Genomic DNA, 72,089 nt, shown 5'->3' on the forward strand with positions numbered 1-72,089 from the left:
AAGCCATGACCGCCCAGTCTAAATATTTCTGTACCTTGAGGACGTGTCCGTCAGTGGCCGAGATCCGCCTCCTGATTCTCAATGGAGGGCAGAGACAAAGAAAACGGAACCGCCCACGAAGGGGAAAGCGGGAAAGAGACCAGGAAGTGACCCACGTGGAGGATGCCATGGCCAGTCGCTCAGACCCAGAATGCTTGGTTGAAGCAGAGGGCTCCCCCAGCTACCCGGACGAGCACAGCAGCCAGATCTTCACGGTTGGGACCGGTCTCCTGCAGGTTGAGATGGAGGATCTGATGGAGCAGCTCCTCCAGTTGCGGCTGGAGACCAAGGCCTTTGCCGCCACCGGAGCCAGCTGCGATGGAGGAAGCCGTACCGGTCGGTGAGTCCGCCGACCCCGTCCCGCTGCCAGAGGACCTGTTGATAGACCTCGTCGCAGCACCCCCTCTCCCTGGGACCCATACTGTAACGGGGTCTACTGTGCTGGAGTACCACTTTCAGCACCCCCCGTGTTTCAGGAGGTCCACTCTGCTTTTGCTAGATTCTGAATGAAGGACGCTGGCAGGAATTTCTTGATTACATGAGAGCATATAAAAGCTGACTGCTTCTCCACGTATTTCCAATCTGAGAACACCCTTTATTTACAGCACACAGAATATATAACACAGATACACAGGGCAGGCCAATAGGAAAACAGCAGGCCAGACATACATCACAATAGCCGCAGGGGGCCGGAGCCTGCCGATATCCATTGTGGGAATTACAAAGGTGGGGGGAGGTCAGAAAAAGAATATCTTGTCCAGGGGCGCAGCCTGTGGACTGATGCATTTCACATGGAAACTATTATACATACATATACTTCATAACATTCTTGGTGCTGGGGGGTTCTGTAACACGGCTCCCCTTTTCAGCGACGCGATCGGCATACACAGTCTGATCCTTAACGGATCGGTTTGGGGATGACTGAAGTTTATGGGGTTGGTACGAGTTCCGTTTGTCGACTTAGTCCATCGGCGTTACCGTTTTGTTTGCCGGGTCTGTAGTGGATGGTGAAGTCCAGAGGTTGAAGGGCTAAACTCCACCGCAGTAATCTGGCGTTGTCTCCGGAGACCCGATTAAGCCAGACTAGGGGATTATGGTCCGTTAGGAGGGAAAACTGTCGTCCATACAAATATGGTTGTAACTTTTTGAGTGCCCATACTATTGCCAGGCACTCCTTCTCGATGGCCGCATAGCTCACTTCATGGGGCAGTAGTTTCCGACTCAGGTAAGCTACCGGGTGTTCTTGGCCGTCCGGCCCGACTTGGCTTAGTACTGCCCCCAATCCAAACATAGAAGCTTCTGTGTGGACAAGGAAACGTTTAGTTGGATCGGGTGCGGCCAATACAGGGGTATTGGTGAGGGCGTCCTTTAGCTGGCGGAAGGCTTCCTCACACTCTGGGGTCCAGGTTACCTGGCAGGGTTGGTTCTTACGGGTCAGATAAGTGAGGGGCTTGGCTACGCTGCTGTAATTGGGAACGAATTTCCTGTAATACCCCGCTGTCCCTAGAAACGCCATGACCTGGGTTTTAGTGCGTGGGGTGGGCCATTTGGCTATGGCCTCAATCTTGGCTGGTTCTGGTCTCTGTTTCCCACTTCCCACCCAATGCCCTAAATACTGAACCTCTGCTTTGCCCACGTGACACTTGTTTGGGTTCAGGGTGATTCCGGCCTTGTGGATCCTGTCTAATACTGTCTCTAGGTGATTTAGATGCTCTTCCCATGTCGCGCTGTAGATGGCGATGTCATCCAGGTAGGCACACACATAGTCCTGGAGACCATCCAGAAGCCGGTCAGCCAGCCTCTGGAAGGTCGCCGGGGCAGTCTTCATCCCGAATGGCATAACTCGAAACTGAAATAAGCCAAACGGGGTGACAAATGCCGACTTGGGAATAGCATCAGGACTAAGGGGAATCTGCCAGTAGCCTTTGCATAGATCGATGGTGGTCAAATACTTTGCCCCTGCCAGCCGGTCTAACAAGTCATCCACACGCGGAATGGGATACGCATCCGTCACTGTTTTCTCATTGAGCTTACGATAGTCTACACAAAACCGTGTAGTCCCATCCTTCTTGGGCACTAACACTACGGGGGATGCCCAGGGACTATCTGACTCTTCAATGACCCCTAAACACAACATCTCTTGTATCTCTTGTCGCATCCCTTCTCGTACAGACTCAGGGACGTGGAAGGGGGGTTGTCACAGGGGGGTCTGATCCTGGGTCTCAACCTTGTGTTGTGCCAGGTGAGTGTACCCAGGTTTCCCCGAAAACATCCTCTGTCGCTGCCTCAACAACTCCTCCGCCTGCTGTCTCTCCCGAGGACCTAAGTCTTCACCCCAGTGTACCTGGTCCCATGTTTTAGACTGAGTCCTCTCCCCTAAGACATCAGGCAAGGGAAGTCCGGCTAAATCCTCTGCTTCAGGTGCACAGATGGCCACTACCTCTTCAGGGCGCTCCCGATAGGGCTTCAGCATATTCACGTGGAACATGCGGATAACCCTGGGGTCGTCACAATCGGCGACATTATAGGTGGTGTCAGCTATTTTCCCCACTACCTGGTAGGGCCCCTGCCATGCAGCTTGGAACTTGTTCTGCCTAGTGGGCTCTAACACCAGGACCTTCTGCCCTATTTCCAGGTGCACAGATGGCCACTACCTCTTCAGGGCGCTCCCGATAGGGCTTCAGCATATTCACATGGAACATGCGGATAACCCTGGGATCGGCGACATTATAGATGGTGTCGGCTATTTTCCCCACTACCTGGTAGGGCCCCTGCCATGCAGCTTGGAACTTGTTCTGCCTAGTGGGCTCTAACACCAGGACCTTCTGCCCTATTTCCAAGGTGCGCTCTCTGGCCCTCCGATCGTACCATACGCGCTGGTGCCGCTGGGCCACCTGCATGTTCCCACGTACAGCCTGGGTCAGCTCCTGTAGGCGGTCCCGGAATTCCAGCACATAGGGTACAATAGGTGCCCCTTCTATGGTGCCCTCCCCTTCCCAGTGTTCTAGCACTAAGTCTAGGGGTCCCCTTACCCGTCTCCCATATACCAGTTCGAATAGGGAGAACCCCGTGGATTCTTGGGGCACCTCCCGATAGGCACACAGGAGGTGTGGCAAGAATTTCTCCCAGTCCCTGTAGGTCCTGGTAAAAGTCCCAATGAGTTGTTTTAACGCCCCGTTAAAGCGTTCACACAACCCATTGGTTTGCGGGTGGTACGGGGCGCTTCTAATGGACTTTACGCCGCACAGCTTCCACAGTTGGTTGGTCACCTGTGCTGTAAACTGGGTACCCTGGTCTGAGATAATCTCCCAGGGAAATCCAACTCGTGAGAAAACCTGGAGCAGGGCAGCCGCCACCGTCTCTGCCAGTATGTTAGGTAATGCAACCGCCTCTGGATACCGTGTGGCATAATCTACCACTGTCAATATATACCTTTTCCCTGACGGACTGGGTTTGGCTAACGGCCCTATCAGATCGACCGCTACTCGGCTAAATGGTTCCTCCACAATGGGGAGGGGGCGTAATTTGGCATTGCATCGATCTCCCCTCTTGCCAATGCACTGGCAACTGTCACAGGTCTGGCAGTATTGACGAACATCATAGGTTACCCCCGGCCAAAAGAAGTTTTGTGTCAGACGATGCCTGGTGCGACTGACGCCGAAGTGCCTGGCCAAGTGTATGTCATGAGAGATTCGCAGTAACTCCTGCCTATACTTCTTGGGAACTACCAGCTGTCGTTTTATAGTGGGGCTCGTCCCTGTGTGGTGCTGCTCTGTGATCCGGTAGAGGAGTCCCTGCTTCCATATAAACTGTTCCCCTTCCAGTACCCCTCTCCCCTCCTGTGCCTTCCCACGATATCCCTCCAATGAAGGAACCTCAAGTAACTCCCTCTTAAATTCATCTGGGGTGGCCCAAGAAATGTGTCTGGCTATGGGAATACGTGTAGGGCTGGGATGTCTTACCTGGGCCTCCTCTGAGTGTGATTCCGCCTCCGCAGCTCGAGCTTGTCTCCGGGTGGTCACAGGATATGTCTCAGCCAGAGGGGCAACCGAGAAGGCAGACAACATGGGCCCCAAGTCATTTCCCAGCAAAACGTCTGCAGGCAAATCCTCCATCAAGCCGACCTCAACAAGGCCATCCCCAACTCCCCAGTTCAGGTGAATCCTGGCAGTAGGCAGTCGATGTATGGCTCCCCCTGCTACACGGACTGACACTGTCCGGTCCGTCTTCTCTTGGTCCCGGACGAGATGAGGCTTCACAAGGGTCAAAGTTGCTCCAGAATCTCTTAGTACCTGCATGCGTTTCCCATTAACCCACACGACCTGTCGATGCTGTTGCCGATTATCTGCCCGGGCTGCCTGCATGGGGTCTACTTCATGCAGCACTTCCTCCATGTCTTCCACCCCTTGGTTAGTTGTAGCCCCAATGCCGGGTCAGCTTCGCCTTGGTAGCAGTGTACAGCGGCCCGGCGGAAGGTAGCTGTTTCTGCCTTTGGCCACTGGGTATGCTGCGTCCGGTTGGGACATTGTCTTTGCAGGTGGCCCAGCTGACGGCAGGTGTGGCATCGCGCCCCAGGGGAACTGTGGTAGGCCGGGTTTATAGCTGGTCCCCCTAAAATCTTCGGTGATTTGGGGCCCTCCAGGTCCATGGGCGGACCCCTAGTGACCATCTTTGATCCGGACAACTGAGGCCTCCTGGCATCATGATGTTCATCGGCCAGACGAGCGGCTTCCTCAAGAGTCATTGGCCGCCTGTCCCGAAGCCATTCCTGTGTCTCGGGGTTTAGTCCATTAAAGAATCGTTCTAACAAGAAGAGCTGGAGGACATCCTCCTTAGTGGTTGCTTGGCTCCCTTGTACCCACTGTAGCAGTGACGGTTGTAATTTACAGGCCCATTCAGCATGGGTATCGGTTACTCGTTTTATAAGTTCGCGGAACTTTTGGCGGACTAAACCTGAATCTCATTCACGCTCCAAAACGCAGCCAAACACTACAACTCAGCAAACTCCATATGCTGATGTCTACATGCAACCTAAAATGATGGCAAGTCACTATACCTTTGGCAACTGCATGGCTCCAGCCTCGCATACGACAGACTGTATACACGAAACCGGTTGCTAGGTTAAACGCTTATGCCTCTCCATACCTTCCCATATTCCTGAACCAAGAAACTACAACCAAAGTTAACAGCACTACTCAGCCAGCAAGTGTGCTCCCAAAGTCAGAAAGAACAGACATGTCCAACTTTGCGAGGTACATGATTCGCCGAGAACTCGCCAAGACCAGTCTCACAAGGTTCGACGACCAACTCGAAAACTACAGAGGGTGGAAGTGTGCCTTTAAAACTGCAACTTGTGACCTCAGCATCACTGCTGCTGAAGAGTTGGACCTGCTGATCAGGTGGCTGGGACCACGATCCACAGAGCAAATCAAGAGACTCAGATCCGTTTACATCAGCGATCCAGCGGCTGGTCTCACGACCACATGGGACAGACTAGAGAAAGGTTTTGGCAGTCCTGAAGCTATAGAAGACGCTCTGCTCAAACAATTACAGGATTTTCCTAAAATACCCTGCAAGACAGACACACATCTACCTGGCCTCAGCTACCTGGACACCGCACGTGGGGTGAAACCAATAGTCGCCAAGCTGCCATATAAAGTGCAAGAAAGGTGGACTATGCTAGGGATAAAATACAAAAAGGAGCACCAGGTGTCCTTTCCTCCATTCTTCTACTTCTGTGAGTTCATCAAAGACCATGCAAAGCGTAAGGTCGACCCAAGCTTCACCTGTGGAGAACACACCAGCACAGCTTCAGCCGCTCCCAAATATGAGAGCTGTCATCAAATTGACAAAACATGTAGAGGCCCAGTATTGGTAAAAAAGACTGACGTCCTTCCCACACCAGCATCAGTTCCTGACCAGGACGACAAGGGTGAAAGAGTTGAGAATCCAAACCATCAGTGTCCCATCCATAGGAAGCCACATCCGCTGAATATCTGTATTGGCTTCAGAAAGAAACCCCTCCAAGAAATGCAAGGAGCTTCTAAAGAAGTTTTGAGTATGCTTCAGATGTTGTGCTTCTACCGAACACCTTGCTAAGGACTGCAAGGTTACAATCAAGTGTATGGGGTGTGACAACGAGGACCACGTACAAGCGCTCCATCCATCGCAGCTTAACCCTACACCTACGCCTTCTCCCACCACAAGCCATGGCAGGGAAAGTACAGGCCAAGCAGCAAGTCATCTCACAGTATCTTCTTCATGCACAGAAGTCTGCGGAGAAGGTCTTTAGGACAAGTCTTGTGCAAAGATTCGCCTCGTAAAGGTATATCCCAAGGGTCACCCAGAGAAGGCCGTGATGGTGTATAGCATGCTGGACAATCAGAGCAATCGATCACTAGCAAGGTCAGAACTCTTTGATCTGTTCGATGTAAAGGCAAGCGCCTATCCCTACACTGTAGGCACCTGTAGAGACATCTCATCAGTCTTCAGAAGAAGAGTCAGTGGTCTCATGGTAACGGTCTCTTGAAAATGCCGTAGAAATACCTCTACCCACACTCATTGAGTGGAAACAGATACCGTCTAACAAAGAAGATATCCCAACGCCGGAAGCCGCTCTCCATTACCCTCACCTGAAGACTATAGTCAACAAGATTCCAGCTCTCAATTACAATGCAGAAATCCTGATTCTAATTGGGAGAGACATCCTCCATTTACACAAGATACGTCAGCAAATCAAAGGTCCTCACGACGCACCATTTGCTCAACGCTTTGACCTAGGCTGGATGATCATAGGGAATGTCTGCGAGGACAAAACGAAAAGACCTAGCTGTTAAATATTAATAATTGAATTATTATTATACTCAATTTTGCACTGAGCCGTATGGAAGGTTTCGCTGACATTACATGTGCTATTCCTGTATATTTAGCATAGAGTAAAAGTTAACACCATATAGAGAGAACACGTGCTCTATGGGATATATATAACCATGGCTCATAGGAGGGTGGGGGCGCTCATTTGGGCCTTCTCCTTCACTATCTACAGACTTCAGACTCCACCCAGATGGAATGAAGAGCTGGTACGTGAGTTAACAATGATGACTTCTACCATACTCTATGACAGAGACAGATGCCATTTACCATTCAGAATCTCAGGAAAGATGGGGAACAAACTTTGATATGGACAAATGGACAATCTCGTTGTAATTATTTCACCCATTTTAGGTTTCGCTGCATTGATGTTTTTTGGTGGACAATCCAATAAACCACTATATTTTCTATGAGGCATCTGGTATAGAGTCCTGATTAACTAAATATATGAAATAAGCATATTTAACACTAGCGCTATCTTCTCCTACAACACGTACATCTTGACAAATGGTCGCAGCACTCATTTCCAGCCATGCCCACATCATAACTTGGTAAAAGAGAAACTGAGCAACACCAAGTGGAGGCAACCACCACTTGACAGTGTGAACACGGACTGTCCCTGGAACGATGAATTCAGGTCAGTTCCACAAGTGAAGACAATAAGTTGGCACCCACAAGAGAAGATAAAGAATTTATAAGGGTTACAGACAAAGAATTTGCTAAAGATGACTCCAACAGCTGGGTGGCTCCGTTACCTGTTATGACCTGGTGGTTAGGAGCACCCGGAATGACCTGATAGTTAAAACTCACACAGGACAAGCTCTGGGATGTGGGAGCTCTGCTGACCGCAATCCCTAATCCTATCACACACACTAGAAATAGACGTGGAGCGCTCCTGACTCTACCTAGGCGCCTCGTCACAGCCTAAGAGCTAGCTAGCCCTAGAGATAGAAAATAAAGCCTATCTTGCCTCAGAGAAATTCCCCAAAGGTAAAGGAAGCCCCCCACATATATTGACTGTGAGTAAAGATGAAAGTCACAAACGCAGAGATGAAACAGGTTTCAGCAAAGGGAGGCCAGACTTACTAAATAGACAGAGGATAGGAAAGGCAGCTTTGCGATCAGCACAAAAAACTACAAAAGACCACGCAGAGTGTGCAAAAAGACCTCCGCACCGACTAACGGTGCGGAGATGCCACTCTGCATCCCAGAGCTTCCAGCTAGCAAGACAAAATCATGATATCCAGCTGGACAAGAAAACAATGAACAAATTAGATACTATCAGGAACTTAGCTTCTGCTGGAGTAGACAGGTCACCAGAAAGATCCAAGAGCGAACTGAACCAATGCAGAAACATTGACAGCTGGCATGGAGTAACGATCTGAGTGAAGTTAAATAGAGCAGCCAGCCAACGAATAAACTCTGTCACCTGTGGAAGGAACCTCAGAAGCAGCAGCTCCACTCACAGCCACCAGAGGGAGTCCATGGACAGAACTCGCCGAAGTACCATTCATGACCACAGGAGGGAGTTCGATAACAGAATTCACAACAGTACCCCCTCTTGAGGAGGGGTCACCGAACCCTCACCAGAGCCCCCAGGCCGATCAGGATGAGCCAAATGAAAGGCACGAACTAGATCGGCAGCATGAACATCAGAGGCAAAAACCCAGGAATTATCTTCCTGACCATAACCCTTCCACTTGACCAGGTACTGGAGTTTCAGTCTTGAAACACGAGAATCCAAAATCTTCTCCACCACATACTCCAACTCCCCCTCGACCAACACCGGGGCAGGAGGATCAACGGAGGGAACCATAGGCGCCACGTATCTCCGCAACAACGACCTATGGAACACATTATGGTTGGCAAAAGAAGCTGGAAGATCCAAACGAAATGACACAGGATTAAGAACTTCAGAAATCTTATATGGCCCAATGAAACGAGGCTTAAACTTAGGAGAGGAAACCTTCATAGGAACATGACGAGATGACAACCAAACCAAATCCCCAACCCGAAGTCGGGGACCAACACAGCGCCGGCGGTTAGCGAAACGTTGAGCCTTATCCTGGGACAATGTCAAATTGTCCACCACATGAGTCCAAATCTGCTGCAACCTGTCCACCACAGTATCCACACCAGGACAGTCCGAAGACTCAACCTGCCCTGAAGAGAAACGAGGATGGAAACCAGAATTGCAGAAAAAAGGAGAAACCAAAGTAGCCGAGCTGGCCCGATTATTAAGGGCGAACTCAGCCAAAGGCAAGAAGGACACCCAATCATCCTGATCAGCAGAAACAAAGCATCTCAGATATGTTTCCATTCATCGCCCTGTTTAATTCGCACAAGATTATACGCCCCTCGAAGATCTATCTTGGTGAACCAACTAGCCCCCTTAATCCGAGCAAACAAATCAGACAGCAGCGGCAAAGGGTACTGAAATTTGACTGTGATCTTATTAAGAAGGCGGTAATCAATACAAGGTCTTAAAGAGCCATCCTTCTTGGCCACAAAAAAGAACCCTGCTCCCAATGGTGACGACGACGGGCGAATATGACCCTTCTCCAAGGATTCCTTTATATAACTCCGCATAGCAGCGTCCTATGGCACAGATAAATTAAACAGTCGGCCCTTAGGAAAATTACTACCGGGAATCAAATTAATAGCACAATCGCAATCCCTATGAGGAGGTAGGGCACCAGATTTGGGCTCCTCAAATACATCCCGGTAATCTGATAAAAACTCAGGGACTTCAGAAGGAGTGGAAGACGAAATTGACAACAATGGAACATCACCATGTACCCCTTGACAACCCCAGCCGGACACAGACATAGATTTCCAATCCAATACTGGATTATGGACCTGTAGCCATGGCAACCCCAAAACGACCACATCATGCAGATTATGCAACACCAAAAAGCGAATATCCTCCTGATGTGCAGGAGCCATGCACATGGTCAATTGCGTCCAGTACTGAGGTTTATTCTTGGCCAAAGGCGTACCATCAATTCCTCTCAATGGAATAGGACACTGCAAGGGCTCCAAGGAAAAACCACAGCGCCTGGCAAACTCCAAGTCCATCAAATTCAGGGCAGCGCCTGAATCCACAAATGCCATAACAGAATAGGACGACAGAGAGCAAATCAGAGTAACGGACAAAAGAAATTTAGACTGTACCGTACCAATGGTGGCAGACCTAGCGAACCGCTTAGTGCGCTTAGGACAATCGGAGATAGCATGAGTGGATTCACCACAGTAAAAACACAGTCCATTCCGACGTCTGTGTTCTTGCCGTTCAGCTCTGGTCAAAGTCCTATCACACTGCATAGGCTCAGGCCTATTCTCAGAGAACACCGCCAAATGGTGCACAGCTTTGTGCTCACGCAAGCGCCGATCGATCTGAATGGCCAAGGACATAGACTCATTCAGACCAGCAGGCATGGGAAATCCCACCATGACATCCTTAAGGGCTTCAGAAAGACCCTTTCTGAAAATTGCCGCCAGGGCACATTCATTCCACTGAGTAAGCACAGACCACTTTCTAAACTTCTGACAGTACACCTCCGCTTCATCCTGACCCTGACACAAAGCCAGCAAGATTTTCTCTGCCTGATCCACTGAATTTGGTTCATCATAAAGCAATCCAAGCGCCAGAAAAAACGCATCAACATCACGCAATGCAGGATCTCCTGGCGCAAGAGAAAATGCCCAGTCTTGAGGGTCACCACGCAACAAAGAAATAATAATTTTTACTTGTTGAGCGGGGTCACCAGAGGAGCGGGGTTTCAAAGCTAGAAACAGTTTACAATTATTTTTGAAATTCAGAAACTTAGATCTATTCCCAGAAAATAAATCAGGAATAGGAATTCTAGGCTCTAACATCGGATTCTGAACCACAAAATCTTGAATGCTTTGTACCCTTGCAGTGAGATGATCCACACAAGAGGACAGACCTTGAATGTCCATATCTACACCTGTGTCCTGAACCACTCAAAGTTTTAGGGGAAAAGAAAGACAAAACACAGTGCAAAGAAAAAAAAATGGTCTCAGAACTTCTCTTATCCCTCTATTGAGATGCATTAATACTTTGGGCCAGCTGTACTGTTATGACCTGGTGATTAGGAGCACCCGGAATGACCTGATAGTTAAAACTCACACAGGACAAGCTCTGGGATGTGGGAGCTCTGCTGACCGCATTCCCTAATCCTATCACACACACTAGAAATAGCTGTGGAGCGCTCCTGACTCTACCTAGGCGCCTCGTCACAGCCTAAGATCTAGCTAGCCCTAAAGATAGAAAATAAAGCCTATCTTGCCTCAGAGAAATTCCCCAAAGGTAAAGGAAACCCCCCACATATATTGACTGTGAGTAAAGATGAAAGTCACAAACGCAGAGATGAAACAGGTTTTAGCAAAGGGAGGCCAGACTTACTAAATAGACAGAGGATAGGAAAGGCAGCTTTGCGATCAGCACAAAAAACTACAAAAGACCACGCAGAGTGTGCAAAAAAGTCCTCCGCACCGACTAACGGTGCGGAGATGCCACTCTGCATCCCAGAGCTTCCAGCTAGCAAGACAAAATCATGATATCCAGCTGGACAAGAAAACAATGAACAAATTAGATACTATCAGGAACTTAGCTTCTGCTGGAGTAGACAGGTCACCAGAAAGATCCAAGAGCGAACTGAACCAATGCAGAAACATTGACAGCTGGCATGGAGTAACGATCTGAGTGGAGTTAAATAGAGCAGCCAGCCAACGAATAAACTCCGTCACCTGTGGAAGGAACCTCAGAAGCAGCAGCTCCACTCACAGCCACCAGAGGGAGTCCATGGACAGAACTCGCCGAAGTACCATTCATGACCACAGGAGGGAGTTCGATAACAGAATTCACAACAGTTACCCTTTCGTTCTCCAAGACCAAGGTTGCCAAACAATCTGCATCAAGCAACAGCAAGGTTCTATTCTCTAAAGCGCACTTTAAAAAGAAAGCCAGAGATGGAAAGACATTTCATCAATTTCATGCAAAACATCTTTGACAGAGATCATGCAGAACCGCACCACCACTAAAGGAAGGGGAAGGTATGCTGGCACCTTCCGTCCTATGGGGTCTACCACCCTCGGAAACGTAACCAGATCAGGGTGGTATTTGACTCCAGTGCTCAGCATGAAGGTGTCTCCCTCAACAACTTGCTTCTTACTGGACCCAACATGAACAACAGCCTCATAGGAGTGTTGATTCACTTCAGACAGGAACCCGTGGCGATAACGGACGACATACAGCAGATATTTCATTGCTTCATCATGAGGGAAGACAGTAGAAACTATCTCAGGTTCCTATAGCACAAGGGCAACGACAACCACAATGAGGTCGTGGACTACCAGATGAAGTTACACATCTTCGGCAAGAGCCCTTCACCTGTGGTAGCGATCTAGTTCATGTTAAAGAATGTTCTGATGAAGGTCCTGTGACGGACCGAAAACGTTCAGAACCATTTTTGTCTGGATGCACAAATAAAAGGAAGCTCTTTTTTGTTCAAATACTGAGTGCCAAGTTTATTATTATATTTATGTTTATATTTAAAAGTCGGTAGGTTGTCTTTGGAGGGGACTTCAATACTGTCATGAGGCCCCGAGATAGAGATTTCAGAGACAAGCTGACTTATGATAGTGTTGCCTTTAATAGTATGGCTAGTGAGGCTCATCTGGTGCATGTCCACATTCGGCACACCCCAGGCCACGAGTGGTTCACCTATCATAGAGGTAACTGTAGGTCCAGAATAGATAGGTTTTATTTAAAGGAGGAAGCTGTCTCTTCAGCAGTGTCTGTTGTTGAGGTGGAGTTCTCCAACCACTGTTTAATTTTGTTTTCTCTGAATGTAACAGAGACCCTCCTGATGGGAAGAGGCTATGGAAGCTCAATTCGTCTCTCTTGGAAGAAGCGAAGATAAGATAGTCCTTTGAGGATTTTCTTCAGAGCCAAGTACCCTTACTGGATCTTGGCAGTATTAACTCAGAGTGGTGGGAGATGTTCAAGAAAAGGGTGGCAAGATTCAGGGTCTGAGGAGGAAACTCGAGCATCTTGTCTCAAATGGAGGTAGCCGCTAGGAGATTTCCAGAGTGAAATCTTTGCTTATGAAGTGTCAGTATGATAGACACGCATCTTTGGTTTTTGAGAGGGATTACAGGAAGTACCGATCGCCCGACCCTTACAGAAACTGCAAGATGTCAGTGGATAGTAAAGTAGTTACTTGACTGGTCAACACTACGGGGTCCCTGAGGCGATCCAGATCAGGCATCCTGGAGGTTGTCAGATCCTTCTACTCGCACCTCATGGGGAAGAAGGATCTTGATTGGGATGAGATGTCAGCTTTCCTGGCCAAAGCCGTCCCCGAACCAGGGGTAGACCTCTCTCTTGACGTTTTGACAGAGATGGTCAGGGAAGAGGAAGTTAAGTTGGCGATTAAAGGGCTTGCCCCCCAAAAAAAAATGCCTGGTCCAGATGGCTTAACATCTGAATTCTATAAGACCTTTAAGGACCTTTGGTTCCCCTCCTGACTGAGGTATTTGCAGCACCCCAGGGTCCTGGTCGTTGCAGTAATGTCATTCTTCCACCAGGGGGAGTGATATTACATCTGAAGGCAAAAAAGGAGATCACCTTACCAGGTATCACAAACCACACAACACACTTCACACTCCAGTCTGCCAGGGGGAGCCATGTTTCTATTTATTAGGGCACTCCTCACAATTAGGTAAAACTGGTGGTCTGGATTGGAAGTTAGGCAGAAGCGAGCTGGGTTTCACCCAGGCAGCACCAGTCTGGCGGACGCTAGCTGGGCTACACTCAGTAAGCTGCTATCTGAGCTCCACTCAGGTAGTGGGTCCCTGACAGGGGTGGGATCCTGTCAGAGGCCTAGACAGAGGGCCAGGGAGCTGCGCCTGCTTACCAATGCGGCAGCATCCAAAGAAAAAGACATTGAAGGGAATTGCGCTGCTGAGATTGAGAAACTAAGTCATAGCAAAAGGAGAGGAAACCAGAAGGAGTTCCGCCCTGTAAAAGGCTGCCTCCTATGAGGTGCAGAAGCCGGTAGCCGGAACACCGTGGGAGTCATCGTCTCCAAGCCTGGCTCCAGAGACCGGCAGGACAGCTAGTTCCATACTAGTTGCCCGACCTTATACCCAGGAGGCACGGTGGCAACTTGTGGGGGCCGGGGCGTGATAGTGTCCCTGTTAAAAGCCTCAGGCCATCAGTCATATGGGTTTGTCCTATCCTTACCATCAGGGGGACAGAGAGAAAGACATAACATGTAGAACACCAACATCAGTTGTGAGGACCTTACAGAGATGCACAGCAGGGAGGTACTACTACACTCAGGCGCTAGAGGAAGGCTACTGATTTCCACTTGGATAAGGGGACTCTGGATTTGCCTTCGGACCGGCCGGACTCTGCCTGCTCTGTGATCTTGTGCTCTGGACTGTGGATGCTGAAGCCTTCAGTAAAAAGGTAAAGAGACTGCAACCTTGTGTCCTCATTCTTCACTGCGCCTCACACCATCCATCATCTATACTTCGGGAAGCCCTGGGGATATACTTCACCTGTGGGAAGGTATACCATCTAGCTGCCATAATATCACCCCAGTGGACCCCTAAGCAGCGTCGGTCACCCTGACCGAAAACCATAGGTGGCGTCACGAACATTATCCCTTTAAAGACATAACCCCCCCATTTACAACAGACCTCCCGAGGGCCACAGACCGGGTCAGCCACCGTGACATCCCCCTTTGAGAACTGAAGGGCCCGGTACCGAGTACCCCCTAGCCCTTGGGGGCGCTCCATATTCAATGAGTGTCGTTCTTCGGGCGCTCTGCCGAAGTCAATGAGGAGGTCTGTCCTGATCATCTTGTCAAAGGGTAATGACTAGTGTTGAGCGATACCTTCCGATATCGGAAAGTATCGGTATCGGATAGGATCGGCCGATATTAAAAAAATATCGGATATCGCCGATATCGATACCCGATCCCAATGCAAGTCAATGGGACCAAAATATCGGAATTAAAATAAACCCTTTCTTGCCTTGTAGGTTCATTCTACATGAAGGAAAACAACTAAGAATAATGCCGGATGTATTTGGGGAGGTGGCGGAGACATTAAAGTCATAGAGGTTTATCCCAATCAAATAGAATAGCATGTTTTTTGTTTTTTTTTAAGACGTTCGGAGTGACAAAGATATTGACTATGTAAATTTTTTTTTTTTTTTTTGTCAGATATTGATGTTTCACTATTCCACGCCCTTCCCCTTCTTTTTTTTCTTTTTTCTTTTTACTTTTCCCACACTTTCATCTTCATCATCATCATCAGCATCTTTGACATCAACTTCTTCTTCACCTTATTCATCTTCTTCTTCATCCTTTACCTTTTTTTTTTTTTTTTGATTACATTCTTCATATTCATTTTATTCAACTATTATTATTCTTCCTATTCTACATATTCTTTTTATTCCACTGTTATTATTCTTCCTATTCTACTTCTTCATCATATTCTCATTTGTGACAGGCATTCCCGTAGTTGTTATCTATAAAAGTTGGAAGATTACACCTTCCGTTCTGCCAGTCACAAAAGTTACATTTGTCCGCGTTCAGTTTGGCCTGCAGCATCAGGCTTTATCCAGGGGCACCACGAGGAGGAACGGACTCACCCCCATACACTGCTTAGTCTTCTTCTGCATATAATTTAGATAATATCTTTTGCTCTGATATTAAGTCTTATGCTTAATGTTCTTCTGCTCTTTGTTCTGCAGCCTCTTGTTCTTCTGCTTCTCGGTCTTCCATGTTGTCGTCTCCAGGGTCGTCGTCTCCAGTGTCGTCATCTCCGCCGTCGTCGTCTCAGCCGTCGTCGTCTCCGCCGTCGTCGTGTCCGCTGCCGTCGTCTCCGCCGTCGTCGTCGTCGTCATCGGGGTGGTCTTCCAGGTCGTCGTCGTCGTCATCGGGGTGGTCTTCCGGGTCGTCGACTTTAGGGTCTTCAACTTGGAAATGTAGCAGAAGGTACAAGAAGGCTGAGAAAATGCCAAGAACCAGCTGATGGAACTGGAACTCGGATGGCTACCCGAAGGTTCAAGAGCCTATGGAACTACCAAGGACCAGCTGACGTTACTGGAACCCGGTTACTAAGCAGGAGGTACCCGTGCTAAAAAGCACTACCAAGGACCGCCTGACGTTGGCGGAACTCGGATACCCAGAAGGAGGCACCTAAGCCAAAGGCTCTGCCCGGAACCAGCTGACTGTACTGGAACCAGGATGGGGAGCAGAAGGTACGAGAGCAAAAGACACTGCCGAGAACCAGCTGACGGTACTGGAACCCGGATGGGTAGCCGAAGGTCCAAGAGCCAATGGAACTACCGAGGACCAGCTGACGTTACTGGAACCCGGTTACTAAGCAGGAGGTACCCGTGCCTGAAAGCACTACCAAGGACCACCTGACGTTGGTGGAACTTGGATACCCAGAAGGAGGCACCTAAGCCAAAGGCTCTGCCCGGAACCAGCTGACGGTACTGGAACCAGGATGGGGAGCAGAAGGTACAAGAGCAAAAGACACTGCCGAGAACCAGCTGACGGTGCTGGAACCAGGTGGTGGACCTGAAGGTCCACAGGAGAGGAGAGAACAGCTAGGCCGCGAGGCAGCCGCAGTTACCGAACCCCAACAGTCCTACAGGGGGAGCTGGGCCTACTGGCACTACAGAACCAGCCTTGACTACCAGTTCACGCAGCCCACATAGGAAGCTCCTAAACTGGAGGCACCCTGGAGTTGGCTAACCCGACAGCACCACGACGGGGCAAGCATAGGCGTCTCAGTGAGCTTGACACAACCCGGAAACAGCTGACGGTGCTGAAACCAGGCTTGGCACGAGGGAGTACCTGTGACAAAAACACTGCCGAGAACCAGCTGGCGGTGCTGGAACCCAGATGCGTTGCCCCAGTGTGCAAGAGCCAATGGCACGACCGAGGACCAGCTGACGGTGCTGAAACCCGGTTACTAAGCTGTAGGTGCCCGCGCTTAAAAGCACTACCAAGGACCGCCTGACGTTGGCGGAACTCGGATACCCAGGAGGAGGCACCTAAGCCAAAGGCTCGGCCTGGAACCAGCTGACGGTGCTGGAACCAGGTGGTGGACCCGAAGGCCCACAGGAGAGGAGAGAACAGCTAGGCCGTGAGGCAGCCGCAGTTACCGAACCCCAACAGTCCTACAGGGGGAGCTGGGCCTACTGGCACTACAGATCCAGCCTTGACTACCAGTTCACGCAGCCCACATAGGAAGCTCCTAAACTGGAGGCACCCTGGAGTTGGCTAACCCGACCGCACCACGACGGGGCAAGCATAGGCGTCTCAGTGAGCTTGACACAACCCGGAAACAGCTGACGGTGCTGAAACCAGGCTTGGCACGAGGGAGTACCTGTGTCAAGAACACTGCCGAGAACCAGCTGGCGGTGCTGGAACCCAGATGCGTTGCCCCAGTGTGCAAGAGCCAATGGCACGACAGAGGACCAGCTGGCGGTGCTGGAACCCGGTTACTAAGCTGTAGGTGCCCGCGCTTAAAAGCACTACCAAGGACCGCCTGGCGTTGGCGGAACTCGGATACCCAGGAGGAGGCACCTAAGCCAAAGGCTCGGCCCGGAACCAGCTGACGGTGCTGGAACCAGGTGGTGCACCCGAAGGTCCACAGGAGAGGAGAGAACAGCTAGGCCGCGAGGCAGCCGTAGTTACCGAACCCCAACAGTCCTACAGGGGGAGCTGGGCCCACTGGCACTACAGAACCAGCCTTGACTACCAGTTCACACAGCCCACATAGGAAGCTCCTAAACTGGAGGCACCCTGGAGTTGGCTAACCCGACTGCAACACGACGGGGCAAGCATAGGCGTCTCAGCGAGTTTGACACAACCCGGAAACAGCTGACGGTGCTGAAACCAGGTTTGGCACGAGGGAGTACCTGTGACAAAAACACTGCCGAGGATCAGCTGGCGGTGCTGGAACCCGGTTACTAAGCTATAGGTGCCCGCGCTTAAAAGCACTACCAAGGACCGCCTGACGTTGGCGGAACTCGGATACCCAGGAGGAGGCACCTAAGCCAAAGGCTCGGCCTGGAACCAGCTGACGGTGCTGGAACCAGGTGGTGGACCCGAAGGCCCATAGGAGAGGAGAGAACAGCTAGGCCGCGAGGCAGCCGCAGTTACCGAACCCCAACAGTCCTACAGGGGGAGCTGGGCCTACTGGCACTACAGAACCAGCCTTGACAACCAGTTCACGCAGCCCACATAGGAAGCTCCTAAACTGGAGGCACCCTGGAGTTGGCTAACCCGACCGCACCACGACGGGGCAAGCATAGGCGTCTCAGTGAGCTTGACACAACCCGGAAACAGCTGACGGTGCTGAAACCAGGCTTGGCACGAGGGAGTACCTGTGTCAAGAACACTGCCGAGAACCAGCTGGCGGTGCTGGAACCCTGATGCGTTGCCCCAGTGTGCAAGAGCCAATGGCACGACCGAGGACCAGCTGGCGGTGCTGGAACCCGGTTACTAAGCTGTAGGTGCCCGCGCTTAAAAGCACTACCAAGGACCGCCTGGCGTTGGCGGAACTCGGATACCCAGGAGGAGGCACCTAAGCCAAAGGCTCGGCCCGGAACCAGCTGACGGTGCTGGAACCAGGTGGTGGACCTGAAGGTCCACAGGAGAGGAGAGAACAGCTAGGCCGCGAGGCAGCCATAGTTACCGAACCCCAACAGTCCTACAGGGGGAGCTGGGCCCACTGGCACTACAGAACCAGCCTTGACTACCAGTTCACACAGCCCACATAGGAAGCTCCTAAACTGGAGGCACCCTGGAGTTGGCTAACCCGACTGCAACACGACGGGGCAAGCATAGGCGTCTCAGCGAGTTTGACACAACCCGGAAACAGCTGACGGTGCTGAAACCAGGTTTGGCACGAGGGAGTACCTGTGACAAAAACACTGCCGAGGATCAGCTGGCGGTGCTGGAACCCGGTTACTAAGCTGTAGGTGCCCGCACTTAAAAGCACTACCAAGGACCGCCTGACGTTGGCGGAACTCGGATACCCAGGAGGAGGCACCTAAGCCAAAGGCTCGGCCTGGAACCAGCTGACGGTGCTGGAACCAGGTGGTGGACCCGAAGGCCCACAGGAGAGGAGAGAACAGCTAGGCCGCGAGGCAGCCGCAGTTACCGAACCCCAACAGTCCTACAGGGGGAGCTGGGCCTACTGGCACTACAGAACCAGCCTTGACAACCAGTTCACGCAGCCCACATAGGAAGCTCCTAAACTGGAGGCACCCTGGAGTTGGCTAACCCGACAGCACCACGACGGGGCAAGCATAGGCGTCTCAGTGAGCTTGACACAACCCGGAAACAGCTGACGGTGCTGAAACCAGGCTTGGCACGAGGGAGTACCTGTGTCAAGAACACTGCCGAGAACCAGCTGGCGGTGCTGGAACCCAGATGCGTTGCCCCAGTGTGCAAGAGCCAATGGCACGACCGAGGACCAGCTGGCGGTGCTGGAACCCGGTTACTAAGCTGTAGGTGCCCGCGCTTAAAAGCACTACCAAGGACCGCCTGACGTTGGCGGAACTCGGATACCCAGGAGGAGGCACCTAAGCCAAAGGCTCGGCCCGGAACCAGCTGACGGTGCTGGAACCAGATGGTGGACCCGAAGGTCCACAGGAGAGGAAAGAACAGCTAGGCCGCGAGGCAGCCGCAGTTACCGAACCCCAACAGTCCTACAGGGGGAGCTGGGCCTACTGGCACTACAGAACCAGCCTTGACTACCAGTTCACGCAGCCCACATAGGAAGCTCCTAAACTGGAGGCACCCTGGTGTTGGCTAACCCGACTGCAACACGACGGGGCAAGCATAGGCGTCTCAGCGAGTTTGACACAACCCGGAAACAGCTGACGGTGCTGAAACCAGGCTTGGCACGAGGGAGTACCTGTGTCAAGAACACAGCCGAGAACCAGCTGGCGGTGCTGGAACCCAGATGCGTTGCCCCAGTGTGCAAGAGCCAATGGCACCGAGGACCAGCTGGCGGTGCTGGAACCCGGTTACTATGCTGTAGGTGCCCGCGCTTAAAAGCACTACCAAGGACCGCCTGGCGTTGGCGGAACTCGGATACCCAGGAGGAGGCACCTAAGCCAAAGGCTCGGCCCGGAACCAGCTGACGGTGCTGGAACCAGGTGGTGGACCCGAAGGTCCACAGGAGAGGAGAGAACAGCTAGGCCGCGAGGCAGCCGCAGTTACCGAACCCCAACAGTCCTACAGGGGGAGCTGGGCCTACTGGCACTACAGAACCAGCCTTGACTACCAGTTCACGCAGCCCACATAGGAAGCTCCTAAACTGGAGGCACCCTGGAGTTGGCTAACCCGACTGCAACACGACGGGGCAAGCATAGGCGTCTCAGCGAGTTTGACACAACCCGGAAACAGCTGACGGTGCTGAAACCAGGCTTGGCACGAGGGAGTACCTGTGTCAAGAACACAGCCGAGAACCAGCTGGCGGTGCTGGAACCCAGATGCGTTGCCCCAGTGTGCAAGAGCCAATGGCACCGAGGACCAGCTGGCGGTGCTGGAACCCGGTTACTAAGCTGTAGGTGCCCGCGCTTAAAAGCACTACCAAGGACCGCCTGGCGTTGGCGGAACTCGGATACCCAGGAGGAGGCACCTAAGCCAAAGGCTCGGCCCGGAACCAGCTGACGGTGCTGGAACCAGGTGGTGGACCCAAAGGTCCACAGGAGAGGAGAAAGCAGCTAGGCCGCGAGGCAGCCGCAGTTACCGAACCCCAACAGTCCTACAGGGGGAACTGGGCCTACTGGCACTACAGAACCAGCCTTGACTACCAGTTCATGCAGCCCACATAGGAAGCTCCTAAACTGGAGGCACCCTGGAGTTGGCTAACCCGACCGCACCACGACGGGGCAAGCATAGGCGTCTCAGTGAGCTTGACACAACCCGGAAACAGCTGACGGTGCTGAAACCAGGCTTGGCACGAGGGAGTACCTGTGTCAAGAACACTGCCGAGAACCAGCTGGCGGTGCTGGAACCCAGATGCGTTGCCCCAGTGTGCAAGAGCCAATGGCACGACCGAGGACCAACTGGCGGTGCTGGAACCCGGTTACTAAGCTGTAGGTGCCCGCGCTTAAAAGCACTACCAAGGACCGCCTGGCGTTGGCGGAACTCGGATACCCAGGAGGAGGCACCTAAGCCAAAGGCTCGGCCCGGAACCAGCTGACGGTGCTGGAACCAGGTGGTGGACCCGAAGGTCCACAGGAGAGGAGAGAACAGCTAGGCCGCGAGGCAGCCGCAGTTACCGAACCCCAACAGTCCTACAGGGGGAGCTGGGCCTACTGGCACTACAGAACCAGCCTTGACCACCAGTTCACGCAGCCCACATAGGAAGCTCCTAAACTGGAGGCACCCTGGAGTTGGCTAACCCGACTGCAACACGACGGGGCAAGCATAGGCGTCTCAGCGAGTTTGACACAACCCGGAAACAGCTGACGGTGCTGAAACCAGGTTTGGCACGAGAGAGTACCTGTGACAAAAACACTGCCGAGAACCAGCTGGCGGTGCTGGAACCCGGATGCTTTGCCTATCAAACATTGTCTTCCTACAGCCCCAACTAGCGGTGTTGGAGCAAAGGGTAAGCAGGGGGAGCAGAGTGTAGGCCGAAGCCTGCACTGGAGTCAGCTTTGTGTCTGCGTAGCGTTTGCAGGACACTTTGCCGGCTACACAGTGGGGGAACAGCAGGCGGTGCTGAACCCCACTAACACATTGGCTGGTGTTTTTCTCTGTGCAGCTAGCACTTCCAGGCTAAAACTGGCGGTGTTATGAGCCCAGGGTCAGCAGGAGGAGGAGAGGAGCAGAGTGTAGGCCGAAGCCTAGTTGAACCAATTTCAAAGGTAACCTTTAACCCCCCCTCAGGTGTTGCAAGGTACAAGAGCCACACCTTGTGCAGCATTAATGCTGCACAAGTAAAAGGTTGCTCTATTTAGTTTGCTCCTTGCACACGCTGAATAAAACACGTACACTATTTAGCCCATTATACTGTCAAACAGTAGTGGAGGCGTGACTTGTCTTTTTAAGGAGATGCAGCACAGGTGTCAAAATTTACACCTAGGTGCTGGGCGAAGATTCCTGAGCGTAGTTATTTGTTGTACAGGAGTCTGCGCTCTTGTTATCCCTTGGCCATGCGCTGTGAGCGATGCCTGTCTTCTCACCTCATTTCATGTTGGCCGGTGCGGTTAGCGGTGGCCATGAAACCCAGACCCGCAGTGTCTTTTAATAAAGTCACACTGCAGAACAGGGATTCGTGACCTTGCGCAGTAAATTTTGTCGCCTGTCCCTCATGTCCTTACACCTGCATCAGACTGGGCGGCCTCAACTGATCCCTTCTCGCATGCCGCGGCCATGAGGCCGCACATTCTGAAGAAGGCGGAAGGAGATGAGTAAAGACAGGCGAAGATATCCACTGCTCGTGCCCATCAATCACACCCTCGCAGTCAAAATAAGCAAGACAACGAGGAGCGTGGTTTCAGGCAGGGCGGACGCACAGCCGCAGCCAGCCAACCAAAGATGTCAGAAGACGGGCAGCGCTAACAAGGGGGGTGCTGCGTGTCATTAAAAAGGAAAGTCACACCTCAGGGACATTGTAATGGTCTGTAATGAGACACATTTTTTCCGTGTTTAATTAAACGTGGGCAAGTAGACAAAGTCAGCCACCTTGTACAAATGCAGCAGTACTGCTGTACAAGGTGGCTGTTATACATAGAAACACCTTGGGGTGGGGGGCAGGCTCACTTCAATTTCAGTTCATGTGCCTGCGTGGCGTTTGCAGGTCACGTTGCCGGCTACACAGCAGGGGAACAGCTGGCGGTGCAGAACCCCACTAACACATTGTCTGGTGTTTTTCTCTGTGCAGCTAGCAATTCCGGGCAAAAACTAGCGGTGTTAGAGCCCAGGGTCAGCAGGAGGAGGAGAGGAGCAAAGTGTAGGCCGAAGCCTGCACTGGTGGCAGCTTTTGGTCGGTTGTGCCAGCGTGGCTTGTGCTGGACACGATGCCAGCTACACAGCAGGGGAACAGCTGGCGGTGCTGAACCCCACTAACACATTGGCTGGTGTTTTTCTCTGTGCAGCTAGCACATCCGGGCAAAAACTGGCGGTGTTAGATCCCAGGGTCAGCAGGAGGAGGAGAGGAGCAGAGTGTAGGCCGAAGCCTAGTTGAACCAATTTCAAAGGAAACCTTTAACCCCCCCTCAGGTGTTTCAAGGTACAAGAGCAACACCTTGAACAGCATTAATGCTGCACAAGTCTAAGGTTGCTCTCTTCATTTTGCTCCTTGCACACGCTGAATAAAACACATACACTATTTAGCCCATTATACTGTCAAACAGTAGTGGAGGCGTGACTTTTCTTTTGAAGAAGACGCAGCACAGGTGTCAAAATTTACACCTAGGTGCTGGGCGCAGACTCCTTACCGTTGTTATTTGCAGTACAGGAGAGTGCGCTCTTGTGTTATCCCTTGGCAATACCCTGTTAGTGCAGGCCGTGTTATGACCTCATTTCATGTTGGCCGGTGCGGTTAACGATGGCCATAAATCCCAGACCCACAGTGCCTTTCCATAAAGTCACACTGCGGTGCTGGGATTCGTGGCCTTGTGCAGTAAATATGTTCGCCGCTCACACATGTCCTTACACCTGCTTCAGACTGGGCGGCCTCAGCTGATCCCTTATTGCCTGCCACGGCCATGAGGCCGCACAGTCTGAAGAAGGCGGAAGGAGGGGAGTGAAGACAGGCGAACATATGCACTGCTCGTGCCCATCAATCACACCCTCGCAGTCAAAATATATGAGACAACGAGGAGCATTGTGTCGGGCAGGGCAGACGCACAGGCACAGCCAGCCAACCAATGATGTCTGAAGACGGGCAGCGCTAACAATGGGGGTGCTGCGTGTCATTAAAAAGGAAAGTCACACCTCAGGGACATTGTAATGGTCTCTAATGAGACACATTTTGTACGTGTTGAGTTCCACGTGGGCAAGGAGAAAAAGTCAGCCACCTTGTACAAATGCAGCAGTACTGCTGTACAAGGTGGCTGTTATACATAGAAACACCTTGGGGTGGGGGGCAGGCTCACTTCAATTTCAGTTCATGTGCCTGCGTGGCGTTTGCAGGTCACGTTGCCGGCTACACAGCAGGGGAACAGCTGGCGGTGCTGAACCCCACTAACACATTGGCTGGTGTTTTTCTCTGTGCAGCTAGCAATTCCGGGCAAAAACTAGCGGTGTTAGAGCCCAGGGTCAGCAGGAGGAGGAGAGGAGCAAAGTGTAGGCCGAAGCCTGCACTGGTGGCAGCTTTTGGTCGGTTGTGCCAGCGTGGCTTGTGCTGGACACGATGCCGGCTACACAGCAGGGGAACAGCTGGCGGTGCTGAACCCCACTAACACATTGGCTGGTGTTTTTCTCTGTGCAGCTAGCACGTCCGGGCAAAAACTGGCGGTGTTAGAGCCCAGGGTCAGCAGGAGGAGGAGAGGAGCAGAGTGTAGGCCGAAGCCAGCACTGGTGGCAGGTTTTGGTCAGTTGTGCCAGCGTGGCTTGTGCTGGACACGATGCAGGCTACACAGCAGGGGAACAGCTGGCGGTGCTGAACCCCACTATCACATTGGCGGGTGTTTTTCTCTGTGCAGCTAGCACTTCCAGGCTACAACTGGCGGTGTTATAGCCCAGGGTCAGCAGGAGGAGGAGAGGAGCAGAGTGTAGGCCGAAGCCTAGTTGAACCAATTTCAAAGGTAACCTTTAACCCCCCCTCAGGTGTTGCAAAGTACAAGAGCCACACCTTGTGCATCATTAATGCTGCACAAGTAAAAGGTTGCTCTCTTAATTTTGCTCCTTGCACACGCTGAATAAAACACGTACACTATTTAGCCCATTCTACTGTAGAACAGTAGTGGAGGCGTGACTTGTCTTTTTAAAGAAAAGCAGCACAGGTGTCAAAAATTACACCTTGGTGCATGGGCGCAGCTTCCTGAGCGTTGTTATTTGCTGTACAGGAGTCTGAGCTCTTGTTATCCCTTGGCCATGCGCTGTGAGCGCTTCCTGTCTTCTGACCTCATTTCATGTTGGCCGATGCGGTTAGCGGTGGACATGAATCCCAGACCCACAGTGTGTTTGGAAAAAATCACACTGCGTGGCTTGGATTCGTGCCCTTGTGCAGTAAATATGTTTGCTGCTCACACATGTCCTTACACCTACTTCAGACTGGGCGGCCTCATCTGATCCCTTATCGCATGCCGCGGCCATGAGGCCGCACAGTCTGAAGAAGGCGGAAGGAGATGAGTTAAGACAGGCGAACATATGCACTGCACATGCCCATCAATAACACCCTCGCTGCCAAAATATATGAGACAACGAGGGGCGTTGTGTTGTGCAGGGCGGACGCACAGGCACAGGCAGCCAACCAATGATGTCAGAAGACGGGCAGCGCTACCAAGGGTGGTGCTGCGTATCATTAGAAAGGAAAGTCACACCTCAGGGACAGTTGAATGGTCTCAATGAGACACATTTTGTACGTGTTGAGTTCCACGTGGGCAAGGAGAAAAAGTCAGCCACCTTGTACAAATGCAGCAGTACTGCTTTACAAGGTGGCTGTTATACATAGAAACACCTGGGGGTGGGGGGCAGGCTCACTTCAATTTCAGTTCATGTGCCTGCGTGGCGTTTGCAGGTCACGTTGCTGGCTACACAGCAGGGGAACAGCTGGCGATGCAGAACCCCACTAACACATTGGCTGGTGTTTTTCTCTGTGCAGCTAGCAATTCCGGGCAAAAACTAGCGGTGTTAGAGCCCAGGGTCAGCAGGAGGAGGAGAGGAGCAAAGTGTAGGCCGAAGCCTGCACTGGTGGCAGCTTTTGGTCGGTTGTGCCAGCGTGGCTTGTGCTGGACACGATGCCGGCTACACAGCAGGGGAACAGCTGGCGGTGCTGAACCCCACTAACACATTGGCTGGTGTTTTTCTCTGTGCAGCTAGCACTTCCAGGCTACAACTGGCGGTGTTATAGCCCAGGGTCAGCAGGAGGAGGAGAGGAGCAGAGTGTAGGCCGAAGCCTAGTTGAACCAATTTCAAAGGTAACCTTTAACCCCCCCTCAGGTGTTGCAAGGTACAAGAGCCACACCTTGTGCATCATTAATGCTGCACAAGTAAAAGGTTGCTCTCTTAATTTTGCTCCTTGCACATGCTGAATAAAACACGTACACTATTTAGCACGTTCTACTGTAGAACAGTAGTGGAGGCGTGACTTGTCTTTTTAAAGAAAAGCAGCACAGGTGTCGAAAATAACACCTTGGTGCATGGGCGCAGCTTCCTGAGCGTTGTTATTTGCTGTACAGGAGTCTGCGCTCTTGTTATCCCTTGGCCATGCGCTGTGAGCGCTTCCTGTCTTCTGACCTCATTTCATGTTGGCCGATGCGGTTAGCGGTGGACATGAATCCCAGACCCACAGTGTGTTTGGAAAAAATCACACTGCGTGGCTTGGATTCGTGCCCTTGTGCAGTTAATATGTTTGCTGCTCACACATGTCCTTACACCTACTTCAGACTGGGCGGCCTCATCTGATCCCTTATCGCATGCCGCGGCCATGAGGCCGCACAGTCTGAAGAAGGCGGAAGGAGATGAGTTAAGACAGGCGAACATATGCACTGCACATGCCCATCAATAACACCCTCGCTGCCAAAATATATGAGACAACGAGGGGCGTTGTGTTGTGCAGGGCGGACGCACAGGCACAGGCAGCCAACCAATGATGTCAGAAGACGGGCAGCGCTACCAAGGGTGGTGCTGCGTATCATTAGAAAGGAAAGTCACACCTCAGGGACAGTTGAATGGTCTCAATGAGACACATTTTGTACGTGTTGAGTTCCACGTGGGCAAGGAGAAAAAGTCAGCCACCTTGTACAAATGCAGCAGTACTGCTGTACAAGGTGGCTGTTATACATAGAAACACCTGGGGGTGGGGGGCAGGCTCACTTCAATTTCAGTTCATGTGCCTACGTGGCGTTTGCAGGTCACGTTGCCGGCTACACAGCAGGGGAACAGCTGGCGGTGCTGAACCCCACTAACACATCGGCTGGTGTTTTCCTCTGTGCAGCTAGCAATTCCGGGCAAAAACTAGCGGTGTTAGAGCCCAGGGTCAGCAGGAGGAGGAGAGGAGCAAAGTGTAGGCCGAAGCCTGCACTGGTGGCAGCTTTTGGTCGGTTGTGCCAGCGTGGCTTGTGCTGGACACGATGCCGGCTACACAGCAGGGGAACAGCTGGCGGTGCTGAACCCCACTAACACATTGGCTGGTGTTTTTCTCTGTGCAGCTAGCAATTCCGGGCAAAAACTAGCGGTGTTAGAGCCCAGGGTCAGCAGGAGGAGGAGAGGAACAGAGTGTAGGCCGAAGCCAGCACTGGTGGCAGCTTTTGGTCAGTTGTGCCAGCGTGGCTTGTGCTGGACACGATGCAGGCTACACAGCAGGGGAACAGCTGGCGGTGCTGAACCCCACTATCACATTGGCGGGTGTTTTTCTCTGTGCAGCTAGCACTTCCAGGCTACAACTGGCGGTGTTATAGCCCAGGGTCAGCAGGAGGAGGAGAGGAGCAGAGTGTAGGCCGAAGCCTAGTTGAACCAATTTCAAAGGTAACCTTTAACCCCCCCTCAGGTGTTGCAAGGTACAAGAGCCACACCTTGTGCATCATTAATGCTGCACAAGTAAAAGGTTGCTCTCTTAATTTTGCTCCTTGCACACGCTGAATAAAACACGTACACTATTTAGCCCATTCTACTGTAGAACAGTAGTGGAGGCGTGACTTGTCTTTTTAAAGAAAAGCAGCACAGGTGTCGAAAATAACACCTTGGTGCATGGGCGCAGCTTCCTGAGCGTTGTTATTTGCTGTACAGGAGTCTGCGCTCTTGTTATCCCTTGGCCATGCGCTGTGAGCGCTTCCTGTCTTCTGACCTCATTTCATGTCGGCCGTTGCGGTTAGCGATGGACATGAATCCCAGACCCACAGTGTGTTTTCTAAAAATCACACTGCGTGGCTGGGATTCGTGGCCTTGTGCAGTAAATATGTTTGCCGTTCACACATGTCCTTACACCTGCTTCAGACTGGGCTGCCTCAGCTGATCCCTTATCGCCTACCACGGCCAGGAGGCCGCACAGTCTGAAGAAGGCGGAAGGAGATGAGTTAAGACAGGCGAACATATGCACTGCTCGTGCCCATAAACCACACCCTCGCTGACAAAATAAATATGACAACGAGGGGCGTTGTTTCTAGCAGGGCGGATGCACAGGCGCAGCCAGCTAACCATGATGTCAAAAGACGGGAAACGCTACCAAGGGGGGTGCTGCGTATCATTAGAAAGGAAAGTCACACCTCAGGGACAGTGGAATGGTCTCAATGAGACACATTTAGTACGTGTTTAATTCTACGTGGGCAAGGATAAAAAAACAGCCACCTTGTACAAATGCAGCAGTACTGCTGTACTAGGTGGCTGTTATACATAGAAACACCTGGGGGGGTGGGGCCAGGTTCCCTTTAATTTCAGTTCATGTGCCTGCGTGGCGTTTGCAGGTCACGTTGCCGGCTACACAGCAGGGGAACAGCTGGCGTTGCTGAACCCCACTAACACATTGGCTGGTGTTTTTCTCTGTGCAGCTAGCACTTCCGGGCAAAAACTAGCGGTGTTTGAGCCCAGGGTCAGCAGGAGGAGGAGAGGAGCAGAGTGTAGGCCGAAGCCTGCACTGGTGGCAGCTTTTGTTCTGTTGTGCCAGCGTGGCTTGTGCTGGACACGTTGCCGACTACACAGCAGGGGAACAGCTGGCGGTGCTGAACCCCACTGACACATCACCTAGTGTTTTTTCTGTGTAGACAACACTTCCAGGTGGCAACTGACAGTGTTGAAACCCAGGGAATCAAAGAGGAGCAGAGTGTAGGCCGAAGCCTGCAGTGGAGCAAGTTGAAAGGGAACCTTTAACCCCCCCCCAGGCATTTGTTGCTGAAAGAGCCATCTTGTACAGCAGTAATACTGCACATGGAAAATGGTGGCTCCGAAAATTATGCTCCTTGCAAACGCTGAAGTACACACTCATATAATGTGTCCCCTCACACCGTCAAACCATCCCGGAAGTGGGACTTTCCTTTGTAATGTGACACAGCACAGCCGTCATTCCAACCCCCTTGGTGCCGTGCGCCACCTCCTTAACGTTGTTTGGTTCTGTCACGGAGCCCGCGCTGTAATGTTATCCCTTGGCCATGCACAGTTAGCGGTGCCCGTCTTCTGACATCATGTAGGTGTCAGGCTGGCAGTGCCTGTGCGTCCAAGCTGCCCGAGATCCAACCTTGCAGTGTAATCTAATGTAGTCCCACTGCGGGCCAGGGATCCATGGGCATGCGCAGTGCATATCATCGCCTCTCACTCACCTCCTTCCTGCTTCTTCAGACTGTGCGGCGTCACGGCCGTGGCATGCTATTAGGGATCAGCTGACGCCGCCTAGTCTGAAGAAGCGTGAAGAAGGGGAGTGAGAGGCTAGTATATGCACTGCGCATGGCCATGGATACCAGGCCCACTGTGGGATCACATTAGACGACACTGCGAGGTGTGATTTCGGGCAGCGTGGACGCACAGGCGCAGCCAGGACGACAACAAATGATGTCAGAGGACGGGCAGCGCAAACTGTGCATGGCCAAGGGATAACATAACAGCGCAGGGTCCATGACGGAATCAAACAACGCTAAGGAGGCAGCGCACGGTGCCAAGGGGGTAGCAATGACAGCTGTGCTGCGTCACATTACAAAGGAAAGTCCCACCTCCGGGACGGTTGGACGGTGTGAGGGGACACATTACATGAGTGTGTAGTTCAGCGTTTGCAAGGAGCATAATTTCAAGAGCGACCTTTCCCTTGTGCAGTATTAGTGCTGCACATGGTGGCTCTTTCAGTAACAAACGCCTAGGGGGGGGGACAGGTCCCCTTACATTTTAGTTGTGCCAGCGTGGCGGTCGCATGACACGTTGCCGGATACACAGCTGGGGATCAGCTGACGTTACTGAACCCCAATAACAGAGGAGCGACTGTTGACTGTGCACACAGCACTTCCAGGCACCAACTGGCGGTGTTAGAGCCCAGGGACAGCAGGAGGAGCAGATTGGAGGTATTGCCGCACACACAGCTGGGGATCAGCTGACGTTACTGAACCCCAATAACAGAGGAGCGACTGTTGACTGTGCACACAGCACTTCCAGGCACCAACTGGCGGTGTTAGAGCCCAGGGACAGCAGGAGGAGCAGATTGGAGGTATTGCCGCACACACAGCTGGGGATCAGCTGACGTTACTGAACCCCAATAACAGAGGAGCGACTGTTGACTGTGCACACAGCACTTCCAGGCACCAACTGGCGGTGTTAGAGCCCAGGGACAGCAGGAGGAGCAGAGGAACAGAGTGTAGGCCGAAGCCTGATTGGAGCAAGTTGAAAGGGAACCTTTAACCCCCCCCCCCCAAGACGTTTGTAGCTGAAAGAGCCATCTTGTGCAGCACTAAGGATGCAAAAGGAAAAGGTGGTTCTTTTAATTATGCTCCTTGCAAACACCGAAGTAAACACTACAAATGTGTCCCCTTATACCGTTAAACCGTCCCGGAGGTGCGAATTTCCTTCGTAATGGGACACAGCACAGCTGTCATTCCTATCCCCTTGGTGCCGTGCGCTGCCTCCTCAGCGTTGTTTTAAGCTGTCACGGAGCCTGCGCTGTTCTGTTAGCCCTTGGCCATGCCCAATTAGCGCTGCCTGTCTTCTGACATAATTTGGTGTCAGGCTGTCAGTGCCTGTGCGTCCACGCTGCTCCAGATCCCACCTCGCAGTCTCGTCTAACGTAATCCCACTGCGGGCCTTGGAACCATGGGCATGCACAGTGCATATCCTCGACTCTCACTCCCCTCCTTCCCTCTTCTTCAGACTGTGCGGTGTCACGGCCGTGGCATGCTATTAGGGATCAGCTGACGGCGCACAGTCTAAAGAAGGCGGAGGGAAATGAGCGAGAGCCCGAGGGGAAGATATGCACTGCGCATGCCCATGGATCCCAGGCCCGCAGTGTGACTCAATCAGAAGACACTGCGAGGCGGGATCTCGGGCAGCGCGGCCGCACAGGCGCAGCCAGCCTGACACCAAATTATGTCAGAAGACAGGCAGCGCAAATAGGGCATGCCCAAGGGATAACAGAACAGCGCAGGCTCCGTGACAGCTTAAAACAACGCTGAGGAGGCAGCGCATGGCACCAAGGGGGTAGGAATGACGGCTGTGCTGCGTCACATTACGAAGGAAAGTCCCAGCTCCGGGACAGTATAACGGTATCAGTGAACACATTTTATAAGTGTTAAGTTCTGCGTGTGCAAGGAGCTAAAAAAAAAGAGCTACCTTTTCCTTGTGCAGCATTACTGCTGCACAAGATGGCTCTTTCAGTAACAAACGACGAGGGGGGGGACAGGTTCCCTTACATTTAGGTTGATGTGCCAGCGTGGCGGTCGCAGGACACATTGCCGGCTACACAGCTGGGGATCAGCTGACGTTACTGAAACCCAATAACACTGGGTCGTATGTTTTTACTGTGCAGCCTGCACTTCTGAGCCGCAACTGGCGGTGTTGGAGCCCAGGAATAGCAGTTCAGGTGGTAGAAAGATGAACACAGCAGGAGACCTGGATGACACCCAATTACTTAATCAGGCAGAGGAGTGGCAAATTCCTGCGAGATCCAGGCCTGGTTCATTTTCAGGAAAGTAAGCCGGTCAACGTTATCGGAGGATAGTCGCATGCGACGGTCTGTTAGTACACCACCTGCGGCACTAAAGACACGTTCCGATAAGACACTAGCCGCAGGGCAAGCCAGCACCTCCAATGCATACTGGCTTAGCTCTGGCCATGTATCCAGCTTAGAGACCCAAAACTTGAACGGGGGAGAGCCGTCTGGGAGTACAGTAAGAGGGCAAGCCATGTAGTCTGTCACCATCTGACGGAACCGTTGCCTCCTGCTGACTGGAGCCGCCGGTGATGGTGTAGACATTTGGGGCGGGCACACAAAAGTGTGCCAGAGTTGTGCCATACTGGGCTTGCCTTGGGCAGAGGCACTGCTTCTGCTCCCTCTTTGGGCAGAGCCTCCCCCACTGCCTCGACGCACTGAGCTGCTTTGTAAAGCACTAGCAGCACTCCTCTCAGTTGGACAGGAGAAGATGATGGAATTCACCAGTGTGTCGTGGTACTCCCGCAATTTACGCTCCCGGGTCAACGCAGGGATGAGGTTTTGGACGTTGTCCCGGTAGCGAGGATCGAGGAGGGTGAACACCCAATAATCAGGCATGTTGAGAATGTGGTCGATGCGGCGGTCGTTTCTCAGGCACTGCAGCATGAAATCCACCATGTGCTGCAGAGTGCCAACTGGCCCAGAAACGCTGTCCCCTGCTTGAGACATGATCTCTGCCCGCTCGTCATCACCCCACCCTCGCTGTACACACTGACCACTGGACAATTGTGTCGCTCCCTCCTCTGGACGGAGCTCTTCCTCCTCCATTGACTCCTCCTCATCCTCCTCACAAATTGGCCCCTGCGTACCCCTTTGTGAGGAACCACGTGGCGCTGACTCTCCAGAAGCTGATGGAAAAGGTGACTCCTCATCCTCCACCTCTTCCACAACATCATCCCTTAACCCTTGCAAAGTTTGCTGAAGCAGGCAGATAAGGGGGACAGTCATGCTGACTAGTGCATCATCTGCACTTGCCATCCGCGTGGAATAATCAAAAGGACGCAAAACCTGGCAGATGTCCTTCATAGTGGCCCACTCTGTGGTTGTGAAGTCTGATCGGCGCTGACTGCGACTTCTTTGCGCCTGATGCAGCTGGTACTCCATAACTGCTTGCTGCTGCTCACACAACCGCTCCAACATATGTAACGTGGAATTCCACCTGGTAGGTAGGTCACATATGATGCTGTGTTCCGGAAGGCAGAATCGGCGCTGCAGAGCAGCAATGCGGGATCTGGCCAAGCTGGAACGCCGCAAGTGAGCACACTCTAGGCGGACCTTGTGCAGCAGGGCGTCAAGATCCGGATAGTCCCTCAGAAAACTCTGCACAACCAAATTGAGCACATGTGCCAGACATGGGATGTGAGTGAGGTTGCCAAGGGCCAAAGCTGCCACCAAATTTCGGCCATTGTCACACACTACCATGCCTGGCTGGAGATTCGCTGGCAGTAACCACACATCGCTCTCCTGCTTGATGGCATTCCAGAGCTCCTGCGCTGTGTGGTTTCGATGCCCCAATGAAACTAGTTTCAAGACGGCCTGCTGACGTTTGGCCACGGCTGTGCTCATGTCGGTCATAGGTAAACGTTCACGGGTCCATGTGGAGGTGGACTGTGACGGATCCTGCAGAGAGGAATCTGAGGAACTAGTGTAAGAGGAGGAGTCGATGCGTACAGACTGGATTCCTGCAATCCTTGGAGTGGGCAGGACACGTCCTGTTATGGCTGGCAATCAGGCAACACAGCGTGCAGTAATCAGCGCACATACAGAGATCTGGCAATAACCCAAAACAATAGGACGAGCTCTGAGACGTGGAATCTCTGTAGACTGCAGTACCTGATCTATCCTCACACAACTGGAAGCAGCAGTGGATTGCGCCTATCAACTACCTATGCAACTCGGCACTGCCTGAGGAGCTGACTAGCCTGAAGATAGAAATACAAGCCTGACTTACCTCAGAGAAATACCCCAAAGGAATAGGCAGCCCCCACATATAATGACTGTTAGCAAGATGAAAAGACAAACGTAGGAATGAAATAGATTCAGCAAAGTGAGGCCCGATATTCTAGACAGAGCGAGGATAGCAAAGAGAACTATGCAGTCTACAAAAAAACCCTAAAACGAAAACCACGCAAAGGGGCAAAAAGACCCACCGTGCCGAACTAACAGCACGGCGGTGCACCCCTTTGCTTCTCAGAGCTTCCAGCAAAAGATAATAACTAGCTGGACAGAAAAAACAGAAAACAAACTAGAAGCACTTATCTAGCAGAGCAGCAGGCCCAAGGAAAGATGCAGTAGCTCAGATCCAACACTGGAACATTGACAAGGAGCAAGGAAGACAGACTCAGGTGGAGCTAAATAGCAAGGCAGCCAACGAGCTCACCAAAACACCTGAGGGAGGAAGCCCAGAGACTGCAATACCACTTGTGACCACAGAAGTGAACTCAGCCACAGAATTCACAACAGTACCCCCCCCTTGAGGAGGGGTCACCGAACCCTCACCAGAACCCCCAGGCCGACCAGGATGAGCCACATGAAAGGCACGAACAAGATCTGGGGCATGGACATCAGAGGCAAAAACCCAGGAACTATCTTCCTGAGCATAACCCTTCCATTTGACCAGATACTGGAGTTTCCGTCTAGAGACACGAGAATCCAAAATCTTCTCCACAATATACTCCAATTCCCCCTCCACCAAAACAGGGGCAGGAGGCTCCACAGATGGAACCATAGGTGCCACGTATCTCCTCAACAACGACCTATGGAATACATTATGTATGGAGTCTGGGAGGGTCAGACGAAAAGACACCGGATTGAGAATCTCAGAAATCCTATACGGACCAATAAAACGAGGTTTAAATTTAGGAGAGGAAACCTTCATAGGTATATGACGAGAAGATAACCAAACCAGATCCCCAACACGAAGTCGGGGTCCCACACGGCGTCTGCGATTAGCGAAAAGCTGAGCCTTCTCCTGGGACAAGGTCAAATTGTCCACTACCTGAGTCCAGATCTGCTGCAACCTGTCCACCACATAATCCACACCAGGACAGTCCGAAGACTCAACCTGTCCTGAAGAGAAACGAGGATGGAACCCAGAATTGCAGAAAAATGGAGAGACCAAGGTAGCCGAGCTGGCCCGATTATTAAGGGCGAACTCAGCCAACGGCAAAAATGACACCCAATCATCCTGGTCAGCGGAAACAAAACATCTCAGATATGTTTCCAAGGTCTGATTGGTTCGTTCGGTCTGGCCATTAGTCTGAGGATGGAAGGCCGAGGAAAAAGATAGGTCAATGCCCATCCTACCACAAAAGGCTCGCCAGAACCTCGAGACAAACTGGGAACCTCTGTCAGAAACAATATTCTCAGGAATGCCATGTAAACGAACCACATGCTGGAAGAACAAAGGCACCAAATCAGAGGAGGAAGGCAATTTAACCAAGGGCACCAGATGGACCATTTTAGAAAAGCGATCACAGACCACCCAAATGACAGACATCTTTTGAGAAACGGGAAGGTCAGAAATGAAATCCATCGAAATATGTGTCCAAGGCCTCTTCGGGACCGGCAAGGGCAAAAGCAACCCACTGGCACGTGAACAGCAGGGCTTAGCCCTAGCACAAATTCCACAGGACTGCACAAAAGCACGCACATCCCGTGACAGAGATGGCCACCAGAAGGATCTAGCAACCAACTCCCTGGTACCAAAGATTCCTGGATGACCGGCCAGCACCGAACAATGAAGTTCAGAGATAACTTTACTAGTCCACCTATCAGGGACGAACAGTTTCTCGGCCGGACAACGATCAGGTTTATTAGCCTGAAATTTCTGCAACACTCTCCGCAAATCAGGGGAGATGGCAGACACAATGACTCCTTCCTTGAGGATACTCGCCGGCTCAGATAACCCCGGAGAGTCGGGCACAAAACTCCTAGACAGAGCATCCGCCTTCACATTTTTAGAGCCCGGAAGGTATGAAATCACAAAATCAAAACGAGCAAAAAATAACGACCAACGGGCCTGTCTAGGATTCAAGCGCTTGGCAGACTCAAGATAAGTAAGGTTCTTATGATCAGTCAAAACCACCACGCGATGCTTAGCACCCTCAAGCCAATGACGCCACTCCTCGAATGCCCACTTCATGGCCAGCAACTCTCGGTTGCCCACATCATAATTACGCTCAGCAGCAGAAAACTTCCTGGAAAAGAAAGCACATGGTTTGAACACTGAGCAACCAGAACCTCTCTGTGACAAAACCGCCCCTGCACCAATCTCAGAAGCATCAACCTCGACCTGGAACGGAAGAGAAACATCAGGTTGACACAACACAGGGGCACAGCAAAAACGACGCTTCAACTCCTGAAAAGCTTCCACGGCAGCAGAAGACCAATTAACCAAATCAGCACCCTTCTTGGTCAAATCGGTCAATGGTCTGGCAATGCTAGAAAAATTACAGATGAAGCGACGATAAAAATTAGCAAAGCCCAGGAATTTCTGCAGACTTTTTAGAGATGTCGGCTGAGTCCAATCCTGGATGGCCTGAACCTTAACCGGATCCATCTCGATAGTAGAAGGGGAAAAGATGAACCCCAAAAATGAAACTTTCTGCACACCGAAGAGACACTTTGATCCCTTCACGAACAAGGAATTAGCACGCAGTACCTGGAAAACCATTCTGACTTGCTTCACATGAGACTCCCAATCATCTGAGAAGATCAAAATGTCATCCAAGTAAACAATCAAGAATTTATCCAGATACTCACGGAAAATGTCATGCATAAAAGACTGAAAAACAGATGGAGCATTGGCAAGTCCGAACGGCATCACCAGATACTCAAAATGACCCTCGGGCGTATTAAATGCATGCCGTTTTCCATTCATCTCCCTGCCTGATTCTCACCAGATTATACGCACCACGAAGATCAATCTTAGTAAACCAACTAGCCCCCTTAATCCGAGCAAACAAGTCAGAAATCAATGGCAAGGGATACTGAAACTTAACAGTGATCTTATTAAGAAGGCGGTAATCAATACACGGTCTTAGCGAACCATCCTTCTTGGCTACAAAAAAGAACCCTGCTCCCAATGGTGACGACGATGGGCGAATATGTCCCTTCTCCAGGGACTCCTTCACATAACTGCGCATAGCGGTGTGTTCAGGTACGGACAAATTAAATAAACGACCCTTAGGGAATTTACTACCAGGAATCAAATCGATAGCACAATCACAATTCCTATGCGGAGGAAGGGCATCAGACTTGGACTCTTCAAATACATCCTGAAAGTCCGACAAGAACTCTGGGATGTCAGAAGGAATGGATGACGAAATAGACAAAAATGGAACATCACCATGTACTCCCTGACAACCCCAGCTGGTTACCGACATAGAGTTCCAATCCAATACTGGATTATGGGTTTGTAGCCATGGCAACCCCAACACGACCACATCATGCAAATTATGCAGTACCAAAAAGCGAATAACTTCCTGATGTGCAGGAGCCATGCACATGGTCAGCTGGGCCCAGTACTGAGGCTTATTCTTGGCCAGAGGTGTAGCATCAATTCCTCTCAACGGAATAGGACACCGCAAAGGCTCCAAGAAAAATCCACAACGTTTAGCATAATCCAAATCCATCAGATTCAGGGCAGCGCCTGAATCCACAAACGCCATGACAGAATATGATGACAAAGAGCACATTAAGGTAATGGACAAAAGGAATTTGGACTGTACAGTACCAATAACGGCAGAGCTATCGAACCGCCTAGTGCGTTTAGGACAATTAGAAATAGCATGAGTAGAATCACCACAATAGAAACACAGTCTGTTCAGACGTCTGTGTTCGTGCCGTTCTACTTTAGTCATAGTCCTGTCGCACTGCATAGGCTCAGGCTTACTCTCAGACAATACCGCCAGATGGTGCACAGATTTACGCTCGCGCAAGCGACGACCGATCTGAATGGCCAAGGACATAGACTCATTCAAACCAGCAGGCATAGGAAATCCCACCATTACATCCTTAAGAGCTTCAGAGAGACCCTTTCTGAACAAAGCCGCTAGTGCAGATTCATTCCACAGAGTGAGTACTGACCATTTTCTAAATTTCTGACAATATACTTCTACATCATCCTGACCCTGGCATAAAGCCAGCAGATTTTTCTCAGCTTGATCCACTGAATTAGGCTCATCGTAAAGCAATCCCAGCGCCTGGAAAAATGCATCAACATTACTCAATGCAGAATCTCCTGGTGCAAGAGAAAACGCCCAGTCCTGTGGGTCGCCGCGCAAAAAAGAAATAATAATCAAAACCTGTTGAATAGGATTACCAGAAGAATGAGGTTTCAAGGCCAAAAATAGCTTACAATTATTTCTGAAGCTCAGGAACTTAGTTCTGTCACCAAAAAACAAATCAGGAATCGGAATTCTTGGTTCTAGCATCGATTTCTGATCAATAGTATCTTGAATCTTTTGTACATTTACAACGAGATTATCCATTGAGGAGCACAGAGCCTGAATATCCATGTCCACAGCTGTGTCCTGAAGCACTCTAATGTCTAGGGGAAAAAAAAGACTGAAGACAGAGCTAAGAAAAAAAAATGATGTCAGGATTTCTTTTTTCCCTCTATTGGAAATCATTGAATGGCTCCTTGTACTGTTATGGCTGGCAATCAGGCAACACAGCGTGCAGTAATCAGCGCACATACAGAGATCTGGCAATAACCCAAAACAATAGGACGAGCTCTGAGACGTGGAATCTCTGTAGACTGCAGTACCTGATCTATCCTCACACAACTGGAAGCAGCAGTGGATTGCGCCTATCAACTACCTATGCAACTCGGCACTGCCTGAGGAGCTGACTAGCCTGAAGATAGAAATACAAGCCTGACTTACCTCAGAGAAATACCCCAAAGGAATAGGCAGCCCCCACATATAATGACTGTTAGCAAGATGAAAAGACAAACGTAGGAATGAAATAGATTCAGCAAAGTGAGGCCCGATATTCTAGACAGAGCGAGGATAGCAAAGAGAACTATGCAGTCTACAAAAAAACCCTAAAACGAAAACCACGCAAAGGGGCAAAAAGACCCACCGTGCCGAACTAACAGCACGGCGGTGCACCCCTTTGCTTCTCAGAGCTTCCAGCAAAAGATAATAACTAGCTGGACAGAAAAAACAGAAAACAAACTAGAAGCACTTATCTAGCAGAGCAGCAGGCCCAAGGAAAGATGCAGTAGCTCAGATCCAACACTGGAACATTGACAAGGAGCAAGGAAGACAGACTCAGGTGGAGCTAAATAGCAAGGCAGCCAACGAGCTCACCAAAACACCTGAGGGAGGAAGCCCAGAGACTGCAATACCACTTGTGACCACAGAAGTGAACTCAGCCACAGAATTCACAACAACGTCCTGCGCCACTCGCACGATCTGTACCTGGCTCAACAACATTAACCCAATGGGCAGTGAGGGAAACATATCGCCCCTGTCCATGCTGACTGGTCCACGCATCGGTGGTGAGGTGGACCTTGCTACTGACGGCGTTCAGTAGCGCATGTTTTATGTTTGCCTCAACATGCCTGTGCAGGGCAGGGACAGCCTGCCTGCTGAAGTAAAAGCGGCTGGGCACCTTGTACTGTGGGACTGCCAATGCCATCAAGTCACGGAAGCTGTCAGTCTCCACCAGCCTGAACGAGAGCATTTCCAGGGACAACAGTTTGGCAATGCCTGCATTCAGAGCCTGTGCTCGGGGGTGGTTGGCCGAGAATGCCCGCCTTTTCTCCCATGCCTGTACTACCGATGGCTGTAGAGTAGACTGGGAGTGTGAGGATGACTGGGAAGGTGGTGCTGTGGGTGGAATTACACAAGGTCTCTGGACAACAGTGCCAGAGGTTCTTCCATGGCGATCCTGGGAGGAAGCCAAACCAGCTGTGCGTGAGCTGGAGGAAGAGGCAACACGAGCTGAAGAGGTGGTAGCTGCCGCTGTTGGTTGGCCTACATCTTCAGTCTGTTTCTGTAACTCCACCGCGTGCCTGGTCCGCACATGTTTCCACATATTTGTGGTATTGAGGTTGCTGACATTTTTCCCTCTTTTTACTTTCTGATGACACAGCTTGCATTTGACAAAACAAATGTCATCTGCAACTGTGTCAAAAAAGGACCAGGCACTGCAAGTCTTGGGAGCACTCTTTTTGGCTTTGGAAAGAGACAGGCTCCTAACGGGTGCCAAAGTGGAGGCTACAGGCTCCGCAGTCTTCCCCCTCCCTCTCCCTCTTTGGCCCGTAAGGGGAAGCTCTTCCTCAGAGCTGCTCCCACCACCTTCCTGTTCCTCACGCCACGATGGGTCAAGGACCTCATCATCTCCACTACCCTCTGCCACCAACTGCTCCTCCTGGGTAGTCTCGGCAGCACAGTACGCATCAGAAAGCGGCACCTGAGTTTCATCATCAGATGCGTACTGCGCTGTGGTCACCGGAGGCACTGGCCCACCTGCCTCTTCAGAGTCAGAGAGAAAAAGCTGTTGGGCATCACTGCACACTGCCTCTTCTTCCATTTCTCCAATGCTGCTTGGCTGGCGCCCTGTTTCCAAGCCAAGAGATTCAGAGAACAGAAGTAGAGACGGCTCCTGTCCTGGACTCTCTGACTGCCTGGCCAATTTGGCAGGTGGTGAAGAGACAGATGGCTGCTCTCCAGTGCTCTGTGCCTGAGAGGATGTGGCACTAACTGAAGTCGATGCCGAGGCGTTAGCTGCCATCCACCCGACAACGGCTTCAATTTGGTCTTCACGCAGCAGCGGTGCACGGCGCTCTCCGACAAAGCTGCGCATGAAGGACTGTTCCCTGCTGAAACTGAGTGACGACGAGTCACCGGCGCCCGCAGCAGGCACAGAATCACCACGTCCTCTCCCTGCTCCGCGCCCACGCCCACGTGCCTTACTCCCTGCCCTCTTCATCTTGGTTGACAGATAAAGATAAGCAGAAAAGTACTAAGGCCTTAGTGTGCTTATTCCTGAAATGCTCCTCCTAACAGGTGTAAGAAACACTAATGTTGTAAAGTGTGGACTAAACTTTATTATTTCTCAAATGTGGCCTACACAAGTGTTAAGTTGTGTTTGGTGAACTTTACTTTTTTTTTTGTGCAGATCGGGCTACAGAGCTAGTTTAAATCACACGGAGACCGTGCAGACAGCCGTAAACGGCGCTGCAAGGCCAAAAAACCCTCCTCTAGGTTATCCTATTTAGTGTTTTTCCACTATTTAGCTGGAGACGGGTGGAAAGACACTAATAGGAATTTTTTTTTTTTAATTTTAAACAGGCTGCACTATTTGAAAAAAAGTAAATTGTTTTTCAAGGTATGAGGCAGTAACGCACCCTGAGCTGAATCCAACCGGCTATAGCTGCACACAGACTACAGGGCGAGCTGCGCTCACACAGAGACCGTGCAAACAGCCGTAAACGGCGCTGCAAGGCCCAATAAACCCCCTCTAGGTTATCCTATGTAGTGTTTTTCCACTATTTAGCTGGAGACGGGTGGAAAAACACTAATAGGAATTTTTTTTTTTTTAATTTTAAACAGGCTGCACTATTTGAAAAAAAGGAAAATTTTTCTCAAGGTATGAGCCAGTAACGAACCCTGAGCTGAATCCAACCGGCTATGGCTGCACACAGACTACAGGGCGAGCTGGGCTCACACGGAGACCGTGCAGACAGCCGTAAACGGCGCTGCAAGGCCCAAAAACCCCCCTCTAGGTTATCCTATGTTGTGTTTTTCCACAATTTAGCTGGAGACGGGTGGAAAAACACTAATAGGGAATTTTTTTAAAAATTTTTAAACAGGCTGCACTATTTGAAAAAAAGGAAAATTTTTCTCAAGGTATGAGCCAGTAACGAACCCTGAGCTGAATCCAACCGGCTATGGCTGCACACAGACTACAGGGCGAGCTGGGCTCACACGGAGACCGTGCAGACAGCCGTAAACGGCGCTGCAAGGCCCAAAAACCCCCTCTAGGTTATCCTATGTAGTGTTTTTCCACAATTTAGCTGGAGACGGGTGGAAAAACACTAATAGGGAATTTTTTTTAAATTTTTTAAACAGGCTGCACTATTTGAAAAAAAGGAAAATTTTTCTCAAGGTATGAGCCAGTAACGAACCCTGAGCTGAATCCAACCGGCTATGGCTGCACACAGACTACAGGGCGAGCTGGGCTCACACGGAGACCGTGCAGACAGCCGTAAACGGCGCTGCAAGGCCCAAAAACCCCCCTCTAGGTTATCCTATGTAGTGTTTTTCCACAATTTAGCTGGAGACGGGTGGAAAAACACTAATAGGAAATTTGAGAAAAAATGTGCAGCAGGCTGCACTATGAGCAAAAAAGGACAACTGTGTGAGGCAGTGTGAACCCCCCCTGAGCTGAATACAACCGGGTATATGGCTGCACACAGACTACAGAGTGAGCTGCACACACACACACACACACAGAGACCTTGCAGAACGCTGTTAAAACAGCGCTGCAAAGCAAGAGCAAGGTGAACAGTGAAGAACACACAGCGTTTTGCTAAATTAGCCTTTGGAAAGGAAAATAAAGCAATTAGCTAGCTCAACTGGCCCTCAGTTAGAACACAGCGTCCTGTCCCTAACTGAAATCACAGCAGAGTGAGCGCAAAATGGCGGCAGCGTTTTTTATAGTGCAGAGTGACATCATTTCAGCAGCCAATCACAGCCTTGCCAGTACTTACATGCCCACCATGCTAAACAGGATGTGCCCACACTTCCAATCATTCCTCATTGGCTGCTGCGTTCTGTTTGAATTCTGGGAACTTCCGATTCCGGTATCCGATACGCGGGAAGTATCGGAATTCGGTATCGGAATTCCGATACCGCAAATATCGGCCGATACCCGATACTTGCTTTATCGGAATGCTCAACACTAGTAATGACCCATCTTTCATTGAGAATTGGCATCCCATAGCGCTTCTCAATGCAGACAGGAAGATTTTGGCAAAGGTGCTGATTAATTCGCTGGTGAAATTTGCACCCCGACTCCTTTTGGAGGCCCAGCATTGCTCTGTTTCAGGCCGTAGCACATTTAGTGCTGTTCTCTGTTTCCGAGAAGCAGTGGAGCAGGGTAGGGCTGGTAACTGGAAGTGGTACATGCTTTCACTGCACTTGGCAAAAGCGTTTGATCGGGTTAATCACAAGTACCTCTGGTCAGTCCTTCTGAGATATGGCCTGTTGGGGGGTTGTTGATTGTCTTAAACCTGGTACTCAACTTGTACGTGAAAGCGGTTTTATTTACCAGCAACAAAAAAACATTTCGGTCATTAATCTGACCTTCATCAGTTACTGTGAGTATAAATAAAGAAAAAGCAAATTGTACAAAGAAACCAAAGTACATATAAAAAATAAAGTATTTACAAAAAATATAGAGCTTTCAACATCAAGATGGCATGGTTACATATAGAGATTAGTATATAAATGGTATAACGTAAGGTACAAAAAATCGTACAGGCGAAATAGAATGAAATAGAACACTGTATAGAAACAACCAATCCTGGCACAATATAAGGAATGTGGATAGTAGGAAAGTAAATAACATACGTATAGATAGTGTTGTCTATAGTGAGTGTACGCTATATAGTGTTCTATTTCGTTCTATTTCGCCTGTACGATTTTTTGTACCTTACGTTATACCATTTATATACTAATCTCTATATGTAACCATACCATCTTGATGTTGAAAGCTCTATATTTTTTGTAAATACTTTATTTTTTATATGTACTTTGGTTTCTTTGTACAATTTGCTTTTTCTTTATTTATACTCACAGTAACTGATGAAGGTCAGATTAATGACCGAAACGTTTTTTTGTTGCTGGTAAATAAAACCGCTTTCACGTACAAGTTGAGTGCCAGGTTTCATTTCATATTACTAAGGTGTTGGAACCTACCTGGGCACCACACTCCACAAGCTGTGCACACGTTTATCTATTTAATTAGTTGATTGTCTTAAGACCTTGTACAGTGGGGCAGAGAATTTTCTGCTTGTGAACATTGGATTGGCTGCTTTTTTGAGGTTGGGTCTGGTATTCACCAGGGTTGTCCCTTGAGCCCGCTGCTGTACGTTTACTTCTTAGGAGGGTGGAACATGGACCGTTAGCCAGGATAGGGATGGACCGGGCAGCAACAGAAGCCACTCTGAGGGTGGAGGCGTTTGTCGATGATGTCACTGTTTTTATTTCCTCTCATGAGGAGGCAGGGTGGCTAATGTCAGAGGTAGATTACTACACGTAGGCATCCGGGTCCAAGATCAACCGGGATAAGTGTGTGTGTCTCTGGCTGAGAGGAGGAAATCCTGGTTTTGATCTCCCGGATATCCTCCCAGGACACAGAGTCTCTGCAAAAGTCCTTGGCATTGAATTTGGCCAAGGGGGATTACCCCAAACCAAATTGGGACAGCAGGCTGGAGATTGCCACTCAGAGGGTGAACCAATGGAAGTGTTGGTCTTTGACCCTACTGGAAAGGGTAAACCTGATCAAAACTTACCTGCTCCCTTTACTGATTTACTTGCCGGAGTCTCTCTGGACTCGGGTCTGCAGTTTGCTCTTCTAACTGTTATGGGGGAATAGACTGAGCCTGGTCAAGAGGGATGTTACCTACCGTGTGAGGATATTAGGAGGGTTTGGTATGGTCAACCCTGTGTTATTCTATGTGGATACCTTCATTAAGATTAATATTGCAAACCTCTGGAAAGAGAGGGCTCCTCCGTGGGTATTCTCCTGTAGGGGATGGTTTCAGTCTCTCTTCCAGGAATGGGAGACAGGAGGGCAAGTGAAGGATCTACGCACATCACAAGGACATCTTTCGGCTTATGCTACCTTGGTTCTGAAGGTAATTCGCCAGTGGGGTCTGGGAATGTGGAAGGTCATCTGCCAAGGAAGCTCTGACAATAGGGTTTTGTTGATCCATTTCCAGAGGCCTCTGACGCTCAGGGATTGCCCAAGTCAGGATCTTGAGGTGGGTTTGCATCTTCTGAATTCTATCAGGATCCCCTCGAAGTTTTGGGACTTGGCTTGGTGCTGCTTCCATGGGATACTGTTTGTGAGGGACAATCTGAAGTGTAGGAGCTCTGAGGACAGGAACTGTCCTCGGGAGCATTGTGGTACCATGCTGGAAAGCATGGACCACTTCCTGCTTCGATGTCCCTTTAACTCAGAGGTGTACAGCAGGGTGAATGCATGTTGCTTACTATCAACGCAATGTAAACTCCTCCCAGTGGATGATGTGTTTAGGACCATAATCGGTGACCTGGTGAAGGTGCGCTCTCTGGAGTATGAGAGACTGGGCACACGTAGGGCCGCTCTCCTCTGGAGGTGCTTTTCTTTTAGTGTGCCCTAGTCTGGTCATCTCTTTTCTTGGTGGTGGGCTGCTGCTGACACTGTAGATGTTTGTTTTGTTTGATCTGTATACAGTGATGTAGGGCTGCAGGCGCCGAACTTGGGCGTTGTAATTTGTGGTTATTGTAGTGTTTGCTTCTGTATATAAATATATATGTATATATGTATTACATACAGTACAGACCAAAAGTTTGGACACACCTTCTCATTTAAAGATTTTTCTGTATTTTCATGACTATGAAAATAGTACATTCACACTGAAGGCATCAAAACTATGAATTAACACATGTGGAATTATATACTTAACAAAAAAAGTGTGAAACAACTGAAATTATGTCTTATATTCTAGGTTCTTCAAAGTAACTACCTTTTGCTTTGATGACTGCTTTGCACACTCTTGGCATTCTCTTGATGAGCTTCAAGAGGTAGTCACCGGGAATGGTTTTCACTTCACAGGTGTGTCCTATCAGGTTTAATAAGTGGGATTTCTTGCCTTATAAATGGGGTTGGGACCATCAGTTGTGTTGTGCAGAAGTCTGGTGGATACACAGCTGATAGTCCTACTGAATAGACTGTTAGAATTTGTATTATGGCAGGAAAAAAGCAGCTAAGTAAAGAAAAACGAGTGGCCATCATTACTTTAAGAAATGAAAGTCAGTCAGTCCGAAAAATTGGGAAAACTTTGAAAGTGTCCCCAAGTGCAGTTGCAAAAACCATCAAGCGCTACAAAGAAACTGTCTCACATGAGGACCGCCCCAAGAAAGGAAGACCAAGAGCCACCTCTGCTTCTGAGGATAAGTTTATCCAAGTCATCAGCCTCAGAAATCGCAAGTTAACAGTAGCTCAGATTAGAGACCAGGTCAATGCCACACAGAGTTCTACCAGCAGACACATCTCTACAACTGTTAAGAGGAGACTTTGGGCAGCAGGCCTTCATGGTAAAATAGCTGCTAGGAAACCACTGCTAAGGACAGGCAACAAGCAGAAGAGACTTGTTTGGGCTAAAGAACACAAGGAATGGACATTAGACCAGTGGAAATCTGTGCTTTGGTCTGATGAGTCTAAATTTGAGATCTTTGGTTCCAACCACCGTGTCTTTGTGCAACACAGAAAAGGTGAACGGATGGACTCTACATGTCTGGTTCCCACCGTGAAGCATGGAGGAGGAGGTGTGATGGTGCTGGAGTTCTTTGCGGGTGACACTGTTGGGGATTTATTCGAAATTGAAGGCATACTGAACCAGCATGACTACCACAGCATCTTGCAGCTGCATGCTATTCCATCCGGTTTACGTTTAGTTGGACCATCATTTATTTTTCAACAGGACAATGACCCCAAACACACCTCCAGGCTGTGTAAGGGCTATTTGACCAAGAAGGAGAGTGATGGGGTGCTACGCTAGATGGCCTGGCCTCCACAGTCACCAGACCTGAACCCAATTGAGATAGTTTGGGGTGAGCTGGACCGCAGAGTGAAGGCAAAAGGGCCAACAAGTGCTAAGCATCTCTGGGAACTCCTTCAAGATTTTTGGAAGACCATTCCCGGTGACTACCTCTTGAAGCTCATCAAGAGAATGCCAAGAGTGTGCAAAGCAGTCATCAAAGCAAAAGGCCGCTACTTTTAAGAACCTAGAACAGTGGTCCCCAACTCCAGGCCTCGAGGGCCGCCAACAGTGCAGGTTTTCAGGATTTCCTTAGTATTGCAAAGGGGTTGGAATCATCACTTGTGCAGATGATCACATTACCACCGATGCAATACTAAAGAAATCCTGAAAACCTGCACTGTTGGCGGCCCTCGAGGCCTGGAGTTGGGGACCCCTGACCTAGAATATAAGACATAATTTCAGTTGTTTCACACTTTTTTGTTAAGTATATAATTCCACATGTGTTAATTCATAGTTTTGATGCCTTCAGTGTGAATATACAATTTTCATACTCATGAAAATACAGAAATATCTTTAAATGAGGTGTGGCCAAACTTTTGGTCTGTACTGTATATGTATGTAAAATAAATAAAAAACACGGAAAAAAATGCAATGCCCCAGAGTCCTGGTCGTTGCAGTAATGCCGTTCTTCAACCTGGGAGAGCGATGTTACATCTGATGGCACCAAAGGAGTTCACCCTACCAGGTATCACAGCCACACACCCACTTCACACGCCGGCCACCAGGGGGAGCTAAGGGTTCTATCTATTAGGCCACTCCTCACACTTGGGTAAAACTGGGGGTTTGGTTAGGAATTGAGGTCAGTTGGAGTTGGAGTTGGAGAAGAAAGGAGTTCTGACTGGAGGGAGAAGGAGATAGTCAGAGGAGGAGAGGAGAGGAGCAGACTGGGCTCGGCCCAGGAAGGAAAGAAGGACACGGAGCTGCGCCTGCACCTGATTGCGGCAGCCTCCAAGGAAAGGACAAGAAAGGAAGTGTGTCGTAGTGAGTGAGCACCGAAGTCGTAGCAACAGGAGTATGTTCCGGTAGCCGGAATACTGAGGGAGTAATAATGTTGTGAATTCTGTTGTCGGGCTCCCTCCTGTGGTCATGAATGGTACTTCGGCTGGTTCTGTCCATGGACTTCCTCTGGTGGGTGTTTCTGAGTTTCCTTCCACAGGTGACGAGGTTAATTCGTTAGCTGCTGCTCTATTTAACTCCACTTAGATCTTTGCTCCATGCCACCTGTCAATGTTCCAGTATTGGTCTAGTTCACTCCTGGATCGTTCTTGTGACCTGTCTTCCCAGCAGAAGCTAAGTTCCAGCTTGTATTTCTTTGGTTTGCTATTTTTCTGTCCAGCTTGCTATTTTTATTGTTGTCTTGCTTGCTGGAAGCTCTGGGATGCAGAGGGAGCGCCTCCGCACCGTGAGTCGGTGCGGAGGGTCTTTTTGCGCCCTCTGCGTGGTCTTTTTGTAGGTTTTTGTGCTGACCGCAAAGTAACCTTTCCTATCCTCGGTCTGTTCAGTAAGTCGGGCCTCACTTTGCTAAATCTATTTCATCTCTGTGTTTGTATTTTCATCTTTACTCACAGTCATTATATGTGGGGGGCTGCCTTTTTCCTTTGGGGAATTTCTCTGAGGCAAGGTAGGCTTTATTTTTCTGTCTTCAGGGCTAGCTAGTTCCTTAGGCTGTGCCGAGTTGCATAGGGAGCGTTACGCGCAATTCACGGCTATTTCTAGTGTGTTTGATAGGATTAGGGATTGCGGTCAGCAGAGTTCCCACGTCCCAGAGCTCGTCCTTTATTATCAGTAACTATCAGGTCATTCCGTGTGCTCTTAACCACCAGGTCCATTATTGTCCTGACCACCAGGTCATAACAGTACAGGTGGCCCAAAGTACTAATGCATCTCAATAGAGGGATAAGAGAAGTTCTGAGACCATTTTTTTTTCTTTGCAGTGTGTTTTGTCTCTCTTTTCCCCTTTACCTCTGGGAGGTTCAGGACACTGGTGTAAACATGGACAATCAACGTCTGTCCTCTTGGATGGATAATCTCACTACAAGGGTACAAAACATTCAAAATTTTGTGGTTCAGAATCCGATGTCAGAGCCTAGGATTCCAATTCCTGATTTGTTTTTTGGTGATAGATCTAAGTTCTTGAATTTCAAAAATAATTGTAAATTGTTTCTTGCCTTGAAACCTCGCTCCTCAGGTGACCCTGTTCAACAAGTAAAGATCATTATTTCTTTGTTACGTGGTGACCCTCAAGACTGGGCATTTTCCCTTGCGCCAGGAGATCCGGCATTGCGTGATGTTGATGCGTTTTTCCTGGCGCTTGAATTGCTTTATGACGAACCTAATTCAGTGGATCAGGCAGAGAAAATCTTGCTGGCTCTGTGTCAGGGTCAGGATGAAGCGGAGATATATTGTCAGAAGTTTAGAAAGTGGTCTGTGCTCACTCAGTGGAATGAATGTGCCCTGGCAGCAATCTTCAGAAAGGGTCTCTCTGAAGCCCTTAAGGATGTCATGGTGGGGTATCCCATGCCTGCTGGTCTGAATGAGTCTATGTCCTTGGCCATTCAGATCGATCGACGCTTGCGTGAGCGTAAAGCTGTGCACCATTTGGCGGTACTATCTGAGCATGGGCCTGAGCCTATGCAATGTGATAGGACTTTGACCAGAGCTGAACGGCAAGAACACAGACGTCGGAATGGGCTATGTTTTTACTGTGGTGATTCCACTCATGCTATCTCCGATTGTCCTAAGCGCACTAAGCGGTTCGCTAGGTCTGCCACCATTGGTACGGTACAGTCTAAATTTCTATTGTCTGTTACTCTGATTTGCTCTTTGTCATCCTATTCTGTTATGGCATTTGTGGATTCAGGCGCTGCCCTGAATTTGATGGACTTGGAGTATGCTAGGCGCTGTGGTTTTTTCTTGGAGCCCTTGCAGTATCCTATTCCATTGAGAGGAATTGATGCTACACCTTTGGCCAAGAATAAGCCTCAGTACTGGACCCAATTGACCATGTGCATGGCTCCTGCACATCAGGAGGATATCCGCTTTCTGGTGTTGCATAATCTGCATGATGTGGTCGTTTTGGGGTTGCCATGGCTACAGGTTCATAATCCAGTATTGGACTGGAAATCTATGTCTGTGTCCAGCTGGGGTTGCCAGGGGGTACATGGTGATGTTCCATTTTTGTCTATTTCGTCTTCCACTCCTTCTGAAGTTCCAGAGTTTTTGTCGGATTATCGGGATGTATTTGATGAGCCCAAAGCCAGTGCCCTACCTCCTCATAGGGATTGCGATTGTGCAATTAATTTGATTCCTGGTAGTAAGTTTCCTAAGAGCCGATTGTTCAATTTATCTGTGCCAGAGCACGCCGCTATGCGGAGTTATATAAAGGAGTCCTTGGAGAAAGGCCATATTCGCCCGTCGTCATCACCGTTAGGAGCAGGGTTCTTTTTTGTGGCCAAGAAGGATGGCTCTTTGAGACCTTGTATTGATTACCGCCTTCTTAATAAAATTACAGTCAAATTTCAGTATCCTTTGCCGTTGCTGTCTGATTTGTTTGCTCGTATTAAAGGGGCTAGTTGGTTCACCAAAATAGATCTTCAAGGGGCGTATAATCTTGTGCGTATTAAACAAGGCGATGAATGGAAAACAGCATTTAATACGCCCGAGAGCCATTTTGAGTACCTGGTTATGCCATTCGGGCTTTCCAATGCTCCATCAGTATTTCAGTCCTTTATGCATGACATCTTCCGAGAGTACCTGGATAAATTCCTGATTGTGTATTTCGATGATATTCTGGTCTTTTCGGATGATTGGGAGTCTCATGTGAAGCAGGTCAGAATGGTGTTCCAGGTCCTTCGTGTGAATTCCTTGTTTGTGAAGGGGTCAAAGTGTCTCTTTGGAGTTCAGAAGGTTTCATTTTTGGGGTTCATTTTTTCCCCTTCTACTATCGAGATGGACCCTGTTAAAGTCCAGGCCATTTACGATTGGACTCAGCCGACATCTGTGAAGAGCCTGCAAAAGTTCCTGGGCTTTGCTAATTTTTATCGGCGCTTCATCGCTAATTTTTCTACTGTTGCTAAACCATTGACTGATTTGACCAAGAAGGGTGCTGATGTGGTCAATTGGTCTTCTGCAGCTGTAGAGGCTTTTCAGGAGTTGAAGCGTCGTTTTTCTTCTGCCCCTGTGTTGTGCCAGCCAGATGTTTCGCTCCCGTTTCAGGTTGAGGTTGATGCTTCTGAGATTGGAGCAGGGGCTGGTTTGTCGCAAAGAAGTTCTGATGGCTCGGTGATGAAGCCATGTGCTTTATTTTCTAGAAAGTTTTCGCCTGCTGAGCATAACTATGATGTTGGTAATCGTGAGTTGTTGGCCATGAAGTGGGCATTCGAGGAGTGGCGTCATTGGCTGGAAGGAGCCAAGCATCGCGTGGTGGTCTTGACAGATCACAAGAATTTGACTTATCTTGAGTCTGCCAAATGGTTGAATCCAAGACAGGCTCGATGGTCGTTATTTTTCTCCCGTTTTGATTTTGTGGTTTCGTACCTTCCGGGCTCTAAGAATGTGAAGGCTGATGCCCTGTCAAGGAGTTTTGTACCTGACTCTCCGGGTGTTCCTGAGCCGGCGGGTATTCTCAAAGAGGGGGTAATTTTGTCTGCCATCTCCCCTGATTTGCGGCGGGTGCTGCAAAAATTTCAGGCTGATAGACCTGACCGTTGCCCAGCGGAGAAACTGTTTGTCCCTGATAGATGGACTAGTAGAGTTATCTCTGAGATTCATTGTTCAGTGTTGGCTGGGCATCCTGGAATCTTTGGTACCAGAGATTTGGTGGCTAGATCCTTCTGGTGGCCGTCTTTGTCACGGGATGTGCGTTCTTTTGTGCAGTCCTGTGGGACTTGTGCTCGGGCTAAGCCCTGCTGTTCTCGTGCCAGTGGGTTGCTTTTGCCCTTGCCGGTCCCGAAGAGGCCCTGGACGCATATTTCTATGGATTTTATTTTGGATCTCCCCGTCTCTCAAAAGATGTCGGTCATTTGGGTGGTTTGTGATCGCTTTTCTAAGATGGTCCATTTGGTACCTTTGTCTAAATTACCTTCCTCCTCTGATTTGGTGCCATTATTTTTCCAGCATGTGGTTCGTTTACATGGTATCCCGGAGAACATCATTTCTGACAGAGGTTCCCAGTTTGTTTCGAGGTTTTGGCGATCCTTTTGTGCTGGGATGGGCATTGATTTGTCTTTTTCCTCGGCTTTCCATCCTCAGACAAATGGCCAAACCGAACGAACTAATCAAACTTTGGAAACATATCTGAGATGCTTTGTTTCTGCTGATCAGGATGATTGGGTGTCCTTTTTGCCGTTGGCTGAATTCGCCCTTAATAATCGGGCCAGCTCGGCTACATTGGTTTTGCCGTTTTTCTACAATTCTGGTTTCCATCCTCGTTTCTCTTCAGGGCAGGTTGAGTCTTCGGACTGTCCTGGTGTAGATACTGTGGTGGATAGGTTGCAGCAGATTTGGACTCATGTGGTGGACAATTTGACATTGTCCCAGGAGAAGGCTCAACGTTTCGCTAACCGCCGGCGCTGTGTGGGTCACCGACTTCGTGTTGGGGATTTGGTTTGGTTGTCATCTCGTTATGTTCCTATGAAGGTTTCCTCTCCTAAGTTTAAGCCTCGTTTCATTGGTCCGTATAAGAGTTCTGAGGTTATCAATCCTGTGTCATTTCGTTTGGCCCTTCCTGCTTCTTTTGCCATCCATAATGTGTTCCATAGGTCGTTATTGCGGAGATACGTGGCGCCTGTGGTTCCATCCGTTGATCCTCCTGCCCCGGTGTTGGTTGAGGGGGAGTTGGAATATGTGGTGGAGAAGATTTTGGATTCTCGTGTTTCGAGACGGAAACTCCTGTACCTGGTCAAGTGGAAGGGTTATGGTCAGGAAGATAAATCCTGGGTTTTTGCCTCTGATGTTCAGCTGCCGATCTGGTTCGTGCTTTTCATTTGGCTCATCCTGGTCGGCCTGGGGGCTCTGGTGAGGGTTCGGTGACCCCTCCTCAAGGGGGGGGTACTGTTGTGAATTCTGTTGTCGGGCTCCCTCCTGTGGTCATGAATGGTACTTCGGCTGGTTCTGTCCATGGACTTCCTCTGGTGGGTGTTTCTGAGTTTCCTTCCACAGGTGACGAGGTTAATTCGTTAGCTGCTGCTCTATTTAACTCCACTTAGAGCTTTGCTCCATGCCACCTGTCAATGTTCCAGTATTGGTCTAGTTCACTCCTGGATCGTTCTTGTGACCTGTCTTCCCAGCAGAAGCTAAGTTCCAGCTTGTATTTCTTTGGTTTGCTATTTTTCTGTCCAGCTTGCTATTTTTATTGTTGTCTTGCTTGCTGGAAGCTCTGGGACGTAGAGGGAGCGCCTCCGCACCGTGAGTCGGTGCGGAGGGTCTTTTTGCGCCCTCTGCGTGGTCTTTTTGTAGGTTTTTGTGCTGACCGCAAAGTAACCTTTCCTATCCTCGGTCTGTTCAGTAAGTCGGGCCTCACTTTGCTAAATCTATTTCATCTCTGTGTTTGTATTTTCATCTTTACTCACAGTCATTATATGTGGGGGGCTGCCTTTTCCTTTGGGGAATTTCTCTGAGGCAAGGTAGGCTTTATTTTTCTGTCTTCAGGGCTAGCTAGTTCCTTAGGCTGTGCCGAGTTGCATAGGGAGCGTTAGGCGCAATCCACGGCTATTTCTAGTATGTTTGATAGGATTAGGGATTGCGGTCAGCAGAGTTCCCACGTCCCAGAGCTCGTCCTTTATTATCAGTAACTATCAGGTCATTCCGTGTGCTCTTAACCACCAGGTCCATTATTGTCCTGACCACCAGGTCATAACATAATAGACTCTATGCTTTACTTGAGAGACCGGCAGGACAGTCATCTTCAAGTTGGCTGCCCAACCCAAGAACCTAAGCAGACAAGGTGGCAACGTGGAGGAGGTTCGACGCTAGGGTCCCTATAAAAAAGCCTCAGGCCACCACTGTCATACGGGTTGGTCCTATCCATCTGGGGGACCGAGAGAAGAGTAACAAGAGTGAGGACCCTATGAGGGCTAATGCATGTAGGGACCTAATACGTTACTGTGCGCAAGGGGTAGGCTATTGATTTCCACCTGGATAAGGGGACTCTGGAATTGCCATCAGACCTGCCGAACTCTGCCTACCCGGTCATCCGGCACCCTGGACTGTGGATGCTGAAGCCTTCAGTAAAGGTAAAGAGACTGCACCCATTGTGTCCTCGTTATTCACCGCACCTTGCACCACCCACCATCACCATCTACACTTCTGGGAAGCCCTGGGGATATACTTCACCTGTGGGAAGGTATACCATCTAGCTGCCATTCCATCACCCCAGCGGACCCCGAAGCAGCGTCGGTCACCCTGACCGAATACCACAAGTGGCGTCACGAACACTACCATTATCTACAAACTTATTCCACCTTTTAATTGGGCGCCCCTCATAGGGCCACGGTCCGGGTCGGGCCATCGTGACATCCCAGCTGAGGGAACTGAAGGACTCGGTACCGAGTACCCCATTGCCCTTCCCGTGGGGGCGCTGCAAAATCTTGGCGTCATGAACAGGATCTCCATAAGCCTGAGAATTCGGGTCATGTGTGCCTTAGGACTGTGTCAGAATTGTGCTTGAACTGTGATCTGCTTAAGAACTGTGTATTGCCATTAACCGCCAAAAATTCCCGCCAAAACCGCCGCCATTGCAGCACCATGCGGTGTGCAGGAGGAGTGGGGCGTGTCATCGTGGGCGTAGCCTGGAAGAACGGCACGAAAGTGGAGCCAGCCCCTCACAGATACTACTGTTGTGAATTCTGTTGTCGGGCTCCCTCCTGTGGTCACGAATGGTACTTCGGCTGGTTCTGTCCATGGACTTCCTCTGGTGGGTGTTTCTGAGTTTCCTTCCTCAGGTGACGAGGTTAATTCGTTAGCTGGCTGCTCTATTTAACTCCACTTAGATCTTTGCTCCATGCCACCTGTCAATGTTCCAGTATTGGTCTAGTTCACTCCTGGATCGTTCTTGTGACCTGTCTTCCCAGCAGAAGCTAAGTTCCAGCTTGTATTTCTTTGGTTTGCTATTTTTCTGTCCAGCTCGCTATTTTTATTGTTGTCTTGCTTGCTTGAAGCTCTGGGACGCAGAGGGAGCGCCTCCGCAGTCGGTGCGGAGGGTCTTTTTTGCGCCCTCTGCATGGTCTTTTTGTAGGTTTTTGTGCTGACCGCAAAGTAACCTTTCCTATCCTCGGTCTGATCAGTAAGTCGGGCCTCACTTTGCTAAATCTATTTCATCTCTGTGTTTGTATTTTCATCTTTACTCACAGTCATTATATGTGGGGGGCTGCCTTTTCCTTTGGGGAATTTCTCTGAGGCAAGGTAGGCTTTATTTTTCTATCTTCAGGGCTAGCTAGTTCCTTAGGCTGTGCCGAGTTGCATAGGGAGCGTTAGGCGCAATCCACGGCTATTTCTGCTATTTCTAGTGTGTTTGATAGGATTAGGGATTGCGGTCAGCAGAGTTCCCACGTCCCAGAGCTCGTCCTTATTATCAGAAACTATCAGCCACCAGGTCCATTATTGTCCTGACCACCAGGTCATAACAGTACAGGTGGCCCAAAGTACTAATGCATCTCAATAGAGGGATAAGAGAAGTTCTGAGACCATTTTTTTTTCTTTGCAGTGTGTTTTGTCTCTCTCTTCCCCTTTACCTCTGGGTGGTTCAGGACACTGGTGTTAACATGGACATTCAAGGTCTGTCCTCTTGGATGGATAATCTCACTACAAGGGTACAAAACATTCAAGATTTTGTGGTTCAGAATCCGATGTCAGAGCCTAGGATTCCAATTCCTGATTTGTTTTTTGGTGATAGATCTAAGTTCTTGAATTTCAAAAATAATTGTAAATTGTTTCTTGCCTTGAAACCTCGCTCCTCAGGTGACCCTGTTCAACAAGTAAAGATCATTATTTCTTTGTTACGTGGTGACCCTCAAGACTGGGCATTTTCCCTTGCGCCAGGAGATCCGGCATTGCGTGATGTTGATGCGTTTTTCCTGGCGCTTGAATTGCTTTATGACGAACCTAATTCAGTGGATCAGGCAGAGAAAATCTTGCTGGCTCTGTGTCAGGGTCAGGATGAAGCGGAGATATATTGTCAGAAGTTTAGAAAGTGGTCTGTGCTCACTCAGTGGAATGAATGTGCCCTGGCAGCAATCTTCAGAAAGGGTCTCTCTGAAGCCCTTAAGGATGTCATGGTGGGGTATCCCATGCCTGCTGGTCTGAATGAGTCTATGTCCTTGGCCATTCAGATCGATCGACGCTTGCGTGAGCGTAAAGCTGTGCACCATTTGGCGGTACTATCTGAGCATGGGCCTGAGCCTATGCAATGTGATAGGACTTTGACCAGAGCTGAACGGCAAGAACACAGACGTCGGAATGGGCTATGTTTTTACTGTGGTGATTCCACTCATGCTATCTCCGATTGTCCTAAGCGCACTAAGCGGTTCGCTAGGTCTGCCACCATTGGTACGGTACAGTCTAAATTTCTATTGTCTGTTACTCTGATTTGCTCTTTGTCATCCTATTCTGTTATGGCATTTGTGGATTCAGGCGCTGCCCTGAATTTGATGGACTTGGAGTATGCTAGGCGCTGTGGTTTTTTCTTGGAGCCCTTGCAGTATCCTATTCCATTGAGAGGAATTGATGCTACACCTTTGGCCAAGAATAAGCCTCAGTACTGGACCCAATTGACCATGTGCATGGCTCCTGCACATCAGGAGGATATCCGCTTTCTGGTGTTGCATAATCTGCATGATGTGGTCGTTTTGGGGTTGCCATGGCTACAGGTTCATAATCCAGTATTGGACTGGAAATCTATGTCTGTGTCCAGCTGGGGTTGCCAGGGGGTACATGGTGATGTTCCATTTTTGTCTATTTCGTCTTCCACTCCTTCTGAAGTTCCAGAGTTTTTGTCGGATTATCGGGATGTATTTGATGAGCCCAAAGCCAGTGCCCTACCTCCTCATAGGGATTGCGATTGTGCAATTAATTTGATTCCTGGTAGTAAGTTTCCTAAGAGCCGATTGTTCAATTTATCTGTGCCAGAGCACGCCGCTATGCGGAGTTATATAAAGGAGTCCTTGGAGAAAGGCCATATTCGCCCGTCGTCATCACCGTTAGGAGCAGGGTTCTTTTTTGTGGCCAAGAAGGATGGCTCTTTGAGACCTTGTATTGATTACCGCCTTCTTAATAAAATTACAGTCAAATTTCAGTATCCTTTGCCGTTGCTGTCTGATTTGTTTGCTCGTATTAAAGGGGCTAGTTGGTTCACCAAAATAGATCTTCAAGGGGCGTATAATCTTGTGCGTATTAAACAAGGCGATGAATGGAAAACAGCATTTAATACGCCCGAGAGCCATTTTGAGTACCTGGTTATGCCATTCGGGCTTTCCAATGCTCCATCAGTATTTCAGTCCTTTATGCATGACATCTTCCGAGAGTACCTGGATAAATTCCTGATTGTGTATTTCGATGATATTCTGGTCTTTTCGGATGATTGGGAGTCTCATGTGAAGCAGGTCAGAATGGTGTTCCAGGTCCTTCGTGTGAATTCCTTGTTTGTGAAGGGGTCAAAGTGTCTCTTTGGAGTTCAGAAGGTTTCATTTTTGGGGTTCATTTTTTCCCCTTCTACTATCGAGATGGACCCTGTTAAAGTCCAGGCCATTTACGATTGGACTCAGCCGACATCTGTGAAGAGCCTGCAAAAGTTCCTGGGCTTTGCTAATTTTTATCGGCGCTTCATCGCTAATTTTTCTACTGTTGCTAAACCATTGACTGATTTGACCAAGAAGGGTGCTGATGTGGTCAATTGGTCTTCTGCAGCTGTAGAGGCTTTTCAGGAGTTGAAGCGTCGTTTTTCTTCTGCCCCTGTGTTGTGCCAGCCAGATGTTTCGCTCCCGTTTCAGGTTGAGGTTGATGCTTCTGAGATTGGAGCAGGGGCTGGTTTGTCGCAAAGAAGTTCTGATGGCTCGGTGATGAAGCCATGTGCTTTATTTTCTAGAAAGTTTTCGCCTGCTGAGCATAACTATGATGTTGGTAATCGTGAGTTGTTGGCCATGAAGTGGGCATTCGAGGAGTGGCGTCATTGGCTGGAAGGAGCCAAGCATCGCGTGGTGGTCTTGACAGATCACAAGAATTTGACTTATCTTGAGTCTGCCAAATGGTTGAATCCAAGACAGGCTCGATGGTCGTTATTTTTCTCCCGTTTTGATTTTGTGGTTTCGTACCTTCCGGGCTCTAAGAATGTGAAGGCTGATGCCCTGTCAAGGAGTTTTGTACCTGACTCTCCGGGTGTTCCTGAGCCGGCGGGTATTCTCAAAGAGGGGGTAATTTTGTCTGCCATCTCCCCTGATTTGCGGCGGGTGCTGCAAAAATTTCAGGCTGATAGACCTGACCGTTGCCCAGCGGAGAAACTGTTTGTCCCTGATAGATGGACTAGTAGAGTTATCTCTGAGATTCATTGTTCAGTGTTGGCTGGGCATCCTGGAATCTTTGGTACCAGAGATTTGGTGGCTAGATCCTTCTGGTGGCCGTCTTTGTCACGGGATGTGCGTTCTTTTGTGCAGTCCTGTGGGACTTGTGCTCGGGCTAAGCCCTGCTGTTCTCGTGCCAGTGGGTTGCTTTTGCCCTTGCCGGTCCCGAAGAGGCCCTGGACGCATATTTCTATGGATTTTATTTTGGATCTCCCCGTCTCTCAAAAGATGTCGGTCATTTGGGTGGTTTGTGATCGCTTTTCTAAGATGGTCCATTTGGTACCTTTGTCTAAATTACCTTCCTCCTCTGATTTGGTGCCATTATTTTTCCAGCATGTGGTTCGTTTACATGGTATCCCGGAGAACATCATTTCTGACAGAGGTTCCCAGTTTATTTCGAGGTTTTGGCGATCCTTTTGTGCTGGGATGGGCATTGATTTGTCTTTTTCCTCGGCTTTCCATCCTCAGACAAATGGCCAAACCGAACGAACTAATCAAACTTTGGAAACATATCTGAGATGCTTTGTTTCTGCTGATCAGGATGATTGGGTGTCCTTTTTGCCGTTGGCTGAATTCGCCCTTAATAATCGGGCCAGCTCGGCTACATTGGTTTTGCCGTTTTTCTACAATTCTGGTTTCCATCCTCGTTTCTCTTCAGGGCAGGTTGAGTCTTCGGACTGTCCTGGTGTAGATACTGTGGTGGATAGGTTGCAGCAGATTTGGACTCATGTGGTGGACAATTTGACATTGTCCCAGGAGAAGGCTCAACGTTTCGCTAACCGCCGGCGCTGTGTGGGTCACCGACTTCGTGTTGGGGATTTGGTTTGGTTGTCATCTCATTATGTTCCTATGAAGGTTTCCTCTCCTAAGTTTAAGCCTCGTTTCATTGGTCCGTATAAGAGTTCTGAGGTTATCAATCCTGTGTCATTTCTTTTGGCCCTTCCTGCTTCTTTTGCCATCCATAATGTGTTCCATAGGTCGTTATTGCGGAGATACGTGGCGCCTGTGGTTCCATCCGTTGATCCTCCTGCCCCGGTGTTGGTTGAGGGGGAGTTGGAATATGTGGTGGAGAAGATTTTGGATTCTCGTGTTTCGAGACGGAAACTCCTGTACCTGGTCAAGTGGAAGGGTTATGGTCAGGAAGATAAATCCTGGGTTTTTGCCTCTGATGTTCAGCTGCCGATCTGGTTCGTGCTTTTCATTTGGCTCATCCTGGTCGGCCTGGGGGCTCTGGTGAGGGTTCGGTGACCCCTCCTCAAGGGGGGGGTACTGTTGTGAATTCTGTTGTCGGGCTCCCTCCTGTGGTCATGAATGGTACTTCGGCTGGTTCTGTCCATGGACTTCCTCTGGTGGGTGTTTCTGAGTTTCCTTCCACAGGTGACGAGGTTAATTCGTTAGCTGCTGCTCTATTTAACTCCACTTAGAGCTTTGCTCCATGCCACCTGTCAATGTTCCAGTATTGGTCTAGTTCACTCCTGGATCGTTCTTGTGACCTGTCTTCCCAGCAGAAGCTAAGTTCCAGCTTGAATTTCTTTGGTTTGCTATTTTTCTGTCCAGCTTGCTATTTTTATTGTTGTCTTGCTTGCTGGAAGCTCTGGGACGTAGAGGGAGCGCCTCCGCACCGTGAGTCGGTGCGGAGGGTCTTTTTGCGCCCTCTGCGTGGTCTTTTTGTAGGTTTTTGTGCTGACCGCAAAGTAACCTTTCCTATCCTCGGTCTGTTCAGTAAGTCGGGCCTCACTTTGCTAAATCTATTTCATCTCTGTGTTTGTATTTTCATCTTTACTCACAGTCATTATATGTGGGGGGCTGCCTTTTCCTTTGGGGAATTTCTCTGAGGCAAGGTAGGCTTTATTTTTCTGTCTTCAGGGCTAGCTAGTTCCTTAGGCTGTGCCGAGTTGCATAGGGAGCGTTAGGCGCAATCCACGGCTATTTCTAGTATGTTTGATAGGATTAGGGATTGCGGTCAGCAGAGTACCCACGTCCCAGAGCTCGTCCTTTATTATCAGTAACTATCAGGTCATTCCGTGTGCTCTTAACCACCAGGTCCATTATTGTCCTGACCACCAGGTCATAACATAATAGACTCTATGCTTTACTTGAGAGACCGGCAGGACAGTCATCTTCAAGTTGGCTGCCCAACCCAAGAACCTAAGCAGACAAGGTGGCAACGTGGAGGAGGTTCGACGCTAGGGTCCCTATAAAAAAGCCTCAGGCCACCACTGTCATACGGGTTGGTCCTATCCATCTGGGGGACCGAGAGAAGAGTAACAAGAGTGAGGACCCTATGAGGGCTAATGCATGTAGGGACCTAATACGTTACTGTGCGCAAGGGGTAGGCTATTGATTTCCACCTGGATAAGGGGACTCTGGAATTGCCATCAGACCTGCCGAACTCTGCCTACCCGGTCATCCGGCACCCTGGACTGTGGATGCTGAAGCCTTCAGTAAAGGTAAAGAGACTGCACCCATTGTGTCCTCGTTATTCACCGCGCCTTGCACCACCCACCATCACCATCTACACTTCTGGGAAGCCCTGGGGATATACTTCACCTGTGGGAAGGTATACCATCTAGCTGCCATTCCATCACCCCAGCGGACCCCTAAGCAGCGTCGGTCACCCTGACCGAATACCACAAGTGGCGTCACGAACACTACCATTATCTACAAACTTATTCCACCTTTTAATTGGGCGCCCCTCATAGGGCCACGGTCCGGGTCGGGCCACCGTGACATCCCAGCTGAGGGAACTGAAGGACTCGGTACCGAGTACCCCATTGCCCTTCCCGTGGGGGCGCTGCAAAATCTTGGCGTCATGAACAGGATCTCCATAAGCCTGAGAATTCGGGTCATGTGTGCCTTAGGACTGTGTCAGAATTGTGCTTGAACTGTGATCTGCTTAAGAACTGTGTATTGCCATTAACCGCCAAAAATTCCCGCCAAAACCGCCGCCATTGCAGCACCATGCGGTGTGCAGGAGGAGTGGGGCGTGTCATCGTGGGCGTAGCCTGGAAGAACGGCACGAAAGTGGAGCCAGCCCCTCACAGATACTACTGTTGTGAATTCTGTTGTCGGGCTCCCTCCTGTGGTCACGAATGGTACTTCGGCTGGTTCTGTCCATGGACTTCCTCTGGTGGGTGTTTCTGAGTTTGCTTCCTCAGGTGACGAGGTTAATTCGTTAGCTGGCTGCTCTATTTAACTCCACTTAGATCTTTGCTCCATGCCACCTGTCAATGTTCCAGTATTGGTCTAGTTCACTCCTGGATCGTTCTTGTGACCTGTCTTCCCAGCAGAAGCTAAGTTCCAGCTTGTATTTCTTTGGTTTGCTATTTTTCTGTCCAGCTCGCTATTTTTATTGTTGTCTTGCTTGCTTGAAGCTCTGGGACGCAGAGGGAGTGCCTCCGCAGTCGGTGCGGAGGGTCTTTTTTGCACCCTCTGCATGGTCTTTTTGTAGGTTTTTGTGCTGACCGCAAAGTAACCTTTCCTATCCTCGGTCTGATCAGTAAGTCGGGCCTCACTTTGCTAAATCTATTTCATCTCTGTGTTTGTATTTTCATCTTTACTCACAGTCATTATATGTGGGGGGCTGCCTTTTCCTTTGGGGAATTTCTCTGAGGCAAGGTAGGCTTTATTTTTCTATCTTCAGGGCTAGCTAGTTCCTTAGGCTGTGCCGAGTTGCATAGGGAGCGTTAGGCGCAATCCACGGCTATTTCTAGTGTGTTTGATAGGATTAGGGATTGCGGTCAGCAGAGTTCCCACGTCCCAGAGCTCGTCCTTATTATCAGAAACTATCAGCCACCAGGTCCATTATTGTCCTGACCACCAGGTCATAACAGTACAGGTGGCCCAAAGTACTAATGCATCTCAATAGAGGGATAAGAGAAGTTCTGAGACCATTTTTTTTTCTTTGCAGTGTGTTTTGTCTCTCTCTTCCCCTTTACCTCTGGGTGGTTCAGGACACTGGTGTTAACATGGACATTCAAGGTCTGTCCTCTTGGATGGATAATCTCACTACAAGGGTACAAAACATTCAAAATTTTGTGGTTCAGAATCCGATGTCAGAGCCTAGGATTCCAATTCCTGATATGTTTTTTGGTGATAGCTCTAAGTTCTTGAATTTCAAAAATAATTGTAAATTGTTTCTTGCCTTGAAACCTCGCTCCTCAGGTGACCCTGTTGAACAAGTAAAGATCATTATTTCTTTGTTACGTGGTGACCCTCAAGACTGGGCATTTTCCCTTGCGCCAGGAGATCCGGCATTGCGTGATGTTGATGCGTTTTTCCTGGCGCTTGGATTGCTTTATCACGAACCTAATTCCGTGGATCAGGCAGAGAAAATCTTGCTGGCTCTGTGTCAGGGTCAGGATGAAGCGGAGATATATTGTCAGAAGTTTAGAAAGTGGTCTGTGCTCACTCAGTGGAATGAATGTGCCCTGGCAGCAATCTTCAGAAAGGGTCTCTCTGAAGCCCTTAAGGATGTCATGGTGGGGTTTCCCATGCCTGCTGGTCTGAATGAGTCTATGTCCTTGGCCATTCAGATCGATCGACGCTTGCGTGAGCATAAAGCTGTGCACCATTTGGCGGTACTATCTGAGCATGGGCCTGAGCCTATGCAATGTGATAGGACTTTGACCAGAGCTGAACGGCAAGAACACAGACGTCGGAATGGGCTATGTTTTTACTGTGGTGATTCCACTCATGCTATCTCCGATTGTCCTAAGCGCACTAAGCGGTTCGCTAGGTCTGCCACCATTGGTACGGTACAGTCTAAATTTCTATTGTCTGTTACTCTGATTTGCTCTTTGTCATCCTATTCTGTTATGGCATTTGTGGATTCAGGCGCTGCCCTGAATTTGATGGACTTGGAGTATGCTAGGCGCTGTGGTTTTTTCTTGGAGCCCTTGCAGTATCCTATTCCATTGAGAGGAATTGATGCTACGCCTTTGGCCAAGAATAAGCCTCAGTACTGGACCCAATTGACCATGTGCATGGCTCCTGCACATCAGGAGGATATCCGCTTTCTGGTGTTGCATAATCTGCATGATGTGGTCGTTTTGGGGTTGCTATGGCTACAGGTTCATAATCCAGTATTGGACTGGAAATCTATGTCTGTGTCCAGCTGGGGTTGCCAGGGGGTACATGGTGATGTTCCATTTTTGTCTATTTCGTCTTCCACTCCTTCTGAAGTTCCAGAGTTTTTGTCGGATTATCGGGATGTATTTGATGAGCCCAAAGCCAGTGCCCTACCTCCTCATAGGGATTGCGATTGTGCAATTAATTTGATTCCTGGTAGTAAGTTTCCTAAGGGCCGATTGTTCAATTTATCTGTGCCAGAACACGCCGCTATGCGGAGTTATATAAAGGAATCCTTGGAGAAAGGCCATATTCGCCCGTCGTCATCACCGTTAGGAGCAGGGTTCTTTTTTGTGGCCAAGAAGGATGGTTCTTTGAGACCTTGTATTGATTACCGCCTTCTTAATAAAATTACAGTCAAATTTCAGTATCCTTTGCCGTTGCGGTCTGATTTGTTTGCTCGTATTAAAGGGGCTAGTTGGTTCACCAAGATAGATCTTCGAGGGGCGTATAATCTTGTGCGTATTAAACAAGGCGATGAATGGAAAACAGCATTTAATACGCCCGAGGGCCATTTTGAGTACCTGGTTATGCCATTCGGGCTTTCCAATGCTCCATCAGTATTTCAGTCCTTTATGCATGATATCTTCCGAAAGTACCTGGATAAATTCCTGATTGTGTATTTCGATGATATTTTGGTCTTTTCGGATGATTGGGAGTCTCATGTGAAGCAGGTCAGAATGGTGTTCCAGGTCCTTCGTGCGAATTCCTTGTTTGTGAAGGGGTCAAAGTGTCTCTTTGGAGTTCAGAAGGTTTCATTTTTGGGGTTCATTTTTTCCCTTTCTATTATCGAGATGGACCCTGTTAAAGTTTAGGCCATTTACGACTGGACTCAGCCGACATCTGTGAAGAGCCTGCAAAAGTTCCTGGGCTTTGCTAATTTTTATCGGCGCTACATCGCTAATTTTTCTACTGTTGCTAAACCGTTGACTGATTTGGTCTTCTGCAGCTGTAGAGGCTTTTCAGGAGTTGAAGCGTCGTTTTTCTTCTGCCCCTGTGTTGTGCCAGCCAGATGTTTCGCTTCCGTTTCAGGTTGAGGTTGATGCTTCTGAGATTGGAGCAGGGGCTGTTTTGTCGCAAAAAAGTTCTGATGGCTCGGTGATGAAGCCATGTGCTTTCTTTTCTAGAAAGTTTTCGCCTGCTGAGCGTAACTATGATGTTGGTAATCGTGAGTTGTTGGCCATGAAGTGGGCATTCGAGGAGTGGCGTCATTGGCTGGAAGGAGCCAAGCATCGCGTGGTGGTCTTGACAGATCACAAGAATTTGACTTATCTTGAGTCTGCCAAACGGTTGAATCCGAGACAGGCTCGATGGTCGTTATTTTTCTCCCATTTTGATTTTGTGGTTTCGTACCTTCCGGGCTCTAAGAATGTGAAGGCTGATGCCCTGTCAAGGAGTTTTGTGCCTGACTCTCTGGGTGTTCCTGAGCCGGCGGGTATTCTCAAAGAGGGGGTAATTTTGTCTGCCATCTCCCCTGATTTGCGGCGGGTGCTGCAAAAATTTCAGGCTGATAGACCTGACCGTTGCCCAGCGGAGAAACTGTTTGTCCCTGATAGATGGACTAGTAGAGTTATCTCTGAGATTCATTGTTCAGTGTTGGCTGGGCATCCTGGAATCTTTGGTACCAGAGATTTGGTGGCTAGATCCTTCTGGTGGCCGTCTTTGTCATGGGATGTGCGTTCTTTTGTGCAGTCCTGTGGGACTTGTGCTCGGGCTAAGCCCTGCTGTTCTCGTGCCAGTGGGTTGCTTTTGCCCTTGCCGGTTCCGAAGAGGCCCTGGACGCATATTTCTATGGATTTTATTTCGGATCTCCCCGTCTCTCAAAAGATGTCGGTCATTTGGGTGGTTTGTGATCGCTTTTCTAAGATGGTCCATTTGGTACCTTTGTCTAAATTGCCTTCCTCCTCTGATTTGGTGCCATTATTTTTCCAGCATGTGGTTCGTTTACATGGTATCCCGGAGAACATCGTTTCTGACAGAGGTTCCCAGTTTGTTTCGAGGTTTTGGCGATCCTTTTGTGCTAGGATGGGCATTGATTTGTCTTTCTCCTCGGCTTTCCATCCTCAGACAAATGGCCAAACCGAACGAACTAATCAAACTTTGGAAACATATCTGAGATGCTTTGTTTCTGCTGATCAGGATGATTGGGTGTCCTTTTTGCCGTTGGCTGAGTTCGCCCTTAATAATCGGGCCAGCTCGGCTACTTTGGTTTCGCCGTTTTTCTGAAATTCTGGTTTCCATCCTCGTTTCTCTTCAGGGCAGGTTGAGTCTTCGGACTGTCCTGGTGTAGATACTCTGGTGGATAGGTTGCAGCAGATTTGGACTCATGTGGTGGACAATTTGACATTGTCCCAGGAGAAGGCTGAACGTTTCGCTAACCGCCGGCGCTGTGTGAGTCCCCGACTTCGTGTTGGGGATTTGGTTTGGTTGTCGTCTCGTTATGTTCCTATGAAGGTTTCCTCTCCTAAGTTTAAGCCTCGTTTCATTGGTCCGTATAAGATTTCTGAGGTTATCAATCCTGTGTCATTTCGTTTGGCCCTTCCTGCTTCTTTTGCCATCCATAATGTGTTCCATAGGTCGTTATTGCGGAGATACGTGGCGCCTGTGGTTCCATCCGTTGATCCTCCTGCCCCGGTGTTGGTTGAGGGGGAGTTGGAGTATGTGGTGGAGAAGATTTTAGATTCTCGTGTTTCGAGACGGAAACTCCAGTACCTGGTCAAGTGGAAGGGTTATGGTCAGGAAGATAATTCCTGGGTTTTTGCCTTTGATGTTCATGCTGCCGATCTGGTTCGTGCCTTTCATTTGGCTCATCCTGGTCGGCGTGGGGGCTCTGGTGAGGGTTCGGTGACCCCTCCTCAAGGGGGGGGGGGGTACTGTTGTGAATTCTGTTGTCGGGCTCCCTCCTGTGGTCATGAATGGTACTTCGGCTGGTTCTGTCCATGGACTTCCTCTGGTGGGTGTTTCTGAGTTTGCTTCCTCAGGTGACGAGGTTAATTCGTTAGCTGGCTGCTCTATTTAACTCCACTTAGATCTTTGCTCCATGCCACCTGTCAATGTTCCAGTATTGGTCTAGTTCACTCCTGGATCGTTCTTGTGACCTGTCTTCCCAGCAGAAGCTAAGTTCCAGCTTGTATTTCTTTGGTTTGCTATTTTTCTGTCCAGCTCGCTATTTTTATTGTTGTCTTGCTTGCTGGAAGCTCTGGGACGCAGAGGGAGCGCCTCCGCAGTCGGTGCGGAGGGTCTTTTTTGCGCCCTCTGCGTGGTCTTTTTGTAGGTTTTTGTGCTGACCGCAAAGTAACCTTTCCTATCCTCGGTCTGTTCAGTAAGTCGGGCCTCACTTTGCTAAATCTATTTCATCTCTGTGTTTGTATTTTCATCTTTACTCACAGTCATTATATGTGGGGGGCTGCCTTTTCCTTTGGGGAATTTCTCTGAGGCAAGGTAGGCTTTATTTTTCTATCTTCAGGGCTAGCTAGTTCCTTAGGCTGTGCCGAGTTGCATAGGGAGCGTTAGGCGCAATCCACGGCTATTTCTAGTGTGTTTGATAGGATTAGGGATTGCGGTCAGCAGAGTTCCCACGTCCCAGAGCTCGTCCTTATTATCAGAAACTATCAGGTCATTCCGTGTGCTCTTAACCACCAGGTCCATTATTGTCCTGACCACCAGGTCATAACATAATAGGCTCTATGCTTTACTTGAGAGACCGGCAACCAAAGGAATCCACCTCCTAGTCTGGGATGGTGGAGGAAGAAGAAACCGCCCTCCAGAAGAGGAGGAGGGGGAAAATACCTGCAGGGCTGTTCGCCAATCGGAAGCTGAAGAGGCCCCGCCGCCATGTATGAACCCGGAGGTCCTCGACGCGGAAGTCAAGGAGCTGTGCCGCCAACTCCGGAAATCCTGGTACTGCGCAGCTGCCAGCGTCGAGGAGTAGCAGCGCAGCCAGCCGACAGAGCCGCCGCCTGCAGTGGAGGAGACTGGCACAGGAGACGCGGCGGCGGCAGGTAAGCGATCCGAACCTGCCCCGGCCACCGACGAGACCCTCCTAGTGCCCATCGACTCCCTGCTATCGCCACCTAGAGACTTGGAGCCGTTGTCACCAGAGGCTCCACATTGCCCAATAGCGCCCTCATCTGGCCAGGTGAGGGAAACAACAGCCACCATTTCTGAAAGAGCATCTGTTGTTCTGTGCTCTAGATGTGCTTGTGCCTTATAGTGGAGCGAAGAACTGTGAGCACCCAGACCCCAATCCAGAGTGAAGACGCACTCTATGTAGTACCCGGTGGTAGCTGCCAGTACCCAACAGGGCTACCCCCACCGGTACTACCACCAGAACTTCAATAAACCTTGAAGCCATGAAAAATGTATATAGTTAACTGTTTCCTTCTTTTGCTGCTTTGAACCCGTTCAGGGTTAGTTCTTAAAGGGATCCCTATTTTGTTCCAGTTTGCACAAGTTCATCATGGTTATAAAGGAACATTGGAATCATGGACGGTGAATGGTTCCCGAACTGTCCTCTGTAAATAGTTTGCACCTTCTTAAAGGTGCTCTCTACTGGTTTTACAAAGAAAGAAGACTTTGTGAAGAAACTGTTCCTGATGATGACGTGAAAGTTTCTATTGTCTTAAAGTTTATAACTGACTTGTTGATTGTTTGCACTACCTCAGAAAAGACTGATCTTTCCTCTTAAAGGGAATGTTTACTTGTTGCACTTTGATAATGTTTACATAGTAGATAGTATGTATCTAGATAGTGATAGAGTGTTAATGACGTACTTTAGATAAAAGTAAGGTTTTAGGAAGAAAAATGCAGTAGGCCCGTAGGGGTAGGCAGATAGTCCTGCATGTGAAGAAGAAGAATAAAGAAAAGGTTAAAATTGCACATTAAGGGTTAATGACAGAGTACCCTTAGGTAATTGTATTTCATAGTAAGTTAGTAACTGTTCTCTTGTATGATATGCATAATGTAAATATTTTCTTGTTTGCAACGTTCAAGTGTTCTCACCTCCCATAAAGGGAAGCACTGTTAATTTATTTGTTTAAAGCATTTCAAAAATTTTGCATGTCTTTTGTTAACCTGTAATTGTTGTGTTCATTTCCCAGCCCGGGAGTGCTGGATTTAACAGGTAGGGGGGAATTGAGTGCAGCGCCCCAGAGTCCTGGTCGTTGCAGTAATGCCGTTCTTCCACCTGGGGGAGCGATGTTACGTCTGATGGCACCAAAGGAGTTCACCCTGCCAGGTATCACAGCCACACACACACTTCACACACCTGCCACCAGGGGGAGCTAAGGGTTCTACGTATTTGGCCACTCCTCACACTTGGGTAAAACTGGGGGTTTGGTTAGGAAGTGAGGTCAGTTGGAGTTAGGGTTGGAGAAGAAAGGAGTTCTGACTGGAGGGAGAAGGAGATAGTCAGAGGAGGAGAGGAGAGGAGTAGACTGGGCTCGGCCCAGGAAGGAAAGAAGGACACGGAGCTGCGCCTGCACCTGATTTCGGCAGCCTCCAAGGAAAGGACAAGAAAGGAAGTGTGTCATAGTGTGTGAGCACCGAAATCGTAGCAACAGGAGTATAAAACCAGTGGGAGACCAGCTAGAAGCAGGCTGCCTCCCATTGTGCGTAGATCCGGTAGCCGGAACACCGAGGGAGTAATAGACTCTATGCTTTACTTGAGAGACCGGCAGGACAGTCATCTTCAAGTTGGCTGCCCAACCCAAGAACCTAAGCAGACAAGGTGGCATTGCGGAGGAGGGGCGACGCTAGGGTCCCTATAAAATAGCCTCAGGCCATCACCGTCATACGGGTTGGTCCTATCCATCTGGGGGACTGAGAAAAGAGTAACAAGAGTGAGGACCCTATGAGGGCTAATGCACGTAGGGACCTACTACGTTACTGTGCGCAAGGGGTAGGCTATTGATTTCCACCTGGATAAGGGGACTCTGGAATTGCCATCAGACTGGCCGGACTCTGCCTACCCGGTCATCCGGCACCCTGGACTGTGGATGCTGAAGCCTTCAGTAAAGGTAGAGACTGCACCCATTGTGTCCTCGTTATTCACCGCGCCTTGCACCACCCACCATCACCATCTACACTTCTGGGAAGCCCTGGGGATATACTTCACCTGTGAGAAGGTATACCATCTAGCTGCCATTCCAGCACCCCAGCGGACCCCTAAGCAGCGTCGGTCACCCTGACCGAATACCACAGGTGGTGTCACGAACACTACCATTATCTACAAACTTATTCCACCTTTTAATTGGGCGCCCCTCATAGGGCCACGGTCCGGGTCCGGCCACCGTGACATCCCAGCCGAGGGAACTGAATGACCCGGTACCGAGTATCCTATTGACCTTCCTGTGGGGGCACTGCAAAATCATCATACCGCTGAACAACAAGTGCAATAAAATGCGATCAAAAATATGAATGTGAATAAAAATGATATAGCTGAAAACATCATCTTGTCCTACAAAAAACAAGCCGACATTCAGCTCAATCAGTGGAAAAATAAAAAAAATTATAGCTCTCAGAATAAAGTGATGCAAAAATAATTATTTTGCAAAAAAGAAAAAAAAGAGCATGAACCGCACATCCCAAAATCATACGTTGATCTAAAGCCGCTAGGCAAAAATTAATATAACTGAATATGAGGTTTTCAGTTTAACATTCTGATCAGACTGTATGAAGCCCACTGCCACTTCACGGCAAACCTCGTAGTGGGTCCTATCGCCCTAACGGAGCGGAGCCGTGCGGCGCCCACCGCCACAGCGGCCATGCACCAGCAGGGCGGACGGCCTGTTGCCCCACAGCACCCATGCTGCAAGACTGAGTCCCCAAGACTCCAGACCGCGCGCCCCACCAGCACAAAGCCACAGCAACAATGGCCGCCACACAGCACCAACACCAAAATGAAAGGAGCACTTAAACTCACCTTCCTCCAGCTCTTCAGTGAGAGCCAAAATGGGCTAGACCCCTTACTTTGCAGTCTCCTGCTAATTAAAATCACCTGTGCCAAATGGGAGGAGTGCTGGTCCAAGAAGAAGACTAGAACATGCTTTGCAAAAAAGAAAAAAAAGAGCATGAACCGCACATCCCAAAATCATACGTTGATCTAAAGCCGCTAGGCAAAAATTAATATAACTGAATATGAGGTTTTCAGTTTAACATTCTGATCAGACTGTATGAAGCCCACTGCCACTTCACGGCAAACCTCGTAGTGGGTCCTATCGCCCTAACGGAGCGGAGCCGTGCGGCGCCCACCGCCACAGCGGCCATGCACCAGCAGGGCGGACGGTCTGTTGCCCCACAGCACCCATGCTGCAAGACTGAGTCCCCAAGACTCCAGACCGCGCGCCCCACCAGCACAAAGCCACAGCAACAATGGCCGCCACACAGCACCAACACCAAAATGAAAGGAGCACTTAAACTCACCTTCCTCCAGCTCTTCAGTGAGAGCCAAAATGGGCTAGACCCCTTACTTTGCAGTCTCCTGCTAATTAAAATCACCTGTGCCAAATGGGAGGAGTGCTGGTCCAAGAAGAAGACTAGAACATGCTTTGCAAAAAAGAAAAAAAAGAGCATGAACCGCACATCCCAAAATCATACGTTGATCTAAAGCCGCTAGGCAAAAATTAATATAACTGAATATGAGGTTTTCAGTTTAACATTCTGATCAGACTGTATGAAGCCCACTGCCACTTCACGGCAAACCTCGTAGTGGGTCCTATCGCCCTAACGGAGCGGAGCCGTGCGGCGCCCACCGCCACAGCGGCCATGCACCAGCAGGGCGGACGGCCTGTTGCCCCACAGCACCCATGCTGCAAGACTGAGTCCCCAAGACTCCAGACCGCGCGCCCCACCAGCACAAAGCCACAGCAACAATGGCCGCCACACAGCACCAACACCAAAATGAAAGGAGCACTTAAACTCACCTTCCTCCAGCTCTTCAGTGAGAGCCAAAATGGGCTAGACCCCTTACTTTGCAGTCTCCTGCTAATTAAAATCACCTGTGCCAAATGGGAGGAGTGCTGGTCCAAGAAGAAGACTAGAACATGCTTTGCAAAAAAGAAAAAAAAGAGCATGAACCGCACATCCCAAAATCATACGTTGATCTAAAGCCGCTAGGCAAAAATTAATATAACTGAATATGAGGTTTTCAGTTTAACATTCTGATCAGACTGTATGAAGCCCACTGCCACTTCACGGCAAACCTCGTAGTGGGTCCTATCGCCCTAACGGAGCGGAGCCGTGCGGCGCCCACCGCCACAGCGGCCATGCACCAGCAGGGCGGACGGCCTGTTGCCCCACAGCACCCATGCTGCAAGACTGAGTCCCCAAGACTCCAGACCGCGCGCCCCACCAGCACAAAGCCACAGCAACAATGGCCGCCACACAGCACCAACACCAAAATGAAAGGAGCACTTAAACTCACCTTCCTCCAGCTCTTCAGTGAGAGCCAAAATGGGCTAGACCCCTTACTTTGCAGTCTCCTGCTAATTAAAATCACCTGTGCCAAATGGGAGGAGTGCTGGTCCAAGAAGAAGACTAGAACATGCTTTGCAAAAAAGAAAAAAAAGAGCATGAACCGCACATCCCAAAATCATACGTTGATCTAAAGCCGCTAGGCAAAAATTAATATAACTGAATATGAGGTTTTCAGTTTAACATTCTGATCAGACTGTATGAAGCCCACTGCCACTTCACGGCAAACCTCGTAGTGGGTCCTATCGCCCTAACGGAGCGGAGCCGTGCGGCGCCCACCGCCACAGCGGCCATGCACCAGCAGGGCGGACGGCCTGTTGCCCCACAGC

Source organism: Ranitomeya imitator, chromosome 1 (genome assembly GCF_032444005.1).
Source record: "Ranitomeya imitator isolate aRanImi1 chromosome 1, aRanImi1.pri, whole genome shotgun sequence".
Taxonomy (NCBI): domain Eukaryota; kingdom Metazoa; phylum Chordata; class Amphibia; order Anura; family Dendrobatidae; genus Ranitomeya; species Ranitomeya imitator.